This window comes from Bos indicus, chromosome 13 (assembly GCF_029378745.1).
Source record: "Bos indicus isolate NIAB-ARS_2022 breed Sahiwal x Tharparkar chromosome 13, NIAB-ARS_B.indTharparkar_mat_pri_1.0, whole genome shotgun sequence".
NCBI lineage: Eukaryota > Metazoa > Chordata > Mammalia > Artiodactyla > Bovidae > Bos > Bos indicus.
The window spans coordinates 76,718,901-76,790,167 of record NC_091772.1 but is presented as its reverse complement, the minus strand read 5'-3'; the positions used below and the strand labels follow the sequence as shown (position 1 = coordinate 76,790,167).

Here is a 71,267-nt window from a genome sequence, read left to right as displayed (position 1 = left end):
CAGTACAAAGAGTTTGTGGCAGCAACTTCTGGTCACTTTCCCAATATCCAGTTCCCCCTCTTCCTTCTAATAGAAATCTGCTTTTTGCAGGGTGCGTGTTGAACTCTCAAAAACTATTTGAGACTCCAACTTCAATGGAATAGATGTTGCAACTCCTCAAAGGGAGATCCTCTCTAAACACAGGGATGATTGGGCTCATAAGGGAAGAAAACTGGATCCGGGGAGTGTCAGCTGCATCTTTGTGGGCTCTGACCAGACAGGTGTTGTAACCCTGTGGAAAGGAACTTTCTTGTGAGGTGGCCAATCTCTATCCACTATGGCCTATTCTTAGAACCACGGACTCAAAGAAGGATTCCAGAGGGTGGAGGTTAATCTCCCAGGACCTTGGAAGTAAGCTCAGAGCATTACTCCGAGGATCATTTCCTTCCCCTGGACAACAGTGGCTCCTGTTTAAAGGAACAGATCATCACTGCTGTAAGCCAATCAGTGTCATCCCAGGAGGAGAGTGTGAGTGGTTCTGCCCAAGGAGGTGGAAAAGAAAGTCTCCTGGGGCTTTGCAGAAATATTTTTCTTTCCATTAAATCAAGAGGTCATCAAAATGTGGAGACCCCAGCCTCCTGTCCCCTTCTTTGCTTTAGGGGCTGTCATTTGAGGTCATGATACTTGGGGTTATGACGGTCCTATTTTTAGAACATTTATCATTATTTTTTAATATTTATTTATTTGGCTACATGGGTTTTTTAGTTGTGGAGTTTGAAGTCTTAGTTGTGGCATGTGGGATCTAGTTCTCTGACCAGAGATTGAACCTGATCCCCTGCACTGGGAGTTTGTAATCTTAGCCACTGGACTACCAGAGAAGTCCCTATTTTCGTTTTTTTTTTGGTTTTTTAAAAAAGTATTATTATTGTCGCCACCCTAGTGGGTTTGAAGTGACATCTCATTGTGGTTTTTGATTTCCCTTTCCCTCATGAGGAAGCCCACTACATTCCTTATTTTTTTTGGGGGGGGCTGTGTTGGGTCTTCGCCCTGGTGCGTGGACTTTCTCGAGTTGCAGTGCCAGGGCTTCTCACTGGGGTGCACAGGCTCTCTAGTTGGGGGTGTGGGCTTAGTTGCTCTGCTGCAGGTGGGATATTAGCTCCCCAGCCAGGACTTGAACCCCATTGCCTGCATTGGAAGGTGGATTCTTCACCACTGGACTACGAGGGCAGTCCCACGACAGCCCTATTTTGATTCTGGGCAGAGACTTTACTATCCTGAAGAATGAGAAAGAGGGAAATAGCCTGAGCTGCTGAATCAGCCCCAGAAACTCTTGTTAAAGGAACAGTAAATGTGCTCAGAGCAGTATTACTTCTGGCCAGAAGAATCCCCAGGAGAGCCAAGTTCATGCTCTCAATGGTAAGGGATAAGTTCAATGGTATTAGTGTTCCGAGGCAGCTGTAGTTAATTACCACAACTTTAGTGGCTTAAAGCAACACACATTTACTCTCCTATAGTTCTGGAGGGCAGAAACTGGAAATGAGTCTTGTGGGGCTAAAATCCAGGTGTCTCCGGGCGGGTTCCTCCAGAAGGCTCCATGGAGAATCTGTTTCTTGCCTCTTGCAGCTTCTAGAGGCTGTCTGCATCTCTTGGCAGCATCAGTCTAACCTCTGCAGCCCTTCTCACTTGGCCTTCTCCCTTTTATAAGGAGCCAGGGATTACACTGGGCCCACCCAGATAATCCAGGATCATCTCCCCAGCTAAGATCCTTAGCTTGATCACACCTGCAAAGTCCTTTTTTCATCCTGTAAGGAAATGTGGACAAACTCTAGGGATTAGGATGTGAGCATCTTTGGAGGGTCTTCATTCAGCCTACCAATACAAAGATACTGTGCCCCTAACCTACCCGTTAGGGCTCCCCAGGTGGTTTAGTGGTAAAGAATCTGCCTGCCAGTGTAGGAGACTCAGGTTTGATCCCTGATTTGGGAAGATTCCCTGGAGGAGGAAATGGCAACCCACTTCAGTATTCTTGCCTGGAGAATCCCATGGATAGAGGAGCCTGGAGGGCATGGGGTCGCAAAGGAGTCGGACCCGACTGAGCGACTAAATAACAACAAACCTATTACTCGTAGTGTGAACCTTGCCAGACCTCTTTCCTGGTCTGGCCTCAGTTTTCCTATCCATAATTAAAGGTCCTTTCACTTCATTTACCATCTCTAGGCAGGTGGCCTCAATAGCTCATGCCTCTCTGGGTTCCAGACCTAGTTAGGTACAGTTTGTTCGGCTTTCTGACATTTCCACCAGGATGTTCCAAATGTATCTCAGGCTCAGCGTGAGATGCCACCCATGATCTCCTGCCCCCTGTCCCATTCATGCTCCCCTCTTATGTCTGTTTTCTCAGAGAATGGCACCTTCACCCATCTGTTTGTCTAAGTCAGAAATATCCTCTTCCTCATTTCTATCATGTAATTGAATGCCTGTTGATTTCACTTCCTATGTGTGATGTGTTTAGAAAACACAAGTCACCAATTCTCCAACTGGGTGGCCAACAATTCAACTCTGATAGTAACTACCCAGAGTTGGCACAGACCATCTGAGTCAGGAGCTCAGTCCCTGAGAGAGGGGAGACAGAGAGACTGTGTGTGTGATGCCATCATCTCCATCAGCAGATGGCAGTTGGTGATGTGTCCGAGGTCTTGGAGCAAGTAGAGGGGCTGGTGGGTTGACCAGTTGTCTAGTGGGTTGACCCGCCGTCTAGTCCTGGTCCCAGAGTCAGGCTCTTCCCGATGGTGATGCCTGGGTTTCCTCATGCTCATAAAATGTCAGGGGCCATTTATGCTCATTACCCATTTTACAGATGGAAACACCAAGGCACACAGCGGTTAGTGATTTCTCACCCTGAAAGCGGCCAAGCCAGGACCCAGCCCAGATTTCTGGCACAGGCCCACACTGTAACCACCTGTAATCACCCCGTCGGTAATGAGCCCTTTGAAGAAAGGTGAATCACTTACCTTGGCCGTGCCTCAGTTTTCCTCACTTGCCAAGTTGGACTCTAATAACCCTGCCCCATTGACTCACCAGAAGTGATGAGAGAACGGATCAAGGCCAAGGCTCTGAGAAACTTGCTTTAGGAAGGCGCCTTGGCCTGGGAGGAAGCTGAACTTTTAAATCTCTGGGAAAGCCCTGGGCAAACCTAGATGATACATACATTTGGATTATACTCTGATGAGGTAGAACAGGACAGAAGGGGTTTGGATAGAGGACTTGATGACAGCTCCCTCTGGCTGTGGTGGGGGATTAACTGTACGGAGAGCAGGAGTGGAAACCAGGGCCAGTGAAGAGGCACCTGTAATAGTTCAGTGAAGAGCTGCAGGATGTTTGGTGTTGGGGTGGATGCGGCTGGACCGCTGGAAGGACAGAGTTGTCATTTACTGTGCTGAGGAAGACCATGGGAGGGGCAGGCTCTGGGGAGATGGAGATTTCTGACACCTGCATTTCGAGGTCCTGAGACTGGGGGCCGTCCCCACTCTTGGTTCCCACGGCCTTTTTCCATCTGCACGGTGGGTCCCAGAAAGCCCACTCATCACAGCCCTTCCTGATTTCCCAGCTCCAGGGTTTCCTGGGGAGCCTAGCTTGCGCTGAATCCTGGATGTTGAGGCTTATTCCTGATAATGGACAGCCCTCACAGTTAAGGAGGGGATGGATTGTTGAAACTCCCATCAGTGGTCCCGAGTCTTCTGGGCCCATTACAGAGCTTTATCTCCGGAGTCAGCTGTCCAGATGCATTTGTCAGAGGTGCTACCTCTCTGAAGGGGAGTGTGAACTTTACAGAGGGGCATTTGCTAGAGGGAAATTCCTGCATCTTCATATGCTGTCACCTGGCATAAAAGAGGGAGGAGCTTCTGTGGACCTGAAGTTTATCACAATGTTATTGTTGTCAGTCTCTATAAAGAGTCGCAAGCTGACTCATGGACTGTAGCCCACCAGGCTCTTCTGTTCATGGGATTTCCCAGGCAAGAGTACTGGAGTGGGTTGTCATTTCCTTCTCCAGGGGTTCTTCCTGACCCAGGGATCGAACCCGAATCTCCTGCATTGTAGGCAGATTCTTTACCACTGAGTCACTGGGGAGGCCCCAGTTTATCACAATAAACACATCTAAATATCCATTACTATTGGCTTCAACATACTGCAGTACATTCTGAAAGAGCAGTTTATGTGACACTGATGTGCTTCTTTAAAAAGAAAACACATTTATCTAGCTTTTAAAATGAAAACAGAAATACCCGTCTTCTAATTATTCACTTCTTTGTGCAATAAAATCTATAAAGCACCTACTAAGTGCAGGGCCCTTAGTTATTTGGTTAAATAGGAGAGAAATGAATCAGATTTTGTTCTCAGGATACCCCTGACTGGTGGAGGAGGTGAACACGGACGTGAATAGCACACAGGGTGAGTGGGTTGGCATGGGACAAGGTTCTGAGGTTTATAGATGGGAGGCATTGCTGGTGGAGAGGGGGTTAGTCCTTGGGTTTCTCTCAGCCCCCTCAGGTCTGTCACAGCCCCCTCGGGTGTCTCACAACCACCCCCACCCTGGTCTCTCACAGCCCGCCCCGCCCACAGTCTCTCACAGCCCTCCCTGGTCTCTGACAGTCCCCCGGGTCTCTCATAGCCTCCTGGGGTGTGTCACAGCCCCCCCCGGGTGTCTCACAATCCCTCCAGTCTCTCACAGTCCTCCCTGGTCTTTCACAGCCCCTCGAGGTGTCTCACAGCCCCCCAGGTGTCTCTCACAATCCTCCCTGGTCTCTCACAGTCCCCGGGTCTCTCACAGCCCCCTCACTTGCTCTGGGCTGAAGAGTGTCTCCTGTTGCGAATCCCCTCCTGGGAGTCTCCTTCCACACGTCCTTCTTCTCTCCCATGGGGGTGGTGATCACTGGCTCCCACGGGTGTCTCCTGCACTCTCTTTAGAATGATTGGGGTCCAGTACTGCTAGCTTTGGGACTTCAGCCAAAATTCCAAGTCCTCCAGGGAAGTCACCAGTCCACTTGAGGAGAGATCCCGGGAAGAGGAGTCAGAAGCACCTACATAGCCAGTGCTTGGCTTGGTCAGGGGTCAGCGCTGGGGCCCCAGGGGAGTTGTCCCTGCCCAGCCCCCCTCTGCCCCTGGGCTCCTGAAGGGGCCATGTGACTGCATCCAGGTGAGGATTAAACGAGCTAATGCACCGGAGCACTGGGGACCCCAGGCGCCAGGTGATAAGTGCCCTGCGAGGTCAGCCCATCGTTGTCAGCGGGTCACTAATCAGGGTCACAGGTGAGTCTGGTCAAGAGGCCTCCCTAGAAACAGGTGTTTGGGTTTAGGAGGAGAGATTTCTGTAGGGACGCTTGGAGATTTAGCCTGTAATAGGCAGCTTTGCTTCCAATAGCTCTCGAGAGACAAGCCATATAAGGTTGCTTATCTTTAAGCTGAGAGCAGAAAGGGCTGTGGGGCCTGGCTCCTTGGGATGCCCCCACCCCGAGCTGCTGTCAGGTGGCCAGATGCAGGCAGACCTTCCTAAGCTCTGGGCTCAGGGCCCGCTGCTCTTTCTCATCCTGCTTCTAAAAAAATAAATAAGTATCCTAAAGCTTCCATTACTGCAGATTCCCTGAGACTCTGCTGTGGGCTAATCTTCAGGTAAAGGCGTTGACTTTTCAGGGTTTTTCCTCGTCTGAACACCCTTTTTTATGTTGAGACCAGGAAGAAACATATGCTCCCTCTCCATGCTGGAAAATGCATCCCTCACACATTCTTAAATCTCCGCTTCCTCCCTATTCTGGCTAAATGTCGAGATTTGTGTTCTCTTTCCCCTTCAGGGCTGGCAGATGCTTAAGTACCTGCAGGCTGTAAGGCAGGTTGTAAACACGAGGTGATGCTGTTATTACGACCGTCCATTATAATAACGGCACACTGCCCCCTCCCGCCAACTTGGGCCGCTGTGAGTCATCATTTGTTCATAAATGTTACTGAGCACCTACTGGATGCCGGGGACACGGTGCTGGCCAGTGTCTCTGTCCTCCTGGAACGTGCATTCGAATGGGGGAGATAGTGAATGTGTGCATGAAGTAAGTGTGGTGGTCAGACTGCGATGAGTCTCCTGAAGGGAAGGAGAGCCGACATGACACGTGGGAGGGGTGGCTGGCTTCGGACTGAGGATATGGGAGGCCTTTTCAGGAGGGGCCACTTGAACTGCCTTGTCTTGAGGAGGAGGCAGCTGACAGCAGGCATTCAGGGAAGGTCATTCCTGGAGTTGGGACCTGACCTGGGACAAGCCTGAGGGATGTAGGGGTGCAGCAGTGATGGGCCGGGCAGCTGGCCTGCGGGGAGTGTGGGCAGAGACAGGGTCTGAGAGGAGGCAGGGCCTGGCCCGTCAGCCCCATGCCCTGTGTGAGGGGCACTAAAGGGTTTTATGCAAACAGATGCTATGATCTGATTCAGGCATTGAAAGGGTTCTTCTCTCTGTGCCCCCGTGGAGGAGGGGGGCTCCTGAGCAGGAAGGGAAGGCAGGAAGGCTAGGTTGAGGGAGGGGCATTGAGGGTCAGCTGATGCTGGGAGGGGGATGAGAAGTCACGTGCTCTGCAAATGGTTGAGTGCTGCCATCTGTGGGATGATGGGCAAGCACTGGCTGTGCCCTCAGTGATGACTGAGGCTGCTCATGGTGATGGCAATGAGAGGGGTGACCTCAGGGCATCCTTCTCAGCCTGCATTTCTGCAGGATAAAGGTCTGAACCAGGGGATCCCAGCAAAAACACCGCATGGAGCTGACAGGGTGAGGAATGAAGGTCACCAGAGTGTCCTCAAATGCATTTGTGTTGGTGATGGTGACGATGACGTCATCTGACATTTTAAGCCCTGCGTCCTACGGGCCGACCCTGCTGAGCACTTCACTGCACCTTCCTGCCCTCATCTGCTCCATGGTCCTGTGCCACAGGGACTGTCATTATCTTTGCTTTTCAGACGAGCAAACTGAGGCACAGAGAGGTTACGTAAAGCCCGAGGTCACACAGCTGGTGAGTGGTGGGCTGGGATTTGGACCCAGAGAAGCCGCCTGCAGAGGCCGTGCTCTCAGCACGCTGACTGTTGGGATGCGCTGTCTTCCTGCACAGAAAAGACTCAGGAACTGTTTTACTCTGTGACCTTGTTGGGTCACATTTCTTGGCATTCCGACACCTGGCCTCCAAAGAGGCAAAATGGAAACACTTCCCCCAGGTGTTTCCTCCTTTCCAGACTCCATCCTCCCCTTCTGTGACCTCCCACTCTCTGCTCCTGGCTCAGAACAGGCAAACCCTGACCCCCAGAGCCTGCGGGGCGGGGCTGCAGAATCGTCAGGGGGTCCGGGCCGCCACCTCCAGGTGAGAATGAGCAGGATCTGTCGCTTTACGACCCAGATGGTCTTTACGACCTGGATGGTCTGTGCTCCAGTTCATGCTACATGCTGGGATCCACCTGCAGCGGGGAAAACGAGGGGCTTTGAGCGGTGATTGCTGGATTGAGAGGTTTCTCGGCTCTCACGAGAGACCAGAGAGGCAACAATGGCCCCTCCCAGGGGTCAGGGAGCAGCTGAACCCGAGCCCCGCTCTGTGTCTGGGGGACACCCGGCCCCGCTGGGCTGAAGCGGCTTCCTGAGGCTGGTCCATGACCCCCTCACAGAAATGCCTGCTGGGGTAGGGAGGAGCTCGGCGGAGGTTCAGTCCCAGAGCAGTAAAGATGGAAATAATGTCCAGGGTCCAGGCTGTTAGGTGTTCAAGTGAAGTCTGTCTGAGCTGTGTGGAATCCTGCCGTCTGCACACTCAGGCTGCTGGTGCCGTGTCTACACGGTGTGTCTACACAGCTCGACAAACCATTCTGACCACACGGAGCCCAGCAGCTGCTCCCCGAGTCTGGAGAGCTGGGTCCTCCTTGGAATTCTGAGGAGTTTATGACTATGCGCTCCACCCCCGACCCCGCCGCTCCATTCACAAAGTCGCACATCCTGAGTAAGCCCGCATCCTGAGACCCCTCTGGCTTTGGGGGTTTGCTGCACAAACCCCCGGTGGGCCAGTGCGGGAGTTTTCTTGGTCTGGGGCCGCCCCTCGGGTGCTGGGAGGGGCTCCTCTGAGGGGAACTCGGGACCCTGGAGCCCTGGGTCCTTCTCTTGTGCTGCAGCCAACGTCGGGTTTCCCTGGAGATCAGGAAGGTTCCTCATGGTAGAGACCATGCCTGTTTCTCCAGTTCCCACCCCTTTCTTAGTGCCTGGCGGGCTCTGGTCTCCCAGGAAGTGGGTTTTTCCTTTGCTCAAATCACTGGTCATGATGTTTGTTCATTTGCTTTTGGGGAGGAGGGTATTGGACCACCCATCCCATGATCCCATTCCCCCAGGAGGGAAGGGGCTCTGCTCACCGTTGTATCCCTAGGGCAGGGTCTGGCTCAGTGTGTGTCTGCTGGAATATTAAATTAGTAAGTGAATGAGGGATCCTGTCTGCTCCTTTCAACCCAGAGCCTGGCAGAAAGCCTGGCACTCAGTGCGTGCATATGTGCTCAGTGGCTTCAGTCATGTCTGATTTTTTGTGACCCCATGAACTCTAGCCCACCAGGCTCCTCTGTCCATGGGATTCTCTAGGCAAGAATACTGGAGTGGGTTGCCATGCCCTCCTCCAGGGGATCTTCCCAACCTAGAGATCAAACCCACATCTCCTGTGTCTCCTGCCTTGGTAGACGGATTCTTTACTACCAGAGCCACCTGGGAAGCCCATGGCATAAACATTTTCAGTTGAATGAGTGAATGAATGAAACTTCTCAATCTTCTCTCTCCCTGCCCCTTGCATCTCTGTTGTCTTCAAGTCACCCCTCCCCGTCTCACTCCAGCACCTGTTTCCTGGCCTTCTTGCTGGATTTGGGTCCCACACCCCACCCCCCCCCCCCCAGGGCCGTGCTCTGACCACCTCCCTCCTGCCTGGATGACAGGTGACTCTCAGCCTTGGTGGCCAAGCGCCGATGCTCCAGCTCTGCAGCCACCTCCATGTGTGAGGCTGACCAGGAGCCCTGTCCGCCCATGGCACTCGCCCCCCACTGAGCCCGGGGAGGTCGCAGAACCTCTTCCGATTGGCCCGCTGCCGTGGGTCACACTCCTGGGAAGAAGTCCCCCCCGCAGACTGACCTGGTTCCCAGAGTCTAGGATCAGTCACCTATTTGCGTCAGAGCTAAAAATGGTGTTATTTCCCCAAACTCAGCTGCACCTGTGGAGATAGAAAAACAAGACAGTCTATTTTTAGCAAGTGACAGACTGCACACATAGAACTATAATTAGCAGCTCATTCAAAGGGTGGAGTTTCCAACCCAATGCAGAGAGTTACTGCCCTGGGGGAGTCCCTTCAGCTCAGTACCCAGCCCTGGTGTGTGAAGTGGGACAGAGCCCGCTGCACAGAGAGTAGGCCCGGGTCCCCGGGAGTCCAGGGAAGAGGGCAAAGTCATTTGTGGGTGGTGCTTCCCACGAGCGCTCCCCACCATTCTCCTTCTGGCCTGTCGTTTTGCCAACCCCAGCATCAGGATGTGTTGCTTAGCAATCACATTTCCTCCTACCTTCTCCCGCCTGATCTAGCTCCATATCAAGACTTATGTCTGAGTAGTTATTTTATTGAGGTCTTTCCCCCAGTTTGGTAGCTCCATTTTCCAAGCCCAACTGGCTTCTCAGTATAATTTTCCCACAATCGTGGAAGTTCCGCTACTTTGAACAACTCTCATCCCACTGGTGCGTGCTCAGTCACTCAGTCGTGTCTGACTCTTTGTGGCCCCATGGACTTTAGCCTGCCAGGCTCTTCTGCCCATGGAATTTCTCAGGCAAGAATACTGGAGTGGGTTGCCATTTCCTATTCCAGGGCATCTTCCTGACCCAGGGATCGCCTGCACAACTGGTAAGAGATGTATTTTCTCCCCATCAGCACCTGTGATCATTACCATGGGCACCTCCTGAGTGTCTGCTCTATGCCAGGCTTTGGGCTTGTGTCTTTTCCTTATGATCTCATTATTCTGCACCAGAACTCCATGAGGTGGGGGCTGTTTTCCCATTTTACAGATGAGGAAGCTGAAGATGGTTCAGGAGAAGGGACTTGATGGTAAGTGAGGGAATTGGAATTTGCCTGGTGCCATCTCATCCTGCAGCCCAAGCTCCTAACCGTTGCTCACTGGTCAACCAATTGAAATCATCACCGAGATACCATCTCCGCTTTCCACACCCACACATCACCAGGAAAATCCCTTACTCCAGGGGTGGGCACATGTGTTCTAGGAAGGGTCAGAGAGTAACTCTGAGGCTGGGTGAGGCACCTGGTTTCTATTGTGGCTTCTTCACTCTTCTCTGCCGGAGACAACATGTAAATGAACCAGCATGGCAGTGTTCCAGTAATGTTTCATTTACACAAACAGGTAGTTTGCTGAATAGTCACTGAATGTTTTTCTTAAATAAGCCCATGTTTGTTTTCACTAAAAGACTTTGATTTGAAAGGGAAACCATATCCCAGTGTAAATGGAAAGCCAGCATGCCTTGCTGCAGGAGGACGGTAACCATAGAAATAAAAATACATCTAAATAGAGGGGCTGCGTTCTCCACTAAGCCCAGGGCCTGTTGTTTTTTTGTTGTTGTTGCTGTTCGAAAGGATGATAAGAGAGGCTTAGAGATGTGCTGAAGGCATCTTAGCACCAAATCAAGATGTTGTCTTTGAAGTCACTGGAAGAGGTGAGAAGAGTCCATACAGGAGGCAGTGTTTGTCTCGTGAAATGACCCCTTGCGTTGCCGCTTGTGAAGCTCTAAAGCTGGAGAGGGGAGCTGGGAGGGGTGGGAAGCAGTGAGTCGGGGGACTCTATGCCGGCAGCTTGGGGGTGCGGGACTCACAGGACAGTGGATGTGGCCTCAGCGCTGGCTCCCGGAGCTCTGTGGGGCCACCGTGGTCCCAGCCAGAGCCGGCACCCTCGGGTATACAGCTATCAGCTTCTGATCCAAGGGCAGGGCGAAGGTGGCTTCTAAGCTTTGTTCTGCCAGAGGAATTCCCCCTACAACAGCAAGAAATGAGTCACCTTGATTTCCCTTCATCATGGCTCCTTTCCTTCTCATTTTTATACTTCATCTTGCTCTTGCTTACTTTCTCCTATATTTGTATATTTACACACATATATTTTGCCTCTTTTTTCAAAAAGAAAAATCACATATTTTGGTTATCTTTTATTTCCAGCAACTACCTCCTCATCTTCTTCCATGAACAGCCAAACAAAGAATTAATTTAGGTTTTTCTGCAACGTCAGGGCTGTTTATGAAATGACTGTCTTGTGGAAGCCCTTAGTTTAGTGACCTCCTGCTCTTTGCGTCCTTGATAAATGCCTCGTGTGTTTTCCCTGCGTGTGGCGATCTTAATTGTGTTGGTAGTTTCAGGTGTCCTTCCTTACACTGCCCCGAACTCAAAACCTCATCTCCACCCCGTCGCCCAACCCCCTCTTGTCTCTGCTGGGAGTGTTCTCTCTGGGGTCTCCTGGTTTGGTCTGTGCTTCTTTGCTGTCTGACATCCCCATGTTTTCTTCCCCAGGCACCTTAGATTTGATGAAATTCTTGAGTACTTCAGGTAATAACTAGTGAAGGGGAAGAAAACAGCGAGGTGTATTTTGCGGTGGACACTGGAGGTGAGGTGGGGGCCGTCTTTGGCTGCTAACGCTGGGACTCTGATGCTCGTCCTGAAGTTTAGTCATTAGGATGATAGAAAGTTCTGGAAGCATGTCCTGCATTCTGGCAGCCTTGAAATGCACTTCCATCCCACGTCCCTGGGAAAGTGTTATTGAGATGTTCCCAGTGAAATGATGAAAATTGAGTTGCTTTAGGTCAGTAACATGAGTGTGGCCATGACTGAGGAAGCAGGGGCTGACTGGCTTCCTTTCCTTGTGGGGACTGAGGGTAAGTCATAAGTGAGTTAGCAGGTTGTGGGGTCAAGGACCACCTGGCCCCTGTGAGTAATGGGTGAGGGTGCTGGAGACTCCTCTCCTCCTCGGGGAAGACCTCCAGGGGGCAGGGCACCCGCACAGTCCCCAGGGGTCCGGGCATTGGCTGGGCTGTGGGAGCAGGAACATCTCGGAGTGAGAATCACTCCAAGAAGGAGGCAGGACTTTCCTCACTGCCCTTTTCCAACGAGCTGCAGCAGATTCCTCTTTAGTGGGTGGAAGATGGACTATTTCATTATTTGTGGCACTTGGCAATCAATCTGGGAGTTTGGGCACTTCCTCTTCCGCTCACTGTTATCCATCACGTTTAATCATTGGTCTCCCTCCAGGAGCCGGGCGCTGGGCAGGGCAGCTGTCCCTGACTTGACAGTTTTTACTTTTTAGGGGATGTGGGGAGGGGCCAGGCACAAGAGGAAACAGGGCTGGGAGAGAGGGTGGGCTGGGTCAACTGAAGCTTCAACAGAGGCCAGGGAATGGCTGATGAAGAAGATTACAGGAGGGACCCTCTTGAGGCCACAAAGACTGGCCCTATTGCCAAGAAAATCCCTCATGGGAGGGAGGAGGTGGAACGCAGAAAAGAAAAGAAATAGCCAGAATTCTCTGCCAAGGGAATGTTGCAGATTTTAATTGAAGATGAAATGTGTTCTTGTTTGTGTACAACTAATTTTCCTCCCAAATGAAGGGTTTTGTCTAACATGCGAGTGTTTCAATAGCAACCGTGTAATTAAGGTAGCATGTGCCTCTTGAGTTTCTGAAGCAGGCTGTTCGTGTTAACGTGCTGGGGAAGCAAGCCTGGCTTGAGCTGCTTCCTGGGTCCAAGAAGGAAAAAGCAAAAAGTCAAAGAAAACACCTCCAAATAGGGACTTGGCTCCAGACGCGATGACGTCATCTGGAAAAAGCGAGCAGGTTCCCTGAATGCAGGGGCCCTGGAGTCCTGCACTGGTTAGAAGAGCTGTGAGAGGAGAAGGGGGCTTGTATCCAGAGATTGTGCGTATGGGATCAAAACTCACATGTCTATAGAAGGCTCCTCCCAGGGAGGAGGTGTCCATGAGGGTGGCTGGTTCAGTGTGTTTTTTCAACACAATTGTATTTTGCTTGCATAGTAAATCAGAGCTCTCATTTTTCTTGAAACACTTGGCTTTTTCGATTCGTCTTTTGTTTTTAGCAAAGAAAGAGACGGGTAGAGAGGTTTGTTTACAAAAAAAAAAAAAAGCCCAGCTGTCAGAGAATGTAAGTAATGACGACCGTTAGGGCCACAGACAGTGTCGAGCGCTGTGTCAAGTTCAGCTGCGCGCTCAGCCCATTGAGGGCAGCCGTGACCTGCTCAGCTCTTAAGTTGCCTGGTAGAAGGTGCATCCAGCCTGCTTTGCCTGGAGTTTTCAGAGGAAATGAAATTAGATTTTAATGTGAAATCGTGCCTATTTTTCCCCAGCTTTATTGAGGTACAATTGACAACTGAAATTTCAAGATATTTGAAGTGTACAGTGTAATTATCTGATATACATATATTGTGGAATCATCTCATTTTTAATGTTAAGAACCAGTTGCACAGATCAGTGAATTGAGGACTGCTCAAACAGTCTCCCGGCAGGAGGTAGCCTCAGGTTGGTCACTGGCTGGCTGGGGTAGACTGATCACCTGCACGCTTTAGTAGCAAAATTTGCGTCTAACTTTGAAGGATTCATTTCATCTGTCTTGGACTCAATTTTTCCACCCACAAAATCAGCTGCCATGGGTTATGTTTAATATTTTATTTTTTATTTATTTGATTGTACTGGGCCTTATTGAATCATTGTGGCATGTGAGATCTTTGATCTTAGTTAAGGCATGTGGGATCTAGTATCCTGACCAGAGGTTGAACCCTGGCCCCTTGCAATAGGAGCAGAGAGTCTTAGTCAATCTGACTCCTTTATTCTGTAGGTTTGGTTTGTGTGGGAAATATCTCAACAGCCCTAATCAGAATGTCTGTAAGATCTTTATCCAATGTCTGTGGGCTCTGACTTAATTAGGAATTAGCTTTGGCTACTCTGATAGAGACTTTGGCTTATACAAGTGTGCCTGCTCAGTGGCTCAGTCGTGTCCAGCTCTTTGTGACCCCAGGTCAGGCTCCTCTATTCATGGAACTTTCCAAGCAAGAATACTGGAGCAGGTTGCCATTTCCTACTCCAGCAGGTCTTCCCCACCTAGGGATTGAACCCATGTTTCTTGTGTCCCCTGCACTGGAAGGCAGGTTCTTTACCGCTATACTACCTAGGAAGTCTGTACAAGATAGAAGTTTATTTATCATTCATGAACAGCTGAGCTGGTATAGCAGTTTTGGCCCATGAAGCTGTCGGGGGACTGGGCTCCTTCTATCTTTTTGCTCTGTTACACCAAGACCACTGGTTTGACCCATTTGGTCCAGATGCCCCACACTTGTCTGCATTTCAACACTGAGAAGAGAGGAAAGGAAAAGAATAGGGTACATAATTCCCTTCATGGGCACAGATTGGCAGGGGTACCCCTCACCTGTATTCATGTTCCACTGGCACTCATTCAGCTGCTCAGTCATGTCCCACTCTTTGCGACCCCATGGACTGCAGCACATCAGGCTCTGCTGCCCTCCACTGTCTCCCAGAGTTTGCTCAAACTCATGTCCATTGAGCCGGTAATGCCATCCAACCATCTAATCCTCTGTCGCCCCCTTCTCCTTCTGCCCTCAGTCTTTCCTAGCATCAGGGTCTTTTCCAATGAGTTGGCTCTTCGAATCAGATGGACAAAGTATTGGAGCTTCAGCTTTAGCAACAGTCCTTCCAATGAATGTTCAGGGCTGATTTCCTTCAGGATTGACTGGTTGGATCTCCTTGCAGTCCAGGGAACTTTCAGGAGTCTTCTCCAGCACCACAATTCAGAAGCATCAATTCTTCGGCACTCAGCCTTCTTTATGGTCCAACTCTCATATCCGTACATGACTACTGGAAAAACCATAGCTTTGACCGTACAGACGTTTGTTGACAAAATGATGTCTTTGCTTTTTAATATGCTGTCTAGGTTTGTCACAGCTTTCCTTCCAAGGAGCAAGCTTCTTTTAATTTCATGAATGCAGTCACTGTCTACAATGATTTTGGAGTCCAAGAAAATAAATCTGTCACTGTTTCCACTCTTTCCCCTTCTATTTGCCATGAAGTGATAGGACCAGATGCCATGATCTTAGTTTTTTGAATGTTGAGTTTCAAGTCATTTTTTCACTTTCCTCTTTCACCCTCATCAAGAGTTTCTTTAGTTCCTCTTCCCTTTCTTCCATTAGAGTGGTATCATCTGCATACCTGAGGTTGTTAATATTTCTCCTGGTAATCTTGATTCCAGCTTGGGATTCATTCAGCCCAGTATTTTTCATGATGTACTCTGCATATAAGTTAAATAAGCTGTATTTACCTGACCACAAATCACTGCAAGGGAGGCAGACTTTGCTGGTGGCTCAGTGGTTAAGACTCCATGCTTCCAATGCAAGGGGCATAGGTTCCATCCCTGGTCATGGAACGAAGAGCCCACATGCTGCGTGGTGTGGTCAAAAAAGGAAAAAGAAAAACAAACAACAACAACAAAAAGCCAAAAAGCAAATCGCTGCAAGACACGCTTGAAGTTGTAGTCCTGTCTGTGCTGCCAAGTGTGTCTGTTACTAAAGGAAGAAGGGTTGTACAGATGATGGGGGTGGTTACTGTAAGCGGATAAGGCGGCCAACTCAGTGTAAAACAAACAAACAATCTGAATTTTTCAATCTGAATATTAATAAACCATGAGAGTAATCAAAAAAAAAAAAAAAAAAACCAAACAAGATCCTAATATCTCAACTGACGTTCTCAAATAGCTTTCAGTTTTATTTCTGACCAATGGAGATTATTTGGTTTTTAACCTCTTTGACAAATTTTCAAGCAAAAGGAGTTTTTGTGTTTTCAACTTAGTGCTTCAATATTATGTCCCAAACCTCAGTAACTTCTGTTTTTCCTTCATAATTTTGGACACATTTGTGTATCAACTGAATTATTATTTGATTTATATTTTATTCTAAGTTGACTCAATATTTTTTTCAAAATTATTTTATTTTAAAAAGAAATTTTGCTGAATGATAATGAAAATACAACATGAAATTTGGAGGGATGCAAGTAAAGGAATGCAAAGAGGAGAATTTATAGTTTAAAATGCAGATGTTATAAAAGAAGATAAAAAAATCAATGACTTAAGATTCCACCTTAAGAAAAAAAGATGAAAGCAAGCACTAGATAAGTAAAATTAAGTAAAGATAAGGAACTAAAGCCAGTAAAATAGAAAACAGAAGTTAATAGAGGAAATTAACAAAGCTGAAAGTTCAAAAGCGATGTGACACATACACACAATGGAATATTACTCAGCCCTCAGCTATTAAAAAGAAATGAAATTGTGCCATTTGCAGAGACATGGATGGACCTAGAGGCTGTCAGAAAAAGACAGAGTAAGTCAGAAAAAGAAACAAGTATTATATATTAATGTATATAGGTGAAATCTAGAAAAATTGTACAGATGAACCTATTTGCAAAGCTGAAATAGATACACAGACTTAGAGAACATACATATGGATACCAAGGGGGGAAAGTGGGACGTGGGATGAACTGGGAGGTTGGGATTGACGTGTATACACTACTACATATAAAATAGGTCACTAACGAGAACTGCCGGCATAGCACAGGAAGCCCTACTCAGTGCTCTGTGGTGACCTAAATAGGAAGGAAATCCAAAAAAGAGGGGATGTATGTATATGTGTAGCAGATTCACTTTGCTGTACGGTAGAAAATAACACAACATTATAAAGCAACTGTACTCCAATAAAAATTTAAAAAGAAGATTGCAGAATTGATAAACCCATAACTAACATTTTTCTGCATCTTGGTTTTATCACTCAATTCCTGGTAGAAATACTTAAAATCACCTTCAATAGCTCTAAATTAAAGTGGTTCTTTACAATGGCTGTGCAACATTCCACCAGGTGGATATACTTGCAAAGCATTCAGCCACTCCATTATTAAAGAGAATTAATGTTTTTTTCTGGGTCCAGGCCACTTAAAACTATAGTTGTGACATCCTTATGTCTATTGCTACAAGATGTAGTTTGGTTTTACTTCTATGGGATGTATTGCCAACAAGTTGTGAGCTCAGAAGAGGTATATTTTTCCATGGATTGTCTCTTTATAGCTGTTGCCTCTTTTTCTTGTCAGTTTATAAGAGTTCTTTCATATATTGAACTATATTAAGTGAATTCATCTATTATTGACTTGCAAATACTTTTACAGACATATATAGAGACTTTGTGTAATCATTTTACATTCAAAAGTTCCAAATTTTAGTATTTTCAATATGTCTCCCCGCTACCCCCTGCCTTTTCGTGCTTTCAGGGTTATCTGTCTTGCTTTGTAAAGTCTTGCCAGCCTCTCCAAGTTGTAATTGCAGACTCTCAGCTTTTCTTGTAAAATTTTTGTGCTCCTGAAGCTGGGGCCTCTTTCTGTTTTCTGCTGCATCTCAAACCACAGCTGTGTCCGGCACATGGTTGGTCCTCCTGACATATGTGCAGAATGAACGAGTCAAAGTTCTGAGATCTGCCTCTTAGGCTGTAGAGCAGGAGGTTGAGCATCCTTAAAAGTCCCCAACTCTAGACCGAATGATCTGACTTCGCCATCTTGCAGACCTTCCTCCCGTCGCTTTCTCGGCTGGTTCTGAAGCTACTGTCATTTGTGGCTGGGTCTGCTTTCTCAACAGCAGCGCTGCCGCAGAGCGACTCTGCCCCATGGATAAAAGCTCCTGTTCCAGCAGGTGCTTGGCGGATGCCCTTTGATGTTGTCACAGCCACAGATGCTGATGGCAGCCCTGATGGTAATAGTCCAATTACCCTGGCTGTCTCGCTTGATGGAATGACCAAGAGCCCACAGATTGCTCCTGAGTGTGCCTCTCTAGCGACAGATTATTCTGAAACCAGCCCACCTAGTTTGATCCGGAGAAGAAAACAGCACATCTATGTACTTTTCTTTTTTCTTCTTGGTGGAGAAATTGCAATCATCTAGAAGCCATCTGATGGTCACCTAAATGCTGGAGACCCTGAGGACCCAGACTCCTGAGCATCGTCTTCATCCTTGAAGGCCAGGGTTCATCTCTGCATCCCTAGGTTCATCTCTGCACAGGGCCCGGCGCGAGGCAGAGCTCAGAGCAGGGAGTGTGTGTTGGCAGCCCAGGTGAGGTCAGACAGGAGCCTGTAGGATGTCCCACAGGATGGGTGAGTGTGACTGTTTCCCGAGAGATTAAGGCCAGGATTTCTGCAGAGGGAGGCTCTGCTCAACCCATGGCAGGCAGGGAGACTCGTCATGTCTGTTCATCTGTCATCTGGATGTTAATTCTTAGTTAAAGTGGTGTTTACCATATGTTTCTGTTGTAAAGGATCTTTTCTCCCCCTTTATAATTGCTAAGTAACATGTGGGGTGATACTTTGGGATCTTGTGTTCCCCACCGTGGTTTCCCTCAATGGTTTTAGGGTTCACGGATGGTCTGCACCTGAATCAATTATTACATTTTCCAATTCTATCATTCCTTAGACACATCAGCTGGCATTATTCGGAAAAAATGGCCCCTGGCCCTCAGTCATCTTTTTTAAAAATAATTAATTAATTTTGGTTGTGCTGAGTCTTCGTCGCCGCTTGGGCCTTCTCTAATTGTGGTGCGTGGGGGCTACTCTTCACTGTAAAGCGTGGACTTCTCATTGTAATGGCTTCTCTCGTTGCAGAGCAAGGGCTCCAGACGCACAGGCTTCAGTAGCTGTAGTGCTGGTTTAATTACCTCAAGGCCCGTGGGGTCTTCCCAGACCAGGAATCGAACCCATGTTCCTTGCATTGGCAGGTGGATTCTTAACCTCTGGACCACCAAGGAAGCCCCAGTCATCTTTTAATATCACTATGAACTCATAGATTTATAGAAAAAATATTCAATGTGTTCCTGTCCATTTCCATGCTTTTTTCTGCTCAGATGTTTTGACCTTGTCTAGGAGAAGCCCTTTGTCATAGTTTCTGTTTCCTTGGACCCCTTCCCATCATCTCTGAGCACTTCCTGGATCTATGGTACAAAGCAACTGTCTGGAATCTTCAAAAACGTCAACATTATATGAGACCAAATGCACATTGTTCCATATTAAAGAGAACGAAAGAATCATGACAGCCAAATACGGTGCATGGTCCTGAAATGAAAAAAAAAAAAGCACTAAATTTGGACTGTCTAGAGTATAGTACTGTGTCAACATTAACTGTCTTGAGTGTGAAAATGGTATTGATATTATGTAGGAAAATGTCTTTCTCCTTAGATACTGTTTAGTATTTAGTATTCCTAAACACTCCTCAGTGTTTAGGAATGAAATATTGTGGTCTCTGCACCAGTGTCTCAAATGGTTTAGACAGAAAGGACAATCTACACACACATGCACACATACCCACAATCATCCACACTCTATAAATAATGCTCACAGAAAGAGAAGACTCATGTGTTGCCTGGTATTGCCAGCTGGTGAATCTCGATGAAGTGTATGTGGATGTTAACTGTATGACTGTAAACTTTTTTTTTTTTATAGGTTTGATGTTAAAAGAAATAAGTTAGGGGGAAAATAAAGAAAAAAAAAATTCAGAAGGGATTGTGGTCAGGATTGTGGGTAGCCACCATGTTCCAGGCTGGAGCTGATGCTATGCCATGAGGAACTAGCCAGGTTTTTTTTAACCTCCAAATATTACATCTAGACAGATTTGAAGAACAATTCCCTCTCTTATTGAACAGAAAGAGCTAATGAGGGTGCTTCTCAGGTGGCTCAGTGGTAAAGTATTCACTGGGATCAAACCAGTATTTCCTGCATTGGCCACTTGTCTGGGAAGATTCCACGCACCGTGAGGCAACTAAGCCCGTGTGCCACAACTCTTGAGCCTGTGTGCTATAGAGCCCACGTGCCGCAACTACTGAAGCCCATGTGTCCTAAAGCCCGTGCTCCGCAGCAAGGGAAGCTACTGCGATGAGAAGCCCGAGCACAGCAACTAGGGTAGCCCCTGCTCACCGCAACTAGGCAAAGCCTGAGCGCAGCAACGAAGACTAGAGCAGCCAAAAGATAAAATAAGTACATGAAATTATTTTTTAAAAAAGAGCTAACAAGGAAAAGAGGTAGGGTGGGGCGGAGTGGGTGGAGCTTTAACTAAAGGCAGGAATTTGTTAATTGGATGTCTGAACCAGGCACTGTGGTTGGTTATTTCCTCTTATATTACTTATATAGGTCCAACAGACAAGAAAATCAAGACATAGAGAAGTCACAAACTTGTTCCTGGTAAAACCCCATCATCTCAGATAAAGGTGCCAGTAGAGAAATCTAATTAATCCACTTGATCATAAGGATAAAGGATCAAAAGCTTCCTGAATAGAGATTTTTAAAGACTGGAGTTTATCTGTTTTGCTATCTTTGTAGCAGGAAGGGTTGGGTCCTTTGGGCTGAAACGTCTGTGGTGACACCTGGACACCTCACTGAGGCTGATCCTGGACTCTGAGGGCAGGGCCGGGAAAGCGGTAACGTCCTCTCTGCTGGATAAACAGTTTGGGTGCCGCCCTGGTGCGCCTTCTTCAGCAGGTAGCTCCTCCCCTTCGCTTTACAGCGGGAAAAGAGGCCCGTGGGGACACAGCCTGCTGGGCTGAGCCCATGGGTGGATAGTGGGTCTGGTTTGGACGGCCTCCAGACCCCTGCCCAGTGCTGCATGGGAGTCAAAGCTCCATGAGCAGAAACTAACGGGCTGCTTCCTCCGTTTGAAAAGCTCCTAAGACTGTAATGAGGCACACAGGCTTCTGGTTTCTATTGTAATACGATGTAGTGGCTGGCGTGTGAGAATTAGGATGTTTTATTTGGGGTGAACGGGTGGAGATACTGGAGTAGGAAATGAGAACCCTCTCCAGTATTCTTGCCTGGAAAACTCCATTGACAGAGGAGCCTCACGGGCTACAGTCCATGGGGGTCACAGAGTCAGACACTATAACTGTGCATGCACACGGATGGGGCTGTATTTCACCCTCCCCCAGCCCCGCACTGAGGGCATGTTGCCACAGACAGCCTGGGGGGCAAGTGACCAGAGGAGCCCCATCCCATCCGCTTTTCAGCTACAGAGATGATTTGGCATGGGGTGGGATCTGTCTCTTGAATTGAAGTTCTGACTCTTCACTCTTGTCGTCTTTTTGTGTGTACTTGGCCCTCAAAGAATAGGCCTGTTTATTACAAACTAACATCCCCTTTCCTCGTGTAAGAGGTGAATTCAACTGAGTCTGAGATCGGTGAACAGCTCAGCATCTGATTGCTCCCAAGGCAAATCCGCCAGGCTCTTCTCTCCATGGTGTTTTCCAGGCAAGGATACTGCAGTGGGTTGTCATTTCCTCCTCTGTTATCCCCACCCGTTCATCCCAAATAAAACATGCTGATTCTCATGTGCCAGCCACTGCATTGTATCAATAATACAGAAGAATGTGGAAACTGCCCACATCGTAACAGTCTTGGGCCAGCTCCTAGCACTCAGCACATCCCTGTAAAGGCTGACCACGTGCTCCAGAACCAGGCCAAGGAAGGGTTGGCTAGCGGACAGGTATTGAGGAGGAGAGGTGGAGCAGAATTTAGTTTTGCTTTTTCTAGAAAAAGCTTTTAGTTCAAAGAGGTGGTTGAGAGCAGGAACTCTGACAGTGCCAGTTACTGGCTGGGCAGCCATCCTGTGCCTCCATGCTCTCATCTGTAAAATGGGGATAAGTAGTACCAGGATCCACGGAGGACTGAGAAATGTAATACGTGTAGGGTACTGAGAACAGCACTTGCCCAAAAGTAACTCCCAGGAAGTTAAATCGAAAACTGTGCTGTGAAGCTTTGGTACTCAGTTTAGTTGGATTTGCCTCAGATGGGCTTTTACCCCTTTGCATCATCCTCAGATAATAAAGACCTCAAGCCATTACATGTGGTCCTTGCTGGGAAGGAAAGGCACCATGGTGTCATTAGAGGAGTCTGGGGGCCTGATCTAGACCCTGGGCCAGGATTGGGGGATGATGTGAGACACAGAAGAATCCCCCAAGGAGGTAATGTTTCATCTGAGACAGGACAGGGGAGCTGCAGGTGACTAGGTGAGGAACTCGGGTCGGGGAGGGGAACATTCCAGGAGTTGGGGGTGGATAGCATGTGCAAAGGCCCTGAGTGCTGGGAGCCCGGTATGTCCTGCCAGGACAAAGAGCACACAAAGGTGGGAGGTGAGACTGGCAAGGGACAGGGACCTAGGGAGTCAGGGCTCTAACCTAAGGGAGCTGTAGAAACCTCTGGAAGGGTATGATGACTCGGGTCAGATTTGCCCTTCAGATGTTTCCAGTTACAACAGGAAGTTCTTGTCTAGGGCTATTCTTTTCCACCTGATTCCCCATCACAGCCTGGTTCATAGCTCAGAATCTGGGTGGGATGGCAGAGCTCAGTTTTAGGGCCTTGGTCACATCTCAGGAGAAAGTTGAAGAGATGATCAGGAAATATGCAGCAGGAACCCCTGGCGTGGCCAGCAGAGGTCTGAGACTCAGTCTGCAATGGGACTTGTCTGGACCCAGCCTCATGCTGGGTTTGAGGAGAAGCCTCAGGACCATCTGCAGTCACAGGGGCCACGGAGGGACCAGTGAAGGGTCAGGATGGAAGCCCCTGGCTTTGGGAGTGTCGGCTGGTGAGCACCAGCTGGCTGGGAAGGTCAGATCCTGCCAGGGCTGCAGGTTTACATGGGGACCCGGGAGACACAGGTGATCTCTGTGCAAATACCTTCGGTGCCCACGGTTCACATCCCTGTAGTCCATGGGGTCGCGAAGAGTCAGACACGACTTAGCAACTGAACAGCAACAGAAGTGTGAAGTTATTACAATTCCTCGAGGGGATAAACCCCTGCCTGTCTGTTTCATCTGTGCTTATTGTGGGCTGAATTACCTATTTCATTAATTAACACAAGTAGTATTTGCAGTAAGAAAAGAGAATTAGCTAAAAAGAGGGGAAGCAGTGGAATTCCATCACGGGGACGTTTGTGGATAATTAAGGGGCCGACGCAGGGCTGCTCGCCAGTGAGGCCCTCCCCTTCTGCCTGTTGCCTCCCCATCACGGCGCAGGCATGGCTTTGTTTTTGAGCATGAAGAGTCTCCTAATTAAATCTTATTTGTCAAGAAGGCGAGATGTATTTGTGTTTCCTCTGGCTCTCATTGTCATAAACTTTGCAGTGTTTTCTCTGAAAAATGCTCCTTTCGGCTTGACAGAGCCGGGCTGTCTGCTGGTCTCTCTCCTATTGTGAGAGGAAACGCTACAAGTGCTTTGTCAGGTAATCATTTATCCTCCTTAAAGGATCCCCGAAGTCATCATCTGAAAATTACAGCTTCTGAAAAATAGTAAAATGCCCACTTTAACATATTGTCACTTGTCGGAGTGGTTTTGCCTCCCCCTCAGAGTCATTAAGCCTGTCAATTGCCCGTGTTAATGACCTCTGGCTTTAAACGTGGTCCCTTCTGCCCATCACTTCTGGGGCTTCGATGCTGACACTGTATCTCGCTCAGCTTCTCAGATGCTCTGTAATGATGCCCAATTAGTAATGCATTCTTCCCTTTCTCCATCTCACTCTAATTGCTCTAATTTATGTCCCTTGATAATCCTGCCTCCATGCATGTCATCTGTACCTCTGTGGAGTAGGAGGGTCTCAAGTTCAAGGTTCCTGGTCGGTAAATAGCAATCAAAACAACTTTGAGTTCATGGACATCCTTTGCAAGCAACATTAAGTACCCCATCAAGAAAACAGGACCTTAGTATTGTTGGTGAGTAGCAGATAATTTATGAGCTTGTCAGCATAATCCACGGTCCCTGATCTATATCAATATGAAGTAAGAAACCATTTAAGAGGAGATAGGAAAACATGGCACACCCCCTCCCCCTCCTCCTCCCGTTTGACATCGACTCATTCATGTATGAAATTGAGTCTTTGTGATGGTGAAGCATTAAAGATCCTGTGTAGTCAAATTAATATCATGCAGCCACAGAGTGGAAGGGCTTCCCTGGTAGCTCAGATGGTAAAGAATCTGCCTGCAAGGCAGGAGACCCAGGTTCAGTCCCTGGGTTGGGAAGATCCCCTGGAGAAGGGAATGGCAACCCACACCAGTATCCTTGCCTAGGGAATTCCATGGACTGAGGGGACTGGCAAGCTACAGTCCATGGGGTCACAGAGAGTCGAACACGACTGAGTGGCTAACACTAGAACTAGAGAGTGGAAACAGGTTATTAAATGTCCTCTACTTTGCTTTCCTTCCAACAGAAAGAATAAAACAACAGAAGGCTTAGTTGCAAGTGTGAATTCATGTCCAAGGATTCATGAAAGCATCATAGACTGAGAAACAGAAAGATGGGTAGATGTCCCAGAAAATTCAGGTTAAAAAGACTTTTATTGGAAGCGTCATAGTCATCCAGGCACACCTTGTAGAGTTTATCCCTCCTTTCTTCTTCTGGAAGAACCTCAGGGGACATGCCAACATTTAGTGGAAATGTCGAAGCATCACTGAAGTTCCTTAAGCCAAGGACTAGTGTTCAGGTTCCAGCCCTGCCAACGCCTGTGGTTTCACTTCCCTGCCAGCCTGTGGACTTATTCAAACAACTCATTTGGTGCATCTCAGTTCTTCCCTCGAAGAATTGATGCTTTTGAACTGTGGTACTGGAGAAGACTCTTGAGAGTCCCTTGGACAGCAAGGTGATCAAACCAGTCAATCCTAAAGGTAATCAACCCTGAATATTCACTGGAAGGATGGATGCTAAAGCTACAATACTTTGGCCACCTGGTGTGAAGAGCCAACTCATTGGAAAAGATTCTAATGCTGGGAAAGATGAGGGCGGGAGGAGAAGGGGACGATAGAGGATGAGATGGTTGGACAGCATCGTCGACTCAGTGACATGAATTTGAGCAAACTCTGGAAGATAGTGAAGGATAGAAAAACCTGGTGTGCTGCAGTCCATGGGGTAGCAAAGAGTCAGACATGACTGAGCAACTAGCGGTATACAATTTATCTGTCTGTTCTTCAGTGAGCTTGAGGGATCATGCTAAAGAAGTGGGGGACCCTCTGCTGACCCTGCATCCCACACTGGGCGGCAGATCCATCCTTGAAGGGAGATTGGGGCAGCACGTCTCCTTGCCCTGGACCAGACTGGAGATGGGCACCAGGGGCTAAGGTTGCATCCCAGGCTTTTCCTCTGGCCAGCTGTGTATGTGTGAACAGACCAGACCTTGGAGTCAGTTTCAGATTCCATAAAATAAAGTCTATACAGTGGAAAGAACTGAATTGCACTGCCTCTAAGGTGCACCTTGCTCCTATCTGTTGGGTCTGGTGGTGGCACATAACTGATGGAGTCTCACTGGTGCATCGTAATCTACTTGTCAACGTTTTATTTCTGAGTGACGCGTGGAACAATGACGCATCATCTGGTCAATGTTGTCTTCGACGTGTGAGATGCAGCAGCATCGGACACTGACCAGCTCTCACGAAGGTCAAATGTGACAACATGGGGGTGCAGAGGGCTTTGCAAATTATAAAATGCCTCTCAGCTCTGCCTAAGGAGCGTCCTTGGCAGACGTAACGTGCCTCTTCTCCAAGCCTCAAGCTCCTTGTTCTTTCATCGAGGATGGTGGACCAGGATGGTGAGATTTTCTCTGCTGGGTGATGTCTCAACAAACCCAAGGCCAGGCCTGGCCACTTTGAGCAGAATTCTCCTGGATGAATGGAGATGAAAGCCCCGGATGAGATGTCTCTGAGGGACCTTCCAGGTCTGACATTCTAGGATGGGTGAGGGTCTCCCAGAGGACTTGAGGAAAGGGCAGAGGTAGAGGCTGGCACCACACACTCCAGGCACCGCTCACACCCACCATGGCGGGAACGGGGCCCCCTGGAGGTGTGCAGGGAACATGCCCCCTGTCACATGGCCTCAGTGCTGTTCTTCAGGGAGTGGGGGGAGAGGCCCTGAGCACGTGCTGCTTGGTGCACAGCCCGAGGGGCCGTAGGGAGAGAGGCCCCTTCAGAGCAAATGGAAATCTGACAAGGACACTGTCCCCCAGAGAAGGTCAGGAGGGATGTGTGTGTGTGTGTGTGTGTGTGTGTTGGCCATGTCTCCACAAGGCAAAAGCAGCAAGCAATTTGTTCCTGAGCTAATCTCATTAGGGCAGTTTAAGGGAAGGTCTGCCCAGCAGGGTACCTGGAGGCAGGTGTCTCTAGGAGACACGCTGTTCTGACGCCCCCACCCACACCCGGGTACTGACCGCAGCGCTGGAGCCACGGTGGGGACCGCAAGTGTGCTGATGACTCGATTGTGAGCATCTGTACCTATGAGACTCAGCTTCTGGTTTGCGGCTCGCAGAAACTGTAGCTTTTTTATTTTCTAAATGAAAAATCATTTTTATCGTGAAAGTGATAAATATTCATTGTGCAAAGAATTAACCCCACGAGTAGAGCCTTGTAGCATTTCTGTTGGAGTCAACAGTCCCGAGAGCTGCGTTTTCCATAAGGATCTACCGTGTGTCCCCCCCCCCCCCCCACCAGTGCTCCTAGAGGGGAGCTGAGGCTCCCCAGGCTCACTGTGGTCTGGCCCCAAGTGACGCCTGGGGACAGGGATCATTTCCGGCTGCCTGTGATCCACTCCCCTCTCTGAAGCTGCCCGACGTCCTTTAGGGAATCGCCCCTCCCTCATGTAGGAGGGGTGCTGGCTAAGCCCCGGTGACATCGGTGACAACGTCCCTCCTGAAAGCTGAGGGGCGAGGCCCACCCTCTCCACCTGTCTTTCCTGAAAGGTGAGCACTTAGCCTGACCCCTCAACACTCTTTCCTAGGACTTTGTTTTGAGCAACTGAAGGAAAGAAGAGAAATTAAAGGGAGATCCCTTCTCCCAGGCAGTGTCGCTGTGAGATGCTCTTTCTTGGCCCCACGGAGTCCTGTGGTCCCTGCCTGGTCCTCCCCGTCTCTTCTAGGCTGTGGGGCTCAAGATCCTTCAGGGAGAGCCCATTGTCCTCTCATCACCAAGTGGGTCTCTACAGTTTGCAACCAAGAACCCTAATTACCCTTGTGGTCCATCTGGCCATTCAGGTGAGATCACCCTCACCCCTCGCCCTCCTGCTGCCTGGAGAAATGATAACCCGCTGGTGCCAGCTCTTACCAGGATCCCGCTTTTGAAACTGCAATCCTGAGCGGGTTGGAAAATTCAATGCCTTTTTAATAAGTGGGCTCTTTGGGGCAGGGGAGCTGGTACTTTTACTGTGAGGGTCTTTCTCCTTTGGTGATAATTGAAGTTCATAATATTCATCAGAGGTCATTAATATTACTTTTGTGGAAAGAGCAACATCCAGACCAACCTCCAGAAGGATTTCTTTCACAATCTAATCAAATTATATGCAATTTGAACAAGAGTTTTTATAAGCAGTGTGCCCAGCCAACTTTCAATAACATAAGAATTAAAAAATACTTTTCTTCCTTCTCCCACCTCTGCTCCACCCCAGGGAATTGTAGAGCTTGAGAAATTGAGTTCTGGGATGACTTCCATAATTAAAACCTCACGCTTGTATAGCAATGGTAGGAATGAGCCCGGCTACTCCAAACCAGACTGATCCATGATTTCCTTGGTCTTTGTTTGAGTCAGGATTCTTGCTGTTAAATGAAGAAGCTCAATTCAAATCAGCTTAAACAAACAAACAAATGGAAAACAAAGAATTAAGGGCTCATGTAACTGAAGAGTTCGGAGACAGACTGACTTCAGGTATGGCTGTATCCAGGTGCTCAAAAAATGTCATCTGAACCCAGTTTCTCTGCATTTCTTAAGTCTAATGTTCTTTGGTACTGGCTTCAAATGAAGTCAGGCAGAAGTCTGGGCTTATCTTCTCCCGGCTGAGTCATACTGGTGGAAAGGGAGCTTCCCACCCCCGCTTTTTATTTCATACTAGAGCAACCTTTTGATTGAGTTTCATTTGGACAATTATTCTCATGTGCTCCTCCTTGAACCAGTTGCAGTGGCTAGCTTTCGAACTGTAGTGCTAGAGAAGACTCTTGAGAGTTCCTTGGACTGCAAAGAGATCAAACGAGTCAATCCTAAAGGAAATCAACTCTGAATATTCATTGGAAGGACTGTTGCCAAACTGAAGCTCCAATACTTTGGCCACCAGATGCAAAGAGCTGACTCGTTGGAAAAGACTCTGATGCTGGGAAAGGTTGAAGGCAAAAGGAGAAGGGGGCAACAGAGGATGAGATGGTTAGACAGCATCACTGATTCAAAGGACGTGAATTTGAGCGAACTCTGGGAGATAGTGGAGGCAGAGGAGCCTGACATGCTACAGTCCATGGGGTCACAGAGAGTTGGATATGACTTAGCAGCTGAACAGCAAGGGAGAAGTAGATACTGATGGACCAGGCCTGGAGTGTGTCTACTCAGACGCCAGAGACTAAGAAGTTGGGAGAGGTAGCTTTTCCAAAGGAGAATCAGGAATCAGAAGAAGGAGTGACAGATGCTGGGGAACAAGCCTGTGAAGTCCTAAACTCATCCATGCCAGTCTCTCTCGTTGCTCATAGTGGTTGTATGTGGTGACCCTCTGATGTGGAGGACACAGCCCTCATTCTCTCCTATTGCTGGCTCCAAGCCTGCCTCCCCTGAGAAAGAATACTTTCAGAGAATGGAAGTTGAAGGTGCAAGGGTGCCCCCTGCCAGACTCTCTGAGGTGTCCCTGCTCTGAGCGCCCCACCGCAGGGCAGCTCTTCACCCTCCACGGCCCTGGCACCCTCTTCCTAACCCTTTCTGGGAACACGCTGTGGGTCTTTGAGACTCATGTGAGAGTGGAATGAAGATCAACTCAGGGGCCAGGTCACCTTGCATAAGTGTGGTTATCGAGCCAGCTTTCGTGGAGCCCAGAGGAGAAATACAGGCTTCTGGAGTCAGACTTCACGGGTTTGCATCTCAGCTCTGCCAGTTACAGTTCTGTGGTCTTGGCTACGCCACTTAGGTTCTGCTTCTGTTTCTTCACATTTAAAATAGGTCAGATAATATGTATTGACCTGTAAGTGTGGTTTCGAGGATTAAATGAGCTAATGTGTGCCCCTAGAGCACACAGTCAGTGCTCAGTGAGTGTTACCTGCCGCCACACCATCTGATGGTGCGCTTCCCCTGAGAGAGTTACGATTCACATCCATTTCGAAGATGGGAACATGTGACACGAAGCACTTGCACCTCTCACAGACACCTCCCTTGGTGCCTGGCTCTAAATCACCAACGTCAGGAATAAAGGAGAAACAGGTTATCAAAGATGACTTGCATTTAACGCCCTCCTCGCAGGCTCCTGACAGCACCACCTGATTTAATGACTACCAAATGCACAGTGAAAGTGTGTTTGGTGGGTTCCCAGCAGAGCATAGGGCTTCCCTGGTAGCTCAGCTGGTAAAGAATCCGCCTGCAATGCAGGAGATCCCGGTTCGATTCCTGGGTGGGGAAGATCTGCTGGAGAAAGAAATGGCAGCCCACTCCAGTATTCTGGCTTGGAGAATTCCATGGACTGTATAGTCCACAGGGTTGCAAAGAGTCCGACAAGACTGAGCAACTTTCACTCACAATGGAGCATAAAAGAAGGGAACTTATGTGCCAGGTATGGGGTGAGGATTCTCCCTGTGCTGTTTCCTTTACTATTTTGTCGACCTGTGAGGTGGGTATCATACCGGTTTTGTGGATGAGGAAAACAAACTCCAGATGAGTTAAATAATTTGCCCAAAGTCACACAGTAAGAATCAGAGTTGGGATTTGAATCCAAGGCAGTCGGGTTTCAAAACCCATACAGTTTTTTTTTTTTTTTTTAACTTTTTAAAAACTTTTCAACTCTTAGCACCACATATATGCTGGTGCTAAGAATGTTGTCAAATTCCTTGAAAGATAGGGGCTTCCCTGGTGGCTCAGTGGTAAAGAATCTGCCTGCCAATGTAGGAGACACGGGTTCGATCCCTGGCCCAGGAAGATCCCATGTGCCGTGGAGTAACCAGGCCCGTGCGCCACAACTATTGAGCCTGTGCCCTGCAACAAGAGAAGCCAGCGTGGCAGGAAGTCTTCACTGCAGCTAGAGAGTAGCCCCAGCTCTCTGCATCTAGAGTAAAGCCCGTGCAGCAACGAAGACCCAGCACAGCCAAGAATAACAAGCTAAATAAATAAAAATTGTGAGAAAAATTCTGTGGAAGACAAAGGTTTCTAACAAATTAAATTGTTTTTTATCTTATATTGGGGCATAGTTGATTAACAATTTTAGTTTCAGGTATACAGTAAAGCGATTTGGTTATACATGTATCTATTCTTTATCAAATTCCTTTTCCATTTAAAAACCCATGTAATTTTAATTCCACGTCCTTCTTTAGAGGAACAAAACAGACCCCAAGGGTGCCGTCTGTCTCTTGGATGGCTCATGGGTCACTGGATAGCCAAGCAGTGTCCACATTTTTTATTAAGACATTCATTTCAGAAGAACATTCTGAAGGACTTCATTACTTTTAGTCACTATTTCGCAATTAATTAGGAACCGTTTTTGATGAATGAGGGATAGGAATCGAGTCTCAATGGCTCAAGGAAAGTTAGGGCTGGCATCACAACCGAAACCTGCAGAGGTGGACGGGTCCTGCCCTGGCCGAGTGCAGAAGAGCTGCTGCTGGATGTGGGAGATGTGACCCCGCAGGGAAGCTGGTCAGCAGGGGGCGTGGGTGTCGCCTGAGAGCGCAGCCCCTCAGCTCTGGCGCTCAGATCCTGTGCGGAGAGTGGTCACCCCTGCTGGTGGGCGTCCTGTGTCCAGCGACTGTCCCCACAGGAACAGACTGGTACATACTGAGAGCTGTGCAAATCTGATTGCAAATCTGATTCGATGTGTTTCATTGTTCTCCTAATCTGTACAGCATTCACTGCAGGGACCAGCTAGTCCTGGGTCCCACCTTCTCAGGGTTGGATAGGAACCCACCTTCAAGTCAACCAAGAAACCAAGTCCCCGCCCGACCGAGAGTCATCTGTGCCCAACAGCCCTGCACTGGGAGAAGAACCGCGTCAGTGACCCACAGTGTAGATGGGAGCTTCTCTGACCTGAATCCAAACCCGCCCCCTGATGGGAGGCCGAGGAGTTCAGCTGTGGGGCTTGGTCACCCAGCGAGGGTCTGCTGGTTAGCACGTGGTCAGTGGGCACCCCTCAGAACCCGAGACTCACCTCTTCCATCCTCTCGAGGCAGGGGTGCCCCGGATGCCGGTTCATCGACTGCGCGTGGTGCCAGGGTCTCCCGAGCACCATGTCCCGCTGGTGACCCATCTCTTGACACCCCTGGGCGCCGGGCCCCGCCGACCGCTTCACCCTGGAGGCCGGTCCCAGAGCCTATTTCACAGCTCATTCAAGAGGAAAACGAGGAGGATGTTTCCATTTCACCTGTTAAAGGATTTAATTCCCAAGGGACTTGGTCACCACGGCATCAGTGTGGCCTGGTTCCCAGGTCATTTTTAATTTGTATTCTGATGAAACCTCCCAAACCCCATCAAGCTCTGCCTTGGGCCCCAGTGGAAGTCACACGGCTGGGCCCAAGGGGACCTCTGGTCAGGGGTCTGGGGGCTGGAAGGGGAGGGGAACAGAGGGTGTCTGATCACTCCATGTGACTGATGTGTGAGGTGACACCCTCAGTGAGTGATGGGGACCAGTCCCCCCTAAAGGCAGGGCCCCGTGGAAACACATCTGATAAATGTCCAATTAAATGTTCAGAGGGACCTTTATTCCCGGAGCAGTTTTAGCCCCAGACGTCTTCAAGCTCCTGACCTTGCTCACACCCGTGTTTACGTGCAGATTGCTGGCCCCCCTCCTTCCTGCATCCTCCTGCTCCTCATGGAGGCGGGTGAGGACGCCTGGCCACCCTCAGGTCAAACAGGCGACACAGGATGTGTGTGGGAGAGCGGGGGGCTGGTCTGCTGGTGGGAGACTCAAGGGAGGGGAACGGAAGCCAGGGCCTGAATCAACATGCTGAGTGGTATCCCGCCTGGCCTGTTTCCTGGTCCCGAAGGTCTCCTCAGTGGTCTTCCTTGGGGGTCCCTCCTGAAGCTCTTGATGCTTTCTAGGGATTTAAGGTCCTGCATTCCTTGGAGATGCTCTCACAGCTGTGATGGGCCAGGAAGGCCTCTCAGGAGCCTGAAGACTCAGAACCTGTCCTGGTAAAAGATGGTAGTTGTGTCACTTGGGTTCTGAGGTTGCAGGTCGGATTCTGAGGTCAGGACAAGAGGGACTGACCCGAAGGAAACAGGAGCAGAGCACCAGGCCTCGGAGGGGCAGGGCCTCCTTGGGGTCTGGGCAGACAGCTGGGAATCAGAGTGAATTAAATACTCCAGGGAGGATCAACAGGCCCTTATCCATAGGACAGAGCAGGGCCAGAAAGCCAATGTCCGCTCCAGGAGCCGGTACCTAGCCTGATTCCTCCCCAATCCTGTCAGGGACTGGTTGAGTAAAGCAGATTCAAGCTGGTGGAACCTTAGGGGTCATTTCATATTTTTCATCCCACAGGCAGCAGCAGCGCTGAGGCTGGGGCGAGATGTGACCTGGGCAGGGAGCAGGCACAGAAGGGGCACTAGAGTCCTAGTTTGCCCACTATGATGGACAATCCCCTGAATATGACACAGTGGTCCTCCCAGAATGGAGGAGGGGGTTCAGATACTGAACCAACTGTAAAAAAAAAATCATGTTGTGTGCTAAAGGGGGAAAAAGAAAGAGCCAGTAATTGCTCTCCTCCATCTTTACTGGGTGCTTCAAAGAACAGAGATTCAGGAGGAAATGTAACATTTTTATTGAAGTCTAGAAAAGCCTGAGGGGGTGTGGGGAAGCTAATTGGGCCACTCTTCTGTCTTCATAACTGTTTCACATCAGGCCACATCTCATTCACCGAGAGGACACCAAACAGTACTGGTAAGTGCTTTAAGGAATGAACATTTCCAGTTTGACTTTATAAGTTCCCAAAGTGTAAGCACACTTGGTTTCCTCTAACCGTTCATTTTACAAATGTTTATTGAGCACCTACTGTGTGCTGGGCCCTGCATGGGGCGGGGGCGGGGGGTTCAGCAGTGAACAGGGCAGGCAAGGTCCCCTTCCAAATGAAGCAGATCTTTTAATGGGGGTTGATGGAGCACAGCACACACACCGGGAAACCAGAGAACCCCAGAGACTGATGAGCGAGGAGGAAAAGAAAGCATGGGGCATGATTGGCAGGGGGCTGTCGTGCTAGATCAGGGAAGGGGTGGGGAGGGGGCTCTCTGAGGAGGTGGATGTGAGCTGAGCCCCGGATGACAAGGGGGCAGCGGGGAGCTGCCTGGGGAGGACTGTGGGGGAGGACTCAGAGCAGGCACCGGAGTATGACACCAGCAGCACGTGGTTCTGAGGGAGCAGCCGCCGCTCAGAGGTCTCTGTTTCCTTCCCCCAAGTCTCTGCCCTGTGAGTGGAGGACGTTGCTCCGACAGCCAGTCCGCTGCCCACTCAGGCCCCGGGCACCAGGCTGTGACTCAGTAATTGTATTTCTCAGTCTCTCCCTTCAGCGAACAGAGGGATGTGGATTCTAAAACTTCACCCCTCTTATCAACAAGTTCCTCCAAGTCCCAGGGCTTTGTCGTTCAGGTATGCTTCTATTCATTCACGCATTCACTCGCTGGCTCGCTCACTCATTCATTCCACAGGTGTCTATGGAGGGTCTGCTGTGCTCTGACCAGCTCTAAGCACTGGGATCAAAGCCGGTGAACAAAACAGAAAAGTCCCTCCTGGAGGAACATCCATCCTAATACAGAGACGAAGGCTGGCGTCAATCGGTAAAAGGGCTGACGTGTCAGGGGCTGTTTGGTGCTTTGGTGAGAAATACGGCAGGGAGGTGTACGCTGAGGGTGGGGGTGTTATTTTAAAGTGGGGTGAGGGAGGCCCTCTGAGAAAGCGGCAGAGAGGGAGCAGCCCTGAGTCTCTGGGGAGGAGCTTTCATGCGAAGACCCCGGGGTGGGCGTGGAGCTGGGTTTCAGCGTCACCAGAGAGGAGGGAGGACGGGGTCCGGGTCAGGGGAACCAGAGCCGTGAGGAGGGGCCGGGTCAGGAAGGGCCCGCGTCAAGGGAAGGACGTGGCTTCTCCTCTGTCGGTGGAGCCGCCGAGGGTTTAGAGCAGAGGGTGGCAGCGCCTGGCTCTGCGTTTCTCCTCCGGAGCCTCAGCAGCACGCGCGTCTTGGACACGACGGGCCTCCGCGGTCCCGGGTCCCAGGCCGGGCTCCGGCCGGGCTGCTGGCCGCCCGCTCCAGGCCCGGGGGCTGCTGGCCCGGGGCCCCCTCTGCCCGGCCTCGCGTTCGCGGCATTTCTCATGTCCATCTGCTCGCTCCCCAGTCTGGCCCGTGTAAGGGCCTCAGTACACCGGACGGGCTCATGAAGCATCTTTTTAAAGGTTAATGGTCACTGGCGAGGGAACAAAGGGCCGCTGGGCATCTCCGCCTCTTTGATGATGTGGAGTTTTCAATTAAGTGAAAACGGGAGGCGTGTCTCCTCACAGGTGCCTGGTCTGAGCACCAAGCAGCCAAGGCGGCCGCGGGGTGTCTCGAGGCTGGAACCGTCAGGCCAGGTGAGCCACAGGCGCTTTGCAGAGGTGACTCCCAGGCGAGGGAGGGTCAGATCACCCCGCTCCTCCGCCTGCTCCCACAGGGGAGCTCTGTGAATGGAGAGGTGGTTCTGGAGGCTTCCGCCAGCTGGCCCGGAAGCCCTGGGAGGGCAGGGTAAGGGCTGGTCTCGGGTCATCCTGCCAGTGCCTGGCAATGTCTGGCCACAGCAGGTGTGCAGGTGTGGGGCTGCTGTTAAGTGATGAGTTCTGCTCCGTGGCAAGGAAGGAAATTGATCCAAGTGCTCTCTTCATGCCTCCCTAAACTGTCACAGTGTTTCCTGCTCAATTATTTCAGCCATTCAGTTTTGAGTTATTGCAAGCCCAGATGCGGGTTCAATCCCTGGGTCAGGAAGATGCCCTGGAGAAGGGAATGGCAACCCACTCTAGTATTCTTTGCCTGGAAATTCCCACGGACAGAGGAGCCTGGAGGGCTACAGTCCATGGGGTCCCAAAGAGACAGGACTCAGCCGCTGAGCACGCACTCTCTGTATTAGTTACCCATTGCTGAGTAACAAACCTTGGCAAATTTAACGGCTTAAACAGCACTCATTCATTATTTTATAGTTTCTGTGGATTGGTCATCTGGTCACTGCTTTGCTGGGTCCTCTGCTCACGGGTCTTATAGCTATAATCAAGGTGTCTGCAGAATTTGGGTCTCATCTGAATGCTTGACTGGGGACTGACCCATGACCAGGCTCATTTATGTGGTGGTTGACAGGATTTGGTTCTTTTGGGGTCATTTTGCTGGGGACCACCCTCAATTCCTTGCCGGTGGAGTTCTTCCCAACATGGTAACTTTCCTGCTCAAATTTAGCCAAAGGGGAAGTCTTCTGGCAAGACAGAGGCTGCTGTCTTCCGTAACCATCCAGTTGAGACTGGAAGGAAAACCTGCCCTTGTAGCTGGAATCAGGTGAAATCTGGCTGTAAATTAGCCTATCAGAAACCAAAAGGCCGTGTCACAAGCACAATTAGGGAGGCTGTCGCTGTCAGCCAAGTGGGAATGATGGAGAGAGAGAGACAATGTCCGTCCAGAGGGATGAGAGGAGGGACCGTTGTGGGGGATGGAAGGGGGACAGGCCTGCCCCCAGCAGACACATCGTCCCACAGAGAACTGGCCCAGGATGGGGAGATGCCCTCGGAGGTTAGTGTGTGGTTTGAGGCTGGAATGCCTGGCTCACGGGGGTGACTGGTGGTCCCCTGGGAGCTGCAGGGGAGTCTTAGCCAGATGGTGGGGTCCTCAGAGGCTCAGCCCCTTTGAGGGGGTGATGGCCCCCTGCCCTGTCCCTCTGAAGGTGGCCATAAGGGAGGGAAGCCAAAGAACTCAGCATCGGACAGACTGGGATGCGAGTCCCACTTCCTGCCAGGCCAGTGACCATGAGCCTCAGTTTCTCCGGCTGTCAAGTGGGGCTAATATTAACTTATATACTGCCTGATGGTGGGAGGCCCTAGGTATGCATCTTTAAGGAACGAGGGCTTCATTACCCTCATTTACAGCCGTGAAAACAGAGGCACAGAGGGGTTAAGTCCTTTACCTGGGGTCACACAGATGCTCCCTGTGCCTGGACTCCAGACTAGTGAGGATGCAGCGCACCCCTGGCACCAAGCTGGTGAGCTGGCAGGGGCTCGGGAATGTCAGGAGCAGTCTGCGATCGTCACACGTGCCGCCCACGTGTGCCAGGAGAGAAGCCACTGCCTTTGCCTCCAAGGGTCGTCGCGGGCAGGAAGCGAGGGCACACACGTGGGGCCCGGGGCACCTGCTGTGGCAAAGTCAGCTGACGGCACCCACTTGGCGGGGTCAGAGTGGCTCTTGCTGAGGATGTCACAAGGGGTAACCGCCTGCTCCTCCGGGCGAGGGGTTGTCTGCCAGATCCCATGAGCCTGGTCCCAAGTGTAGGTCAGGGTATGGGTCCCGGGTTCTTGGGGAGAGGTGGCCGGGCCCAGCTCAGGCCTCCCTTGGGGGCCCGTCCCCCATCGCTGTCTGGGGGGCTGCTCCTGGTGGGCTCAGGAGGTTGTAGGGCTGAGCGGCCACAGGCCAGGGTTCTGCCTTCTGGTCTGTGCCCCCAACCCCAGGCCCACCTTGTCAGCTACTGGGCAAACCCTGGAGCAGTGACCGCTCAGGGTCCAGTGGGCGCAGCCCTCCTGCCCCGGCCCCGACTGCAGGAGAAAGAGGGTGAACCCCCCCGCGCCCCCCACACACTGTAGGACAAATGGCTTCTGGCCCAATACACCCACAAGCAGATGTGTCTGGTGCTGAATTGATTGAACTGCAGGTTGTGATGCATTAGTGGGTCTTGAAATCAGTTCAGAGGGTGGAGCCCTGCACTTGAAGTCCACCCTGGAGCGGAGTAGACAAGATGCGGAGACAGCAGAGGGTGTGGTCTGCAGTGAAGGGAGGCTGCTGGGGAAACTTCTCCTCTGTTGTCACATGGACAGGGGTGTGGCAGGGGGGGCACCATGAGAATGTGTTTCTCACTGCGGTTGTTATTAAAATGTGCTTGACCAATGCTCACCGCCTTAGGGTCACATGACAGGTAAGTCATCCCGGGGGCCCAGGGGGTCAGGGCTCTGTTGAATCTGGGAGGAGACTGTAAAGCCTGGAAGATGAAGGTGAGAAAGAATGCACCATGGAGACGGCACCAGGGCTGGCACAGCGGTGAGTGCCTCCCCACCCCCCCACCACCTCGTGTCCCCACTTTCTTTTTTTTTTTAATTTTTATTTATTTATTTTTAGCTGCACTCGGTCTTTGTGGCTCCGGGGACAGGCTCAGAGGCTGCAGACAGGCCCTCTGCTGGTTCCCAGAGAAATGGGCAGAATGCTCATTGCCTCCATCCTTCCCAGTCTCCCTGCCCCGCACCCTTGACCGGTATTGTTTGGGGTCACCCCCCAGATAAAACTCTTGGACTCGAAGCCTTGTTTCAGGGTCGGCTGCTGGCGAAACCAGAACTGACCCATAGGGTGAGGCCTTGCTTCTGGTCTGTTTGCATCTGAGGGTGTGGCATATGTATATGTATGAATGTGAATATCTTCCCTGAATTGAGGTGGATTTACAAGACAAAAAAAGTGGGTACAAACCAGCGTCAAGGGGTTTATAAGGCAGGCGGCAAGGATGCAGTTCTCATCTCATCATCCATAATGGGGCAGGGGGAGGGGGCCTGCAGGACAAAATGAGGGCAGCGGGAGGGGGGGACGGGGGAGACGGGGGGATGGGTGCGTGAGAGATGGGACAAGAGGGTCTTGACAGGGACGGGGCAGCTTCCTCAGCACTGGGCCAGCACTGCCCTGACTCAGAAGCACGAGCCGTCCATGCAGGGACCCCTCTGGGCTCTCAGTCTCTGTTAGAACAGGACAGGCGGCCAGCAGATCCTTGGGGTCATTCAGTTTTCATTCCATTTGTGTGGGGCCTGGGCACACGTGTGTGCAGACTTACACACTTGCACGCACACTCATACATACATGCCTTCTCTCACCCCCACACACTGGCCACTCAGACACAGCAAGTCAGGTCATTAAGATGCGAGGCACTGCCTCCACCTCCTCGCAGAGCCCATGTGACCCCACCGATCACAGGAGACCACGGGTCCAGAGGGTGAGCCCTGGCATCGGGCCACGGCTCTCCATGGCAACCAAGCTACCTGTTTGCAAGTTTAAAAGCTCCAGGCTTACAGGAGCTCTCATGTTAATTCATGCAGATCAGCTGTTCACTAGTCAGGGCTCCCACTGTTAAGTGAGGCAGCGGGGCGCACAATTGGCGTGTGTGTGTGTGTGTGTGTGTGTGTGTGTGTGTGTAGGGATGTGTGTGTAGGGGTGTGTGTCTGTGTGTGTAGGTGTGTGTGTGTAGGTGTTTGTGTGTAGGTGTCTGTGTGTGTAGGTGTGTGTGTGTGTGTGTGTGTGAGGGGACGTGAATCTGGTGCACAGTTAGGATGAGTGTTTGAGGGCAAAATAGCATTACAAATACAGCTGGTAGTAATTGGATTACGGTGGTTGATTGCTTTCAAAGTACTTACCGTGGTGTATTAATATTACATCTGGTGACTTCTGGAGTGTCTCGCTGATAGAATGTGGGCTGTCAGAAGAAAGAACACCGTTGCAAATCTGATCAGATCTCCCCTGTGGTCCTGAAATCGCTGGAGAGGGGATTCACATCCAGGTATGAGATGTGGGAGAAAATCCCACCAAGTCTAAAGAGGTCGGCGGTGCAGGTGGGGTCAGGTGGTGCAGAACCCGGGACCCGTGTGGCGGGACTCGAGGTCTGTGTCCTCGCCCTCTGGGTGTGGGACAGGGTGGGAGGTGGGGCTGGGGAGAAAGTGGTGGCGATGGAGAAAGCTGGAGAGAAATGGCCACGTGTGGTTCCTCTGTCTACAGCGGGTCTCAACCTGATGTCCCGCAGGTGACACAGGAGTGACGAGGGCTTGACCCAATCAGCCAGCAGCCAGCACTTCCGAAGGGATCCCACTTACCAGACATGTTCCAAACAGGTCGTGGATACTGACTCAGCCAATCCCCCCACCCTGCAGGGTGGGTGCTATTACAGCTTCCCTGTGGAAGGGGATACCCAGGGAGGGAGGAGACTGCAGGACACACAGCCAGCAAGGAGCCTGTGGACAGAGCAGCTCAGGGGTCTGGGGGGCAGGTCCCGGGTCTCCATGTGGGGGCGAGAGGGAGGGGTGGGGACTGGGGCAAGCTGCAGAGCTCAAGCCTGGACTTGGGGCCCCCACGTGCTGCCAGGGGAGGGTCTGGGCCCAGGTGGCCCCTCTCCTGAGACCTTAAGAGAATCAGATTCCCAAGGAAATCTCAAGGTTTTTGCATGTTGACAATAGATTCACTTTTTCCCCAAAACACAGGAGGGATGAACTAGACACCTTCCTGGCTGGTTTTGGTCCACGGTGTAAACTCTGACTCACAGAAAATCATTCTGCAAAGTCGTGAGCATCAGGGCATGTTGGTGCTGGGCTGGGTGGTGTGACATGAGGGCTTTTCCCCCAAGACTGAGTGGTGTTCAGGGGGCACTGCCCAGCAAGCTATGCTGCTTGGAGGGACGTCTGCTCCATCCCCCTGGGGTCCAAGGGGGGGTGCTCTCTGCAGGGGAGGGGTGGAGCCCAGGGTTACAGGAATGCCGAGCCAGGCCCTGTCCTGAGGCAGCCCACAGCCCTGGGGTGGACACGACCTCCGCTTTCCCGGGGTTGCCCTGGCGGCTGGAAGGCCAGGTGAGGCTGGGCCTGTTTCCACGCAGCCTCCATGCTGGGTAGATGTCATCCTGTGGGCCCTGCCCTCCCCCAGCCTCTGGGGGAGTCCTAGGATCCCCAGGCCTGTGGGTATTTGCCTCTGTAGCTCCGCCTCCAGGCAGACCACCACCCTTCCCCTCAGGCCAGGGCAGGGTCAGGTTCAGGACATTGCCCTTCTGCCCCCTCCCCAGAGGCTGGATGCAAGCCCCACAGAACCGTCTCCCCGTCCTGGAAGGGTCACCTTAAGAACGCCGGGGGCCAGGTTTTGGCATCTGAGGAGCTCCCTAAGCTCCCTGGGACCAAAGTGATCCTCTTTTGTCGGCTCTGATGGGGACAACTGACCCCTGTGCTTTAATCAGGAGGGGACACGCTAAGCTGTGGCCTCCTACAGGGCTGCATACACGTCCATTAAGTCGGCCTGTGCACTCTGTTGCTCCCTGCAGCCCGCAAGGCCCCCCGCCCCCATTCCGAGGCCAAGGGGGAGCCCCCAGCCCCAGCCCTGACTCCAGAGTCCACAGTGGCCAAGAGAGAATGCCAATCAGCCCAGATTCCTGGCGGCTGCTCAATACAGCAAATTACTTCTTGCAAATTACTCCTTAAAACTGAAATCTGGGCAGGACTCTGCAAGTTCAGGGGCGTCTAGTATCTGCTGCTTCCAGGCGCCCGGGCGCATCTGAGGGCAGGGTGCTCATCTGCGGGGGAAGATTCTCTGCAAACTGTGGCTGCTGCTGGGATCGGCCGGCGCCTCCTCTTCTGCTTCTTGTCCCCTGATAGAAGATGGCTCTGGGCGGGAGGGGGCCTCGGCGTCTTCTCCTGTGTCTCCTGGAGTTCGGGTGTCAGGTGTGATGGAGCAATTCAAGCACTGTTTCCACAGGCGTTGTCTGGGCCCTCCCCATCCAGAGGGCAAGGGGCACCCGTCCGAGGCCGCGCATGGGCGCAAAGGGGGCTCGGGTGTGTGGGACACGACAGAGGGCAGTCAGACAACAGGGCCAGGTTGTGGGCATCAAGGGCTCAAAGGCTGGAGGGAGATGTTGGTGCTCAGACAAGTCCCAAAAGACAGAGAGAGGAGGGAGGCAGATGCCCCTCATAGAGGCTGAGACATGGGGTCCCAGGGCAGCCCACGGGCCTGCAGATGTCAGAGACAAGCAAGCCCGAGGTGGCCACCCAGAGACAGCCCCCTGCCTTCTGCTTCCCCAGACGTGCGGTCCACAGTGAACTCCGGGGAGGGGAGCTGTTGTAGCCCTGCGTTCCGGGAAACGAACTCACTCAGAAGGACAATGCAGATAGTGGAGTTGCGGTTTCTTACACCGGCGGGCCCAAGGCAGAGTCTCCTCTTAGCCAAGGACCCCGACCAGTTTTTGTGAAAACCTTATATGCCCTAAGTGTACATGCCCAAACCCAACTCCCCAAATTCCCGGAAACTAGTCTGAATAAAGGAAAACAAAGACACAATCAGAGTTAACCCGTGATTCATATGTCCTAAGCCTAGGTAGTTAACAGTGGACAATTATCAATAGGCCTGTGGTCATACCCCAATAAGCATAATAGAATTTATAATTCTATTCGGTTATACAGACAATTAGGGTATTCTTTTAGGCGACGGAGAATCTAGGTAGAGCCCTGGGACTCTTCCATCCGGAGCGGGGGCCTGGTTTTTCAGTTGGTATGTCGTTTCTGTAGATACTGGGCATATAGCTCAAAGTCCACAGTCCGGCCCAAGATGGAGTCTCGCTGTCAAGATAGAGCCTGTTCTGTCTGTTTCCTCCTTCAGAGCCAGCACACAGGAACCCGTGGGTCTCTGTCACTTGGTCTCCCTTTGGTCGCTGCAGAGAACGCTCACAGCCTGCTGCATGCTCACGTCCTCTCCCCACGCCCTGTATCCCCCAGTCTTGGTTCTCGGTGTCTGTCCAGCAGTTACGGCCTAGACTTGCTCGCAGGGCTGGTGTCCTTCTCCCACAGAATGTCCACCCCGCACTGCCTGGGGGTGGGGGTGGGGTGCTGATGAATTTTTATCCCCTCCATTTCCCCTGTGTTCTCATCATCTCTTTTCTTGGAGCCTCTGCCCTGAACCCAAGGACTCTGGAAGCCCTGGTGACATCCCACCCTCTATCCACATGTCGCTTCAAAGGCCAGCACGCTCTGCTTAGCTCTGCCTCTGCTGACACCCCACCTTCACCCCTTCTCCCTTCCCCACTCCCTAGTCCTCTGGGAAAACAGTCTAGCCCCAGGGGAAGCCACGTGGCAGACCACACAATGCTCCAGCCCTGTTCTCACTCTGTGCAGACCCCCATCCTGTCTGTTTCCTCCTGCTCCTTCTGCAGTACACACCTGTTGGCTCTTTCTTCCTGGGGCTGCATCTGTGCAGAGGGGGCCAGAAAACACACACAGAGCCTCTGGAGGAGCTGGGGCTGTTTGAATGCTGCAGCCTGGGGTATAGTAATATAATCAGCAACCCCAGGGCCCTTCAAGGGGTGGGGGTGTGGGGAGGGAACGTGCAGGTTAAACCCAGAGCACAGAGGAGGGGCATGCGGCAGGGGTAATTAATTTTTCTTGAAGGTTTATCACGCTGTCATTAATTTCCTTGTCGCCTGTAAAAATGTAGGCACAGGCTCAATTAAAAGCGAGGCTCTGGTGCCAACCATGCTTGTCTTTTAATCACACTCTTTGCATATTGATTTTGGCATCTCAGTTTAATCACAGGCTATTTCACTTCTGTTGTGGAATCCTTGTGCCATTTGCGGGGCTTTTCTACATCTCCTGGAGTTTGTGGATGGGACCCAAGACAGCACTCAGCTGGCTGCCTCCCTGCTCGGCTGGGTTTCTGTGCAGCAGGGATGTGAAGGTCCTTGTGCGGGAGGTTAATTTTCCGGGTTTGCGGAGGACCTTGCCCTGGGATTGGAAATGAGGACTCCAGCAGGACAAGAGCACACTATTATTATTATTATTTTTATTATTTTTCCCCATCACAGTGAAGGAGACATTAACAAAGCAAGAAGCTTGGCTGTTGGCAATCTCCAGAGTCTATGTGGTTGGGAGGCTCTGGTCACAGCAGCAGAGGGCTGAGCCCCAGCCAATGCTGTGCAACCAGAACACGGAACTATGCGTCCATCCCAGTCGCAGGCATTGGACGGGGCTCTGGGGCATAGTGGCTTCTCTCTGGGCCCCTGGGATTAATATACTTAGTCTGGTCCCTCTACCTCCGAGGGCCTGTCTGCAAACGTCACCAGCATTGAGGATTTCAGACTGCCCTCACCCTGGATGATGACCATAGGATGAACGATGACAACTCACATCCCTATGATGCTACTTACGTGCGTGCTTAGGCGCTCAGTCGTGTCTGACTCTTTGGGACCCCACGGACTGTACCCGCCAGGCTCCTCTGTCCATGGGATTCTCTGGGCAAGAATACTGGAGTGGATTGCCATTTCCTTCTCCAGGGGATCTTCCCAACCCAGGGATCGAATCTGTGTCTCCTATATTACAGGCGGATTCTTTACCCGCTGAGTCAAGGGGGAAGCTCGCATATACAGATGGATGTGTGCATTTAGGAAATTTGTGCCTTACAACCACTCTGCGATTATCTTCGTTCTACAGGTGAGGAAACAGGCTTAGACAGGGAAAGAAGCTTGCTCAAAGTCACACAACTGGAAATGGTGGGGTTGGGGTTTGAACCCAGGTCTGGCCCCAGAGCCCTGACTTGTAACTACTACCACAGCCCCGAGGTCCTTCCTGTCTTTAGGGTCTCTGGTTCACTGGCCCCTTCCCAGATCCCCGTGAAGACAATTACATTATTCCCCCACCCACATCCCCAGCAGAGACAAGCCCGGCCCTTGCTGTCCCCAGTCTGAGGGCAAAACCAGGTTTTCTAGAGGATCATTTGGTTTCAAGGCAGAATACAGACGTTCGGGAGTCTGGGCACTGATTTTCCTGGTCATTCTGAAAAGGTGCAATTTTCTCATTAAAGATTCCCCAGAGGTCTGATCTGAATGTGGTCTGGTTTAAAAGGTCCTCCTCTGACCTCCGAGGATGTCTGCTTGTTGGCCGTCCAGCAACTCGAACCCCACCGAGTGCCTCCCTGAGCTCCGTGCTGCGTGAGGACTTACTCATTTGCTCCTCACGCTGGTCCTGTTCTATTTCTAAACTGGGAAACAGGCGCAGAGTGGTGATCAAGTTCATTAGTAAGTGATGGGGCTGAGGTCTGAACCCAGACTGCCTGGTTCCGGGGTCTAGGCTTCTAACTACCATTCTGTGTGCCCCCCGCCCCCCTGCCCCAAAGAGCCCCAGGCTGCAAGTGCAGGGACTTTGTGTGGGGGCAGGTCGAGGCCGGATCTCCACGGGTCCTGCTGGGCCCGCTGGGATGGCGGGTGGGCTGTGACTGTCTCTGCCCGGGCCCCGTCCCTGACCGCTCCCACAATCCGCTCCTTCTCCTCCTTTAGGACTCAGGTCTGGTGTCCCCTCCTCCTTCCCCGAGTCCCTATTCAGGTCCCCCCCTGCCCGCCGCTCCATCACTTTGGGCTGGTTAAAGTCCTTCCCAGTATGCGTCTTATTCTCTGGAATTGTCTGCCGTGTTGCTTTGATTTCTTGCTCACTGTCTGTCTCCTGTCTTGAGGGCAAGGTCACGGCTGCCTCTGCAGGGCCTGGAACTGTGCCCGGCACTGAGCCTGGGCTCCACGGTGCCTGTGGGGGAATTGTCGTGGGCAGGGAGAGACCCCCAAGGTCACCCATCCAACCTACTCACTAGACCGAGGCTGGCTGCACTGCCACATGGACACATGTCCTGAGCGGGACAAGGGTCACAGGACAGGGGGTGTCACGGAGCCTTGGCCCATCCTGCAAGGGGGAAGCTGTCTGCGCCCGAGATTCAGCTCAGCCCTGAGAACCCACTGCGTGTGGACACCCCAAACCGCAACCTCAGCCCTGCGTCCCTTGGAGGGATGCTGAGAGGGCAGGTGGCCCGTGGACAGAATCCCTCCACACACACCAGGGGGACAGAGCAGAAACGGGGATGGGCATGGCCCACCACCCCCAGCCGGGACGGTGTTCAACCCACCCCATTTCATGTGGCTTTTCTCTTCTGGAAAAAATCCTGACATTTCTTTATTTTTTTGTTGGCTCTTGAAGTCTGAGGAGTGATGATGGGCCATGGGCTGTGCTGGAATAAAAACCTGGAAGATTTGCAAGCTCGTCACATCCTGGGCTCATACCAGGTGGCGTCCTTAGGAGCCAGCAGTCGGTGGTGGTGAAGAAAAACGTCACAGTCACAGTAGGAAGCTTTTCACCCAGGAGGGGGCTTTGGGGGAGTTTGTGCCCATAAAGTCTTGGCAGGGAGTCTCTTTCTTAAAACCTAGTTCAGTCCTCTGTACCTGCCCATGGCTTTAATTGAAGAGGCGCCTGGAGACAGTGTGGGTGTGTGTGTGTGTGGCAGGCAGTGGGGACCCTGGTGGATGTGGGTGAAGCTTCATCCTGGGTGGCAGCCGGTGGGGTGGGGCTTTCCCAGGTCAGAGTCTGGGGCTGCAGGCCTGGGGCTCTGGCTCTCACCTGGGTGACCTCTGGGGAGTGTCTCAGCCTTGCTTAGGTTCCTTTTGCCATCTTTGGGACCAGAAGAGCCATCCTGTCCTGCATTCTCTCAGGCTTGTTGGGGCATCCTCTAAACTGATGGACCACGGCTCTACGTACAGGGGCTCGATGCCCACAAATTATTCCAAACTCTGATCTGAGTTTCCAGTTCATAACATGTTTTAGTACCTGTTTTAAGATCAGTTATTACAAAAGTAGCCCCTTATATTGTAATTTCTTACTATGTGTTCCTAAGGCTTTTTCGTCCATGATCCACAGTATAAAATATATTTTAAAACACTTATTTATTTACTTATTCTCTGGGTCATAGTTGTGGCATGTGGGATCTTTAGTTTTGGCATGCAGGATCTAGTTCCCTAACCAGGGATCAAACCCGGACCCCCTGCATTAGGAGTGCAGAGTCTTAGCCGCTGGACTACCAGGGAAGTCCCTTATTTTGTATCACAAGCCAATATATGCTCAAGTTTACATATCTGAGCCAAAATAAGAACACATTTACTATCTGATAATATTCTACTCCATTTTATCCCATTCCATTTTTTCCAACTTCAAATTATTGTCCAAGATACACTCGATAGAGGTAAGGACCCACAGTAGCTTGCTACTTGCCCATTTCAAAACACCACCTTGTTGCGGGGCACTCTCTCACAGCTGTTGCTGCCTTGGGTGATTTCTCTCCTGACTCCGGGCAGGGACCTTGAGTCTTTGCATTGCCCACACTGGGCACTGTGACTGGCAGCTGCTTGCTGGCTCGAAACCGTGAATGCTTCTCTCCTTGGCTCCCATTTTGTTAACAACTGTCAAATTTGGGGATGCTGAGTGCTCAGTAAATAGCATCCCCTTCTCTTTGCAGAAACAGTGAGGATTTAATGGGATTCTCTGACAGGCTTCAGTGCTAAGAACTGAATGGCTTGGGACTGTGTAAAGAGCCTCCCCCAGGCAGTAATGCCGCCGCCACTGTGTCCCCCCAGCCCATCCCCATCTCCACCCCCCGCACTGAGTTCCAAAGGCATTTTGAGTGTCAGATTTGCATGTAAACCCAAGTGAATGGATATAAGCGAGGGTGTTTGGATTGTCACAATGGCGGGGGAAAGGGGTGATTTCTTGACATCTATTGGGCATAAGCCAAGGACACTAAATGTCCTGCAGTGTCTCTGACAGTTCCACACAATGGAACCGCCCCGCACAAAATGCCAATGGCACCCATAGTTGAGATGCTCTGAGTGAGACTTGAAAAGTTTGGAAATTGAGAAGGTCATAGGAGAGTTTATTTCATCTCCCCAACCCCCCACCCCTATTTTCTTTCTTTCCAAATGTCAGAATCTTTAAGGTTTACTACACCCAGAAAAGCTGGCCCTGGGACAGCGAGGGGGCACGTTTCAGAGACCCACCTGGCCTCCACAAGCCTGCCAGCCGAGTTAGAAGCAGCGAGCCCTGGAGTCCTGACACCAAGCTCCCAGGCCCCAGTGGATGGAATGCATGTGCTGGAGGCTCTAATTGCGGTGGGGAGAAGGAACCACACCTCTCTTGAGTAAATCTGCTGCAGGCACAGCCTGGGATGCTTTCTAAAGGCTTCCCAACCATAAGGAGCCATCTTCCCTCCCTGTACAAGCCTGGGAGCAGTGTCCCAGGAAACGGGGAGTGAAAAGCCTTGACTCTACTTCCTGCTTCAAGCTGGGCTTTGAAGGTGGGTGGGCTGGGTCTTCCCAGGTGTCCTCAGCACAGTGAGCCCTCCTCACCCACGAGTGACAGTCTGGTCAATGCCCTGATTCCTTGCTTTCTCTAATCAGTTCATCAGCTAGTCTGAAGACCACCAGTCCTGGTGTGCCTTGGATTGAGCAGGTTCTCAGGTTTTAAGACTTTTGGTTCTAAAGCCAGAAAGTCCCAGGCAAACCAGGATGGCTTGGTCACCTTTCTCTGCACAGAAGTCATTGGGTGGCTGGAGTGGATGACCTGAGTGGAGATTAATAGCCAGAGTAATGGAGCTCGTTCTAGACGTGATGGGGAGATACTGAAGGGGTTTGAGTGGGGATTTTAAAAAAGCAATGGTCTAAAACCCTCAAAGGAGGTCAAACTGAATTTTACTTCTGCGGCTAACAAGGGTAATGAGGGCTTCACTTGGCACTGACCTTGGCATTGGTGTAACATAGGGGTTTCCTACTGGGGGCATTTTTGCTCACCCCTCCCCAGCGCGTGCAGGCCATTTTGGTTGTAATGGCTGGTGTGGAGCGCTACTGCCTCTATGGGTAGAGGCCAGGGAGGCCGGTGAACCTCCCACAATGCGCAAGATGGGCCACAACAAAGATTACCTGGCTCAAGACGTCAGTAGTGCTCAGACTGAGGAATTCTGGCATCATACAGGAGGCTGACCCCCTCAGGGGGCTCATCATTTCACTAGGGCTGAGATGTACACATGGGGAATGTTTTCCCTCAAGGTCACCCTAATTTTCTCTCTTGTCTTTCTACCATTACTGAAGCCCAGCCTCTTTAGCCAGTAGCTGCTTGTGGTATTATCCTTTGTTTAACAGAGCCTAAGAGCAGACACATCAAAGTTTATCAGCCAAGCTCCAGATCAGGTTGAAGATTTAGACAGAACATTAGACAAAGTGGAGCCAGTGATCCTCATTAAACAAAAATATACAGGCTTTCTCTTGGCTAAGGAATGAGGGCCCCAAACTGCCAGTTTAATATTTAAAAACAGGTAAATAAAACTTAATCTCTCCATAGAAACTGGGGATCCTGAGGGAAGTAAGGATTTACTGGCTTTAGTCTTCAGCAGTAATTTCCACACTGCCTTTTGTTTGTATAATATGTCGTACTTTAACATGCATTACTTTGTACATTTTCCTCCATTAATAAGTACTGATGTGTTACACATCATTACAGTTCTTTTCTCAACCCAACAACAATAACAAAATGCCTGTAGTCCTGCTGATTTTCTCATAAAGGCATTCTTTCCCTGTCTCCAATTGCGTCCTCTTATTTCTCACAGCGTGCTCAATGCTCTGTATGAGTTTCCTTCCTGCCTGTTTCACTCACAAAGGGACCGTGGTTGTTTTTGTCTGCCCAGCTTCTGTTCCTTCCTCTCCTGGAAGTCCAGCCTGATTTTCTTTTTGGTGACCAGTTTCTCCTCCATCCTCTGTTACTCCACATGAAAGAATTAAATGCACTAGCTTCTAGACTAAGACTAGAACTAGTCATAGATCTGGGCCTAGTCAGGATCTGGGCCTGGCCAATCAGTGTTTTTCACTCCCTCCTCTCCTTGGCCGAACTCAGTCACTGATGGTTACGTGACCCAAGCCAGGCTAATAAGAGCTACCTGGAAAAAGAAACCAGCACCCATTACTCTCAGGATATAAAACTGGGCCCCAAGCTAAGAAGGGCTTGCCTGTGTGTCCGGGCAACACAGAGGAAAACAGCAAGAAATGGAGCTGTGGACTTCCTTGGTGATTCAGTGGTTGAGAATCCTCTTGTCAATGCAGAGGACACAGGGTCAATCCATGGTCTGGGGAGATTCCACATGCCACCGGACAACTAAGCCCATGCGCCAGAGCTACTGAAGCTGGCGTGCCCTGGAACCCGTGCTCTGCAGCAGGAGAAACCACCACACCACAATGGAGAGTAGCCCCTGTTTGCCACAACTAGAGAAAGCTCACAAGCAGCAATAAAGACACAGCACAGCCAAAAAAAAAAAAAACGGAAAATAAACGGAGCCCTGACATGACTTGAGCTACTTGATCCAGCCATGCCTGCAGCTGCTTCTGCCCAAAGGGGAACTGCACCTTTGAGTGGGTAGGGGGTATCAAGACTAAGTCTTTGAATTCTCTATGAGGAGAGGGAACTCCTGAATTCTAGGGACATCAGATAGCTTATGGATAAAGAACAAATGAGACATTCATTCATTTAGGGACATCAGATGGGTTATGGATAAAGGACAAATGAGACATTCAAGTTGCAGGCACCATAGGCAGTCAGGAGAAGAAAAGATCCAAAGGAGTGCTCATGCATAGGGAAGCCTTCCCAGAGGAGGTGGGATATGAGCTGATCTTGAAGGATTCCTAGGAGCAGCAGGAAGTGGGAAATGTGACAGGAGGGGAAAACCCTGAGCATGATCTGAATAACAGTTGTCCGGTCTGGATTGAGTCACCGATGGAAAAACACAACCAAGACAGCAGACAAGAGAAATAATCAAACCCTGATCCCCAAAGCAAACAATGCCCAGTAGTGGATGTGACTGGTGATGGAAGTAAAGTCTGAGGATGTAAAGAGCAATATTGCATAGGAACCTGGAATGTTAGGTCCACGAATGGAGGCAAATTGGACGTGGTCAAACAGGAGATGGCAAGAATGAACATTGACATTTTAGGAATCAGTGAACTAAAATGGACTGGAATGGGTGAATTTAACTCAGATGACCATTATATCTACTACTGTGGGCAAGAATCCCTTAGAAGAAATGGAGTAGCCATCATAGACAACAAGAGTCTGAAGTGCAGCACTTGGATACAATCTCAAAAATGACGGAATGATCTCTGTTCATTTCCAAGGCAAACCATTCAATATCACAGTAATCCAAGTCTGTGCCCCAGCCAGTAATTCTGAAGAAGCTGAAGTTGAATGGCTCTATGAAGACCTATAAGACCTTCTGGAACTAACACCCCAAAAAGATGTCCTTTTCATTATAGGGACCGGAATGCAAAAGTAGGAAGTCAAGAAATACCTGAAGTAACAGGCAAATTTGGCCTTGGAGTACAAAACGAAGCAGGTCAAAGGCTAACAGAGTTTTGCCAAGAGTACACACTGGTCATAGAAAACACCCTTTTCCAACAACACAAGAGAAGACTCTACACATGGACATCACCAGATGGTCAATACTGAAATCAGATTGATTATATTCTTTGCAGCCAAAGATGGAGAAGCTCTATACAGTCAGCAAAAACAAGACCAGGAGCTGACTGTGGCTCAGATCATGAACTCCTTATTGCCAAATTCAGACTTAAATTGAAGAAAGTAGGGAAAACCACTAGACCATTCAGGTATGACCTACATCAAATCCCTTATGATTATACAGTGGAAGTAACAAATAGATTCAGAGGATTACATCTGATAGACAGAGTGCCTGAAGAACTATGGACAGAGGTTCATGACATTGTACAGGAGGCAGTGATCAAGACCATCCCCAAGAAAAAGAAATGAAAAAAGGCAAAACAGTTGTCTGATGAGTCCCTACAAATAATTGAGAAAAGAAGAGAAGCTAAAGACAAAGGAGAAAAGGAAGGATATTCCCATTTGAATGCAGAGTTCCAAAGAATAGCAAGGAGAGATAAGAAAGCCTTCCTTAGTGATCAATGCAAAGAACTAGAGGAAAACAATAAAATGGGAAAGACTAGAGATCTCTTCAGGAAAATTAGAGATACCAAGGGAACATTTCATGCAAAGATGGGCATGATAAAGGACAGAAATGGTATGGACCTAACAGGAGCAGAAGATATTAAGAAGAGGTGGCAAGAATACACAGAAGAACTGTACAAAAAAGAGCTTCATGACCCAGATAATCATGATGGTGTGATCACTCACCTAGAGCCAGATATCCTGGAATGTGAAGTCAAGTGGGCCTTAGGAAGCATCACTACGAACAAAGCTAGTGGAGATGATGGAATTCCAGTTGAGCTATTTCAAATCCTGAAAGATGATGCTATGAAAGTGCTGCACTCAATATGCCAGCAAATTTGGAAAACTCAGCAGTGGCCACAGGACTGGAAAAGGTCAGTTTTCATTCCAATCCCAAAGAAAGGCAATGCCAAGGAATGTTCAAACTATCACACAATTGCACTCATTTCACACGCTAGCAAAGTAATGCTCAAAATTCTCCAAGCCAGGCTTCAGCAATACGTGAACCATGAACTTCCAGATGTTCAAGCTGGATTTAGAAAAGGCAGAGGAACCGGAGATCAAATTGCCAGCATCCGCTGGATCATTGAAGCAAGAGAGTTCCAGAAAAACACCTACTTTTGCTTTATTCATTATGCCAAAGCCTTTGACTGTGTGGATCACAATAAACTGTGGAAAATTCTTCAAGAGATGGGAATACCAGACCACCTGACCTGCCTCCTGAGAAATCTCTATGCAGGTCAAGAAGCAATGGTTAGAACTGGACATGGAACAACAGATTGGTTCCAAATAGGGAAAGGAGTACATCAAGGCTGTATATTGTCACCCTGCCTATTTAACTTATTTGCAGAGTACATCATGAGAAATGCCGGGCTGGATAAAGCACAAGCTGGAATCAAGATTGCCGGGAGAAGTATCAGTAACCTCAGATATGCAGATGACACCACCCTTACGGCAGAAAGTGAAGAGGAACTAAAGAGCCTCTTGATGAAAGTGAAAGAAAAGAGTGAAAAAGTTGGCTTAAAACTCAACATTCAGAAAACTAAGATCATGGTGTCTGGTCCCATCACTTCATGACAAATAAATGGAGAAACAATGGAAACAGTGTCAGACTTTATTTTTCTGGGCTCCCAAATCACTGCAGATGGTGGCTGCAGCCTTAAAATTAAAAGGCGCTTACACCTTTGAAGATAAGCTATGATCAACCTACAGCATATTGAAAAGCAGAGACATTACTTTACCAACAAAGGTCTGTCTAGTCAAGGATATGGTTTTTCCAGTAATCATGTATGGCTGTGACAGTTGGACTAAAAAGAAAGCTGAGAGCCAAAGAATTGATGCTTTTGAATTGTGGTGTTGGAGAAGACTCTTGAGAGTCCCTTGGACTGCAAGGAGATCCAACCACTCCATCCTAAAGGAAATTATTCCTTAATATTCATTGGAAGCTGATGTTGAAGCTGAAACTCCAATACTTTGGCCACCTGATGTGAAGAACCGACTCATTGGAAAAAACCCTGATTCTGGGAAAGATTGAAGGCAGGAGGAGAAGGGACGACAGAGGATAAGATGGTTGAATGGCATCACTGACGTGATGGACATGAGTTTGAGTAGGCTCTGGGAGTTGGTGATGGACAGGGAGGCCTGGCATGCTACAGTCCATGGGATCGCAAAGAGTCAGACACGACTGAGTGACTGAACTGAACTGAACTGATCTCCAGTACAAGCCTGCCTGGGGTTTATAAATATGGTCGCAAGAGTCTTACAAATTCCCCTCTTTGGTGATGACTTCCTGTCCATCAATCTCATCAGCTCAGACTCCGCCTCTCCCCACCTCCCCCACCCCACCCTGGCTGTTTCAAAGGACCCTTCCCATGTCTTGCAACTCATTCTAGATGAAAAGAGTGCTTCTCAGGTCTGCGGAAACCCAGAGAAAAAAACTCATTTTATGATCTGAAGGGAGATGAAAGGCATATCTCAACAGCGCATTTCAAATGCATTCCTGCTCATCACAGGAGTATCTACAGTCCCTACATTATTTAGAAAGCTGCAGGAGAGGGCAAAATGAATGCAGAATATGCAAGCGATTCATTTTGATTTTTCAAAAATGCAACCCAGCCAGCGAGAGCTTTGCAAAATATCTAAAGACGAAACAATATCTCTGAGATTTGTAAAGTCATGAAATTAAAGAGATGATTAAGAAAAGCAAACCCAATACTTAAAGGAACCAAGAACTTTGATTTTTAAAAGGTGGCAGGAAAAAAAAACCCATAAAAGGGGATGTGAGGGTAAGGAAACTGTTGTGAAAAATGGGAATTCTGTGCCCGGAGCTGCTCGTAGCTCTGTCCCTGGAGTGTGAAATTAGTGACTGAAGGCAGATTTCACAGGCACTTCCGAGGAGCGTGTTGGTGGATTTGTGACGGGGCTGCTCCGCCAAGTCCTGCCCACTTGCAAGCTGCTGTCATGATTCATGCAAAGCACAGATAATCCTGAGTGTCTGGAGCTTTTTGCATTTATATTGAACGCAGCCTCTCTCCTTCCTACGGAGCAAGTCTAGTGCCGAGTGCAGGCGGGTGGAGGGTGGCAGGGAGCACCTACCGGACTAATATTCTCTCCGAGCTCCTATTTTCTTTTAACAGAAGGAAAAAGCATGTGGATCACATTGAGATTTATACTGGCAAACCTATAGGAAATAGGATTATAGTTAAAATGTTGAACATTAAGCAAGGGAGGGATATATTAGGATTTGGGATTAACAGATACATACTACTATATATAAAATGATCAACAAGACCTACTATATAGCACAGTATCAATAAACTATACAGGAAAAGAATCTGAAGGAGAATGGATATATGTCTATGTATAACTGAATCACTTTGCTGTATACTTGAAACTAACATAACACTGTGAATCAACTATCAGTTCAGTTCAGTTCAGTCGCTCAGTCGTGTCCGACTCTTGGCGACCCCATGAATCGCAGCACGCCAGGCCTCCCTGTCCATCACCAACTCCCGGAGTTCACCCAGACTCACGTCCATCGAGTCAGTGATGCCATCCAGCCATCTCATCCTCTGTCGTCCCCTTCTCCTCCTGCCCCAATCCCTCCCAGCCTCAGAGTCTTTTCCAATGAGTCAACTCTTTGCATGAGGTGGCCAAAGTACTGGAGCTTCAGCTTTAGCATCATTCCTTCCAAAGAAATCCCAGGGCTGATCTCCTTCAGAACGGACTGGTTGGATCTCCTTGCAGTCCAAGGGACTCTCAAGAGTCTTCTCCAACACCACAGTCCAAAAGCATCAACTATACTCCAATATAAAATTTTTAAAATGTTAAACATTAAAATCTTCCCGAAGAATTCTCCTGGTCTGGGTCTCTCCGTCACCACATCCGGGAGTGGAACTTAACAGGAAGTTCAACAGATTAAAAAGTAATTGGGACACGATGAATTTGGAGAAGAGTTGCACTTTCTCAGTCTGTCTTTCCAGGTATCATTGCACACTCATGTTGTGCACATGCAAACAACAATCAAAGAGAAAGTGTAATCACAGCTTTTACCTTTCTACCCTTTCATTCTAAGTCATGGTCGGCTGGGCCAACTTGAAAAGGTCCCAAGGAAAAGAGATTACTATTTTGTATTGTTTTTTAATTGAAATATAATTGCCTTGCAATGTTGTGTTAGTTTCTGCGGTACAATGGAGGGGATCAGCAGTATGCATACATACAGCCCCTCCCTCTTGGATTTCCTTCCCACCTCCACTCCCATCCATCCGTCTAGGTCATCACAGCCCACCACGCTCACCACGCTGAGCTCCCTGAGCTTTGTAGCAGCTTCCCACTAGCTAGCTATTTTACACATGGTAGTGGATATATGTCAGTCCTCCCCAAAGAGATTATCTGAAGTTACAGTTAACTCTTGAACAACACTGGTCCCCTTATATGCAAATTTTTTTTCCACTGGAAATGACGCGGGTCGATCCAAGACGTGGCACTCTGGGACCACATGATCCGTGTTGTGCCCCACACGTCGTGATCCCCAGGACCACAAGATCTGGGCACGACTGAGCGACTTTCACTTCACTCCACACAGTCTACGACTGGTTGACTCCATGGATGTGAAACTGCGGATACAGAAGACCGGCATATAGGGAGGGATAACTGTAAGTTACATGTGGATTTTCCATCGTGTGAACCCTGTGTTGTTTAAAGGGTCAACTGTAGCTGCCCCTGGAGCCAGAGGAAGCTTGGGTCTTAGGTGAAAATCATCTTTATTGGTTTATCATCTTAGGAAGACCTTGTGATCATCTTTATTCATTTAAAAAAAAACACCATTGTATTTTCAAAGTTCCACTCATTCTTGATCATTAAGGAATCACTTCTTTTTGGTGGTCTACCTTCATAATCTCCATAGTTGTGGGTATCAGGTAACTTTCAAACATGGTTCTGGGTGTTTTTGCTAAAAGTAGACAGGCAAAACAGATGATGATGATGACCATAATGACAACACAATGACAACTAAAAAGCCAGCTCACAGTTCTCCATCACACACACAGAGTTCAATACGAAGTAAGATGCATTTGCCCAGATTTCATAAAGGCTGGTCTGTCACACCATGTGTTGGCTTGTATCACTGGAAGGGTAGAGGCAGGTGGGCTGCAGGCGCAGTTAATTCAGCAACCTGAAGGTGTCCTCAAGGACCCAGGTTCTTTCTGTCTCTGCTCACAGTCCAAGTTTCATCTCTTTCCTATCATCTCTTTGCTCCTGTTCTGCAGGGAAAGCAGCCATTTTCAGACTTTCTCCCAGAAGAATAGAGAGGCATTGCTCATAAAGCCCCAGAAAAAGCCTCCTAGAATGCCCTTGGCCTTGGTTGGGTCACATGTCCACATTTCGTCCAATCCTAGGCAAGAAGGCGGGATTGCTGTTGGGGCAGCTCTGTGGCAGAGGTGGGGTCCACCTCTCTGAGGGTCCTAGGATGCAGAGGGTAGCAGGATATTCCTGACCAAGCCAAGGATCGTTTAATAGTGAGGACAGAGATGGGTGATGCCAGATCAGCTGTCAGCGATCTGTCACCCACCCCTGCACAGTCACAGAGGCATCTCCATCACCTTGGGTACCAGCCTACGCATGCTGAATGTGTGTGCTGGGCTGAACTGGCTGGAATTCCAAATGAAGTTAACACAGTGTTGAATGGGATTTCCCTGGTGGCTCAGACGGTAAAGCGTCTGTCTACAATGCAGGAGACCTAGGTTCGATCCCTGGGTTGGGAAGATTCCCCTGGAGAAGGAAATGGCAATCCACTCCAGGACTATTGCCTGGAAAATCCCATGGACAGAGGAGCCTGGTAGGCTACAGTCCATGGGGTCACAAAGAGTCGGACTGAGCGACTTCACTTTCACTTTCACTCCTCCAAAGCAGAGTTCCTCCAAAGATGTGCAGGGAATGAAAATCACGCTAGTTCTCATGGGCATCCATGGGCGGGACAGAATCAAGTTTGTCTTTGCAAGATGAATCTGTTTCTCTTCCTCTCTGTCCACAGGGGTCAGCACTTTTTAGATGAGGCTGTCTTGCTCCTGTCCCCATTTTTTTTAGCCTCTGTTCTCACTCCACTCCACCTGCTGAGGATCTGGGCTGGCTGGGGCACCAAGGCAGCACCCTGATTTACTGGGCTTCATGCTACAGAACCATCACTCACTGGTACTTTTCACCTGAACCATCCATTTCTTTCTGCCCATGACTTTATAGCCTGAGTTCAGCCCTTTCACATTGCTTTTGCTGTATCAAGGATCATGATGTTTAAAAAGATGATCAAAAGGGAAGAAATAAATGAAACCACAGTTGGGACAAACCAGGAAGATTGCATCAGCTCCCCTCTTACTTCGGTATATTGGAAGGAGAACAACAAAGCCCTCTGGGTCTCCAGACGCAGGCCGTTTTCTTATTTCATTTTGTGGCCTCTCTGCATGCGGAGGCACTTCTTTGGCACTTCTTATGATTTATGGGAAACAGATTAAAATTAAAGCAGCAGTCAGATTACACTGTGCTATGAGTGACCCGGGCCCCAGATGAAAGAACCTTAAGCACAATACAAATTTATTTTTGTCTCGTGTAACAGACTAGGGGTAGGAGCTGTGCTCTGCCAAGCTTTCAAGGAGGCGCATTTCTTCATTTTGTTTTCCTGCCAAGAGAGGCCTCCATTCTGTGGGTTACCTCGTGGTCCAAAATAGTGGCTCCAGCTCCAGCCATTATACCCACTGCCCAGCCAGCAGGAAAGAGGAAGAGATGGAATCAAAGGGGGACCTTTGGCACACTCTAGGATTCTTCTAAGGAAGCTTCCATTTTTACCCCTTTAGTTACAAACTGCTTGTGGCTGCAACTTTTTTTCCGAGTGACTAAGCACACACACACGTGCATGTAATAATAATCATTATATGTTAATAGTTAATGCTTAACTTGTGGTTACCATGTGCCCGGTCCACTTGTAAGCTCAGTGTATTTCATTCTCATGCATGTGTGTTCAGTCATGTCCGACTCTTTGTGACCCCATGGATTGTAGCCCACCAGGCTCCTCTGTCCATGAGATTTCCCAGGCAAGAATATTGGAGTGGGTTGCCATTTCCTTCTCCAGGGGAGAAAGAAATTCTCATAGCAGCCCCATTGTGGTCTCTGAATAGTATCTCCCTGGAGATGTCCATGTTCTAATCCCTAGAACTTGTGACTATGTTATTTCCCCTGGTGAAAGAAACATTGCAGGTGTGATTAAGGCTTCTGCGATGGGGTGATGAGCCTGGAATACCCAGGTGGGCCCAATGTAATCACAAGCATCCTCACGAAGGGAAGGCAGGAGGTCAAGGAAAAGAGGAGGATCCACGGTGCTTGCTTTGAAGATGGAAGACGGCGTCTTGGGCCTGTGGAAGGTGGAAATGGTAAGGAAGTGGGTTGTCACTGTACTGTGGAAGGAGCACAGCACTGTGGACCAAACATCTGCCCTTTGGAGCCATAAAACACTAACGCGTCTTTTTATGCCGCCAAATTTGTGATCATCGGTAACAGCAGCCATTGGAAATGAACCTCCACATCATGATACTCTTATCTGTATTCAGAAAGGAGGAACCTGAAGCACAGAGAGGCTAAGTCACTTGCCCGAGATCACACAGCTTACTAGTGGGGAAAGTGCAGATCTGAACCCTGGCAGTCCTTCTCTGGAACCTGCCCTTTTAGCCACTGTTTACCACATGGGATACATATGCTGTCTGTCTGGGGTTTGCTTTGATTTTGCTTACAATTTCTTAGGTAGTAGATTTTTCCAGCCTTTAAAGGCTTTCAGAGTTTGGAAAATTTAAAACATATGTGAAAGAGAATGATGTAATGAACTCCTCAACACCTGTGGCCAAACTTATTTCGTCTATACTCCCTCTCCTTGTTTTTTCCTCTCATTTATTTGGAAGAAAATTCCAAATATTATAGTACTTCATTTGTACATATTTCTTAAAAAAGCTCGCTTTTGTAACACATTTGTCACCCCTAAAATTTAATTTTTAATATCTTTACTATCATCAAATATGCAGTTTACAAATTTTTTCAATTGTCTCATTTTTTTTTCCAGTTTCTTTGAATTAGGATCCAAATTTCCCTTGGTTGATGTGGCTTGACTTTGTTTTAGTTTATAAAAACACCATTCAATAAAAGTACCAGACCAGCCACATGTGTAATTTTGAATTTCGTAGACAGCAAATTTTTAAAAAAGAAACAGGTGAAATGAATGCTGATGTATTTTATTTAACCCAATGTATCCAAATGTTATTTTTAACATGTAATGAATGTAAAAATTATTGAGATATCTTATGAAATTTTTCATAGTAAGTCTTTAAAATCAGGTGTGTATCTTATACTTAGAACATGTCTCAGTTCAGGCCAGCCACGTTTCAGGGCTCAGTGGTCACAGATGGCTGGTGGCCGCTGTATTGGACAGCATCAGTGTATCACATCCTTTTTTCCCCCCTTGATATTTATTTTTTGAAGAAAATTGAATCATTTCTTGCACTGTGGAGTTTGCTAGTTGCATCTCTGGGGACGTAGGTGCTTTTCATTGAAAAATTCTATTATTGTACGATGTTCTAATGCCAGGTGTCTGGAGGAAAAGTGCTCTGCTTGCCTCCTGGGGTCTCTTCCAGGGAAGCCCCTGGAGGGGCTTGTCTTTCAGAAACCAAAAGAAGTACAGTGCCATCATAGAGCAAAGTTCTCAGACTGGAATTGCGGCCACTTAATGGATGGTGAAATCAATTTAGTTGGTCATAATCAGCATTTTGGGCTTCCCTTGTAGCTTGGTGGTAAAGAATCTGCCTGCCAATGCAGGAAACTTGGATTTGATCCCTCGGTGGGGAAGATCCCCTGGAAAAGGAAATGGCAACTTACTCCAATATTCTTGCCTGTGAAATCCCATGGACAAAAGAGCCTGGCAAACTCCAGTCCATGGAGTCTCAGAGTTGGACAGGACTTAGCGACCAAACAACAACAATCATCCTTTTAAAAATATAAAATGGAAGGGAATATAGCAGAATGGAATGGGATGGGATGCAGCAGAAAATACCTCGTGCCTGTGTATAGGTAAGGTGCTCTTGTTTCGTGCTGTGTGTGTGTGTGTGTGTGTGTGTGTGAGTGTGAATGCATAAGTGTGCTTGCATCATATGTGAGAAAATACGCATCTCTAACTGTGGGTCACTGCCTTGGTCAGCTCAGCTACCAAAACAAAGGACCACAGGCTGGAGGGTCTTGGACAAGAGACATTTATTTTCTCACAGGTCTGGGGCCTGGAAGTGAAAAATCAAGTTTCTGGCAGGGTTGACGTCTGGTCAGGGCTCTCCTGAGTTGCAGATAACCACCTTCTCGCTGTTTGCTCACTCGGCCTTTCCTCTGTGTGTGCATGTGGAGAGAAAAGGAACGTGCTTTCTGCTGCTGCTGCCAAGTTGCTTCAGTCGTGTCTGTCTCTGTGCGACCCCATAGACGGCAGCCCACCAGGGTCCCCCGTCCCTGGGATTCTCCAGGCAAGAACACTGGAGTGGGTTGCCATTTCCTTCTCCAATGCATGAAAGTGAAAAATGAAAGTGAAGTCGCTCAGTTGTGTTCGACTCTTAGAGACCCCATGGACTGTAGCCTACCAGGCTCCTCCATCAGGCAAGAGTACTGGAGTGGGGTGCCATTGCCTTCTTCACCAGCTTTCTAGTGTATCTTTTTATCAGACCACCATCTTGTCAGATCAGGACTCCACCCTTACAACCTCATTGTACCGTAATTACTTTCTTAAGGACCCCCTTCTCCAAATCCAACCACACTGGAAGTTAAGACTTCAACCTAGGAATTTGCAGAGGACATAAATATTGAGTCCATCAGTTTAGTTCAGTCACTCAGTCATGTCTGACTCTTTGTGACCCCATAGACTGCAGAATGCCAGGCTTCCCTGTTCTTCACCAACTCCCGGAGCTCACTCAAACTCATGTCCATCAAGTTGGTGATGCCATCCAAATATCTAATCCTCTGTTGTCCCCTTCTCCTCCTGCATTCAATCTTTCCCAGCATCAGGGTCTTTTCCAATGAGTCAGTTCTTTGCATCAGGTGGCCCAAGTATTGAAGTTTCAGCTTCAGCATCAGTCCTTTCAATGAATATTCAGGACTGATATCCTTTAGAATTGGCTGATCTGATCTCCTTGCAGTCCAAGGGACTTTCAAGAGTCTTCTCCAATACCGCAGTTCAAAAGCATCAATTCTTCGGTGCTCAGCTTTCTTTATGGTCCAACTCTCACACCCATACATGACTACTGGAAAAACTATGGCTTTGACTAGATGGACCTTTGTCAGCAAAGTAATGTTTCTGCTTTTTAATATGCTGTCTAGGTTGGGTCCATAAGAGTCAGGAAAGTGTGTAAGAGCCTGCTGTAGAGAATTTGCCCACCCATCTTTTTCAAAGTCAGTAGGACCATCGCTTGCAAACTCCTCTGACTCAGCTATTATGGAAATCTTGGCCACGGAGTCCTGTCAGATTCACTGGGACCAGGACACTCTTCTCTCTCTGCAGGGGGCAAGGAGGGGCTTGTGTGTTTTCAGGGAGCATATGCTTTCATGGAAAATATGACAGGATTCTTTCTCTCCGCCTACAGGTATTAAACATGATGGCATCAAACCTCACCCCACTCACCCCTGATTTTAGAGATGGAAATGCTTGCATAAAGAGGTCTTGATCCTTTTGCATTTTTGTAGCCAGAATCATGTCTGGAAAAGCCAGGGGTCTATGAAAACCACTGTAAAAATCCCACTGCAGTAAATGCAGGAGGGAGAAGAGACATGTACATGTGAAGTTGAAGTTTGGAATGTCAGATCAAAGTCAGTAATTACAGTGCAGATGAGGTCACTAAATATGCATGATTATGCAAATCTAGGTGAAATGCAGAATGCTAATTATGTCAGCATCTCCAACTCTGAGGGAGTCTGTCAGGATGAGAGCCCTGGACTGAGAAAGCAGGAGGGACGGGTCACACTGAAAGGGGCAGGAGCCCTGGAACTGGATTTGGTCCCAGGTGGGCTTAGCCTCGGGCAATGAGTGGTCCTGCACCTGGAAACAGCTAGTTGGGAAAGGTGGGGTGGGGCCTGAGATGGAAATAAGGCTCTGCTGGCGTGCGTGGGTCCACTAAACTGAACGGAAGTAGGATCTGGGGCTGGGGTGATGCTCCCCAAATTTGTGATCTGCTTGCCACTGGTGCTTGGTGAAATGAGTTAGATGGCACGTGGAAATTTTTCTACATGGCAGTTACATTTATGGCTGTGTTTGTATGGCAACATGATCCAGAATCAGTGACTCGATTCTGTCCGTGGGGTTTCTATACACGCCAACACCATTCAAGGCATCAGGACTCCTAATGAGCAAGTCAGGCATAGTCCTGCCCTCATGCAGCTTTTATTCTAGTGCAGGGAGACAGATAGATACGTACTCACGCTTATTGGACTCAGAGGTAGCCAAGTCTGCATCTTTATTTAAACAAACCTCACTTTTTTTTTTTTGCCTCTGGAGCCAGGAAAGTCACACACACACCCCGAGGGGCGACACGCTTTGACATTTATGTGAAAGGGAATTACATTCTGTGTAATTCCAATCTTCTCAGCCACGGTTGTTTCTTTGGTGTCATGGGGGGTATTTTTAAGCATCAAAAGGAAAAAGAAGGAGAAAATCCAAAGAGACCACCCCCGAAGTCTGAAATCCTGTTAAACCTCAAACATAACCAAACCCACCAGGGCCTGACGGAGTAAGCTCAGAAGCAGAAAAGACTTAGTGGTGAGATTCTGAGGGTCCCTTTGTAACCCCAAATCCTTCCATCCGGACAGCAGGGGATGGGGAGAATTTCTTATTTTCTAGGTATTCTGACTGGACTGCTTGGAGCACAAGGGACCCTTTGATTTTCAGATTTTGTTCTTATTTTAAGATTCCTTACATAATACAATGTATTATTTTTTGAATAGCCCTGGTCCTTTTAAAAGGGAGGGGCAGAAAATATTACCTAAGATATGTAGTAGAGCTAGACATAGGGTTGGAAATATTTTATTCTCTGCTATTTAAACTGAACCTCCTACCAGATCAGGGGGTTGCCACCAGAAGGTAGAGGAGAGAAGATATCCTCCCTGTAACCCTAAGATCTTAACCAATGCAGGACATTCTTCTAATACAGATTAGAGCTCCTGTCTAATGCACCTTCCACAGGCATTATAATATCCAGAGTACACCTGCTGAGAAATTCTCAAAAATAACCCACAGATACAAAATCCAAAAGCTGAAAACAGCCTGAATATTCTCGAGTGGATCAAGGGATTAATAAACCAACCACGGAATACTATGCAGTTGTAAAAAGAAAGGAAATATTGCTGCAGACTGCAATTTAGATGAGTCTCATCAGCACTGTGTTGGGGACAGAGGAGCCAGTCCCCCAAATTTATGAACTTTGATGGTCCCATTTAGTTGACGTTCCCAGAAGGACAAAACGACAGTGATGGGAAAGAGACCAAGACTTATCAAGGGTTTATTAAAGGCCCAGCAGGAGGAAATTGGGGAGACGATGGAACCATTTTGGATCCTGATGGAAGTGGTGGTGGTATGTATCTCTACATGCGTTAAAGTTATTAGAAATGTACACATAGAAAAAAATTGTCAATTTTCCTGGATGATAGTTAAAAAATTTTTTTCGTTGAAGTCTCCAGGGGACTTTGCTGGTGGTCCAGTGGTTAAAACTTTGCCTCCAATACATGAGGTGTGGGTTTGATTCCTAGTTGGGGAGTTAAGATCCCACATGACTTGTGGCCAAAAAACCAAATCATGAAACAGAAACAGTACTGTAACAACTTCAATAAAGACTTTAAAAATGGTTCACATTAAAAAAAAGAAAAATCTGAAAAAAAAGTCTCCGGGAGTCAGTCCCTGTATGTGAAGTATGTGTGCAGACCTCTGTGTGCTCCCCCGGGACACCCTTGGACTTCATCAGCTGCGCTCTCTGAAATCCTTATCCCACTCAGCCAGCCTGGGCCCTTTTCTTCCTCCAACACACCAAGCTTGCTCACTTCTGATTTTTTCTGTTCACCATTCCCTCCCCGGGAGTGCTCTTCCCTTAGGAAGGCCTGGTTTGTTTGGAACTTTCCATGCTGGAGTCCTTGTTCGTTTGGGACTTTCAATGCTGAAAACGTTTCTGGAAAACTGGGATCAGTCGGTCGCTGTCAGCTGGATTTACACCCTCACTTCATTCAGATGTCGCCTAAATGTCTGCTTTTCAAATTGAGCTTTCCCCACTGGCCCTCTAAAATCACCCCCCCCCCGCCCCCCCCGGCCAATTCCCCCTCGATCCCGGCAGCCCACTTGATTGCTCTGCATTCTACTTCTCATGTCCTGCTGCTATGTAGCACGTCTACTTTCATGTGCTTATTACACGTAGATCCAGGGGAATGCTTCATGGTATTTAGGTCTAAACAACAAGGCAACTGCAGAAAGCCGCATGGCACTCACACACTGTTTGAAGCGCACAAACCATACGGTACAATATTTGCAGACACAGAGATGTGGTGAGTCATAAAGCTCTGCAGGGGAGTGACAAGCACCACGTGGAATCCTGTGGGCAGAGGGAAAAGGGGCTGGGGTATGGAAGGGCCCCGGGGCTTTAATCAAGCTGTGCGTTTTATTTTAGAAGAAAAACATCTGACGCAAACGCAGTCTGATAAGATTTCACGGAGCTGGCTGATGGAATCATGCTGCTGCTGCTGCTGCTAAGTCGCTTCAGTCGTGTCCGACTCTGTGCGACCGCATAGACTGCAGCCCACCAGGCTCCCCCGTCCCTGGGATTCTCCAGGCAAGAACACTGGAGTGGGTTGCCACTGCCTTCTCCAATACATGAAAGGGAAAAGTGAAAGTGAAGTCGCTCAGTCGTGTCCGACTCTTAGCGACCCCATGGACTGCAGCCCACCGGGCTCCTCCATCCATGGGATTTTCCAGGCAAGAGTACTGGAGTGGGTTGCCATTGATCGTTCATCATATTCTTCTTTATATTTTTTGACTGGCTTAAAATATGCATGATGGAAAAATACAAGACCAAAGATCTGACGCCAGAGGAAAAATGCTCTGTTTGAGATGCCCCCAAAGTGACCAGACTTTCTAGATAATGATTATCAGCTCTTCAAGTCCCTTACAGTTCACATCACGTCACATCTGAGATGTCTGTTGAGCAGGGCAGTGGATCCGCAAAGTGGGACCCCTGAGACACTGTGTCCCTCTGACCCACTGTTAGAGCTGAGGCAAGGAGTGGAGGCAAAGGCTGGCACATGGAGATGGGGCCGGGGGGGCAGCGAGGACAGAGCCTGGGGAGGGCATATCCCCTGGGTGTGTCTCAGGGTACAGCCACAGTCAGGCTGGGAGGCGGTGGGGCCGGATCAGGCTCGAAGCCCCCATGGGGAGACGCTCTGTCCCCAAAGGGAAAACAAGGGGCCGAATCCTTTGTTTCCAAATCACTGCTGGGAGGTGCCTGTGCCTCCTCTTACTGGGAACTGCTGACAAGGAGAAAGCACTCGCAGAATTTAATTTAATTTGGGCCCTTGGAGCCTATCAAGTTATCCTGTTCCCATCCTGGAGGGTCCTTCTCCTTCCTGCCCTTGGCCCTCTGTCTTCCACCTGGTCTGTCCACACGGTGACAGCTCGCCCTCTGATGCTGCATCCCTAAGCCACCCAATATCCTGTGGGTTATTAAAATCGGGAAAACACAAGATCCAGGTGCAGCTGTTATCTTACTGTTGATCCTCACAGGAAAGGAACAGGCAAAGGAAAGAATAAGGGTGCGGGGTCACATCAGCCCAGACCAGTGAGATAAAGCCTGGCAAGTCTCTGGTTGTGATGCTTCATCGGGGGCTTGGAGCCAGGAGGCTGTGCAACAGTGACCAGTGTGATTCTCTTTCAGGAAGGGCAGTGGGGGAGTCAGAGGGGCCCGCTTAGGCTTGGGGCAAATAATTATATCAGCCAGCAGGTGTCGAGCACCTACTGTGTGCCATGCCTGGCTCTAGGCACTCACAGGTGTCAGCTCATTAAATTCTCACAGCAGCCCTGGGTGCGGAGGGTGCTCTTGGCCCCATTTGACAGATGAGGACACTGAGCAAGCAAACACCATTGGGAAGAGCGTTGCCCTCCATCCTGTTCAGAGCATCACCAGTAAGATCTGTGAGCCTGCTTTGTGATGATGGTGCCTGATTGGATTTCGGTGCCTGATTGGATTTCAGTTCCTTGATTTATACTCACATATGAGTATGGGGGAGGGGATCACAGAAGCCTGACATTTATCATTTCAGTGCTTGATTAGTTGCTTTATTCTGCTCCAAATGGTCCCTCCCCAATTACCTCACTAGGACTAAATTCTGGTTCTGTTTAAAGAGCTACGTAACCAGCTGAAGAACCCTTGAGCCTTTGGGATCTTCTGTGTGTACACATGTGTGTGTGTATGCCTCACATTCACTCATGTGTGTGTATGCTCCAACATGTATGTGCACACACGTGTGTATGTGTACAGCCGTTATAAGCAGGGTCTCTGGAGTCAGATTTTCTTAGACTGGAATCTGGGCTCCATTGTTCCCAGCCCTCAACCTCTCTGTGCCTCAGTTTTGTCCTCCAGATAATGGGACAGTAATGGCACTTCCTCCATGAGGCTGTCAGGAGGACACACCAGAAGAGCTCAGAACAGTGACGGGCCTGCAGTCTGTGCCTTGTGTGCACCGGCTGCTGTTATTATTAGTATCTGTCCTGCCTAGATGCATTTTGCACAAGAATTGGCCAATATGCTAACCTCGTCCCAGCCTCAGGGTCTTCGCCCTTGCAGACCCTCAGCTTGGAGCACCCTTCCCCCCGATCTTCTCCCTGCAGCTTCCATGTGCCCTGGGGACAGTCCTCGCTGACAGCTCCCCACTCACCTGGCTTCCTCTCTATCATCTTGTCCTGGGTTCCCATTTGATTTCTTTGTGGCTTCAGTTGGGTTTCCCAGAAGCAAACCAACCCCCAGACAGGGGTTTTAGTGTAAGTTGTCCATGTGTGGGGTGGTCCCAGGAAGCACACTAGCAGAGGGGAGGAGCCGGGGCTTTCCCACTGGGGCAGCTAGGACAGAGTCCTGATCGTTATTTCCGGATTCCCAGGCACCACAGACCAAGAGAAAGCTCTCAGATGGGTGGTCTCGATGCTCATGATGGCAGAAGTACATGTGTTTTTTCACACCAGCTTCCTGGACATTTCTTCACTTATAGGAAGCATCCCACAAATGTTTGTAGAAGGGAAGAAGGAAGAAATGAAGAGAAGATGGGAGGGAGGAGGAAGGCAGGGAAGGTCAGGGGAGCCTAAGGAAGAGCAGCGTCAGATTTAACCTAATGGATGTATGTCATCATCAAGGAAGAATCCGTTATACGTACTTTAGGGTCCAGAAAACTATCACACACGCGGTTCTCATTTCATCATAGAAAGTTCACAAGGAAGATGTCTAAAGGTCATCTGGTCCAGCTGCTTCATTTGATGAGGAAACTGGAACCCAGAGGGGGCGAGGATGTACCCAAGATCGCCAGACAGGTAATTGCAGACGATGAGCCGGAATCCGGCTCTTCCGATTTCCAAAAAGAGTGCTGTTTGCACCCTGGAACTGGTTCAGAAGGCTCTTTGTGAATCTCATTTCCTGCACAGTGGGCTTCTGTCACCTGCCTTAGGGGCCACTCTCCCCAGGCCACACGCCTTCTTTGTCCTTCATAAGCCGGCCTCAGACGCCTTTTCCAACACCAACCCTACCGTGTCCTGCCGCCCAGCAGAACGCAGCATTCTATCACGTCTGACTTAAACACGTGCATATTCTTTCACCCAGCGGATTAGGAAACAAACGCTCCCTGGTACAAGGTTGTGTATTCTAAGATAGTTATTACAATCCTGACCATTGATTACAGTTGATCACAGACTCTGAGCATGCTTGCTTAGTGTCAGTCATGTCCAACTCTTTGTGACCCTTTGGACTGTACTCCGCCATGCTCCTCTGTCCATGGAATCTTCCAAGCAAGAATACTGGAGTGGGTTGCCATGCAACCATCTTGCAGACCCAGTGATTGAACCCGCGTTTCCTGTGTCTCCTGTATTGCAGGGGGATTCTTTACCTGCTGAGCCTTTGGGGAAGCCCCACAGACAAAACCACCTAATTCAAGTGTAGCACATTCACACTATGGGCTGTTGGACAGCTGGTTCAACGTGTTGAGTTGGACTTTGAGCTGTTGATCCAGAAAAGGGCCACAATATATTAGAACTGAGAAAGCACAATGTAGAGTAATTTATGTAGCGAAATTGTATTTGGAGGAGACCCGCCCCAGATCTTTACAAAAAGAGGTCAGAGAACCTCTAGCAGTGTGTATGCATTTGGATGTGAATGTGGGCATGTGTAGGAGGCTGGGGAAGAGGGCAGGTTGGCTGCTCACTCTGGGAGTGGGGCAGGGAGAGGACGGGAGTGGCGGGTGAACATGGGCGCAGACTGGGAAAGGCCGAATATTGGGAAAAAATTGTGGACAGAGTCTGCTTCTGAAAACTGACCCCATTCAAGGGAATGCACCATGTCGGTGAGGGTGTGGCTGGGTTGATGCTTATCTTGACATGTGCAGTTATTGTGATAAAGTTTTGGTAATAAAGATAAGCATGCATATAAACTGATAAATAATTAGAAAGCGGCCCCTTGGTAGAGATCCTTAGGACCCGCATGGCAGGCACAATTGGTGTTGAGGGGTTTCCCAAGTCAGCGTTTATGGGAGGGAGGTTTTTCAGGCCCCTCTCTTGGAATTGGTGAGTTCAGCCCACCTTGGATGGAACCCGTGGATACGGAGGATGGTCTGCAGAGAACTTGAGCATCCTGGGGTTCTAGTCTCTGCCAAGGGGCCTGGAACAAATGCCCTGCAGATACTGAGGGAAGCTTGTTCTTGAACCCTCAGACACCAAGAGGCAGCTCCCTCTTGTAGGGACAGGGTTTGAGGACTTTGCTTCTCTTTGCTGGGGTCGGGGCAGGAGCCCTGAGGTAGCTGAGGTGCCTTGGGTTGCCTGACTCTTTCTGGGTGGGGTGGACAGCCAGCCGGGGAAAGGCTACACACAAGGAGCACTTCAGATGGGACAACAGTAGGTTTCAGCCTCTGATATGTGTTTGCTGACCTGTGAGGCCATGGTTACCAGACAGGAGTGTAGCTCCCCAAGAGTTGGCGTGAGTGGCACTGCGATAGGCTGTGTGCAATGGGCATTCAGTGGGTGGGAGTGGCCATATTGGGAGACCACAATACTCAGGCCAGGCCCACACCCTGCATAGCTGTCTTACTTCTTGCACCAGTTTTGAAGGTGCCACTGGACACTCAAGTGAATAAACCCTATTTACTATGCTCTGAGCCCTCAAAGGGAAATCCATTTTACATGGAAGCAATAATAATGCTTTTTTTGGCATTGTTTTCACATCCCCTGAGTTTCTGGGGACACCCACCAGGGTGTAAATCAAGGGAAGCTTGTATTTGTTTTGTTCACAATATTTGCCCGTGGTGGTTCATCCCTTTGAACCATCACATCACTCGCTCCGACATGTCTCACAGCATTTGAGAGGCTCACTCAACACGCTTGATACCAGTCTGCTTTTATAGCTTCATCAGTTCTAGTGTGGTCGTGCCAGAGCATTTGCATGTTGAAATATACATTGTTTTATTGCAAATCACTGTGTATAAATTGCTTTTTCTTATATTTCTCTTTATATGACAGTTAGGGCATTGAATTTTTTAAAAACATGTAGGTAAGGTTACACTATCTATGAATTTCGTTTCAAGATACTGAAGTGGAAATTATAAAATATTTGTTTAAAAAAGGTGACCTTGGCTCTGGTAGAATTGAGACCCAAATTTTAACAAATTAGCAAGTCTTCTCTTTCCCCAGGGAAGTTGCAGCCTCCTTTAGAGACACTTTTGAGCTTTCTGTTAAACTGAGCTAGATGGTTTTTTAACCACAAAAGAGGATCTTTTCTTTCCACCTTATCCATCAAGCCTTCCTTTGCCAAGATCCCCCTTCAGGAGTCAGCTGGAAACCAATGTAATTCTGATGGTTACATCCCTGGAAACTCCCCCCTGGGATGGCCTCGACCAGGACTAGCGGGGCTGTTGGGCTCCGTCCAGTTTGCCGCAGACACAGTTGAGGCTTCTGCCAAAGTTAGAGCACTGCCCGGTGGGCAAATTTGTTCCTCCATAGGAGACAGATCAATAACCAACAAATAAATACATTAAAAAAAAAAAGAAAACGCCTGAAAGCTTAGTCATGCAAATCAGGTCAGAGGAGAGAGGGTAAAGAAAAGGACTCATTCTTATTCTGCAGCTTCCGTGGGGCCCTGGCCCATCGCTGCTTCTATTAAAGCGCTGGGCCCAGGACAGCCAGCATGCTGGCCGGGTAACACCGGGTAATGAAGGTTTGTCCCGACCCGAGTAAACACCACCCGTTCCCAGGACACGGAGAAGCAGCAAATGAACCAGAGGTTAACTGGGTCATTGGCTGCAGCACAATGTGGGTCATTCTAGATGTAATTTAGTTCCCTTCAGCTGGAGGCTCCAATACGGCCACCAGTTCTCACAGCGGGGATGATGACTTAGCAGCAGCCAAGGCTGCTGGCTCTTGGATACCAGGCCCAGTGCCTGCACTGTGATCCCGGCGCCTCTGACATCACTGGGCGTCTTTGTGATGCAAAGGACATGTTGTCTAAACACACAAGGGGACCAGTGAGTCTGGTGGTGCTGTTATGGGTGTGCCCACAGATTAGACGTGCATACGCACCCAGGAGCGAATGAATAACTCGGTAAAGCCTCTTTCGTTGCTGTGGGCCGTCATTCTGTCACTGTCCTGCGAGAGTCTTATTATGCAAAGGTGCTTTTTAACTGCATGAATATTTGAGAAATTGCAGGGATAAAGTTAAACAAACCCAAGGGTCATAATTATGCATTATGCATATGTTCTGCCTTTGTGTCTTGTTTGGAAACTATACAAGCCAAACAGAACAGGAGGCTCCAACAGCCTCATTTCACATGGGCCAAACTGAGAGGGGATTGAAGGGGAGGGAGCCCTCTCATCAGTGTCTCTGCCACTGGCCCAGGGAAGCCTGTGTCACTAGGATCAAGCACTCAGAACTGAACAACGTTCGGCCTGTTCTAATGTTTCATATGAATGAACTCACTCATAACCATAACCCTCTGTGGTTGTTATCATCTACGTTCTACAGATAAGGAAACTGAGGCACAGAGAGTCTCGGTTACCTTCCTGTGGTCACATAGCAGCCAGTGGGGGAGCTGAGTGTGTTTCAGCCTGGATGGAGAGACGGCGTCTGCGCAGGCGCGGCTCCAGCTGAAAATGGGCAGGGAAGGGGCTTGACCCTTCATGGGATGTTTGTTTTAATTTCCCTTGAACTTGGCGAGGCCTGGGTGGTCCTGTGGGGAGATCATCTATCTTGCCAAAGGCTTCTGAGCAGGATGCCTCCTGCCCCTCGATGTCCCTGCTCCCTTCTTTTATAGGGTTGTTTTTGTTGTTCAGCTGCCAAGTCATGTCCAACTCCTTGCAACCCCATGATCTGCAGCACACCAGGTGTCCCTGTCCTTCAGTCTCTCCTGGAGATTGCTCAAACTCATGTCTATTGGTTGAGTCAGTGATGCCATTCAACCATCTCATCCTCTGTCGTCCCCTTCTCTTCCTGCCCTCAATCTTTCCCAGCATCAGGGTCTTTTTCAATGAGTTGACTCTTTTCATCAGGTGGCCAAAGGATTGGAGCTTCAGCTGCAGCATCAGTCCTTCCTTTCTCTTACAGGGACAGAACTTCAG

General features: G+C 49.3%; 1 long non-coding RNA gene and 1 other non-coding gene across 3 annotated transcripts; one reads left to right on the top strand and one right to left on the bottom strand.

Moving 5' to 3' along the window:
* The first annotated feature begins 33,369 nt into the window (after positions 1–33,369).
* LOC139186609 (uncharacterized) lies at positions 33,370–48,828 on the top strand. Of its 2 annotated transcripts, XR_011570263.1 has the most exons (6): positions 33,370–34,651; positions 38,744–38,835; positions 43,395–43,504; positions 43,916–44,088; positions 45,032–45,173; positions 46,808–48,828. It is a non-coding gene; the product is annotated as an uncharacterized lncRNA (long non-coding RNA). The 2 variants fall into 2 exon arrangements; XR_011570262.1 differs by lacking the exon at positions 33,370–34,651 and having other exon boundaries at positions 37,913–38,835.
* TRNAR-CCU (transfer RNA arginine (anticodon CCU)) lies at positions 45,840–45,912 on the bottom strand. The gene has a single exon. It is a non-coding gene; the product is annotated as a tRNA-Arg (tRNA).
* Positions 48,829–71,267: the final 22,439 nt, after the last annotated feature.